This window comes from Clarias gariepinus, chromosome 17, assembly GCF_024256425.1.
Source record: "Clarias gariepinus isolate MV-2021 ecotype Netherlands chromosome 17, CGAR_prim_01v2, whole genome shotgun sequence".
Classification (NCBI taxonomy): domain Eukaryota; kingdom Metazoa; phylum Chordata; class Actinopteri; order Siluriformes; family Clariidae; genus Clarias; species Clarias gariepinus.
This window is the reverse complement of record NC_071116.1, coordinates 24,272,951-24,341,289: the sequence shown is the minus strand read 5'-3', so window position 1 is coordinate 24,341,289 and position 68,339 is coordinate 24,272,951. Positions and strand designations below refer to the sequence as shown.

Genomic DNA, 68,339 nt, shown 5'->3' with positions numbered 1-68,339 from the left:
GTCCTTATTCATCCCCTGATGTCTGTTAATGGCTAGCTATTATTTTAACATTGATAGTAGCAAGTTTGTTACATAGTATTGTGTGCAAAACGCCAGTCAATTTACGTACACGAGTAATGGTCCTTTGAAAAACCGGACATTTTTGTGAATTTATAAAACCCGCCAGGACGCCCCAGACAGGACGTAGAAAGTGGACATGTTGGGGCAAAAGAGGACGCTTGGTCACCCTATGAATGAAAGCTAAACTAACTTAGTTAGGTTGCTAGCGGCATTAGCAACCTCATTAACTAGTCTGACTTATATATACATATTTAGGAGCTTTATCCTAAAAGCCATGCTTATTTTGCTGTTTTATTTTTGGTAGTAGCTGTCTCCATGTTTTTGTTTCAGGTTACCTATACCCTAGCTTTGTCATTTTTTATTTAGTATCAATCCTATTACACACTAAATTGATAGTCTTATTCAGTTTAATCTTTGCTATTTAACAAATTTTTTACTTTCTTTCATTTCTTTCTTTCTAAGGTTGGAACCAACATGGTGGAATACCTACAGCAGGCTGAAGTGTTAAGGACGTACCCCTACATCCTCACAGTTGGAAATCTGCAGTTTTGAATGAAAAGCCAAAACTGCAGATAAAAATCTCAGTTTTTATAAATACCTATTTTGAAAATATGAGCCATGATGTTTTGGGGGGAATTTGTCTTGTTGTTGATGTTTGTTTGTTTCTGTTTAAACTGTGTGTTTTGGATTACATTTTAGTTACTTGTCAATCTTCATGATTTAATTTTTTTTTTTTTTTTTTTTCAGGCTGGATTTTGACCTCAACAAAATTTATTTTTTTGTATTAGTTCTCTGTTTTATTTAATCAACTTGTTTTTGGTTCAGACATAAAACTCTCTCTGCAAATGTTTTAATGTTTGTTACTTTTAATCAGAGGGGCTGCACAAAGAAAGCATTACAGTATGCTATATATAATCTACTGATATATATAATTGGCCAAAAGCTTTTGAAAAAAGTTATTCTATGGTCTTTCCTGATTTATATTTCTTTCTACACTGTAAACCAACGCTGAAGGGAGCCAAACTATGCAATAATGACCTTTGAACAGTTGATATTTAGATGTCTGCTATTTGAAATCTCATGTATTGTTCTAGAATAAATAAATAAAAATAAATCATAAAACGAAAAACATTGAATTGGGTGTTTATATGTGTATATACAAAAATAAACACATAAAAGTTCTTTAAATTTGTTTTCTACATTGATGAAGATTCACATAAACCCTCACTCACTTTTTCATCGTCTATACCACTTTATACAGGATCACGGGAGGCCTGGAGCTCAGACTTAGGGCACAAGGTGGGGTACACCCTTGACAGGGTGCCAATCCATTACTGGGCGCACACTATGGGCAATTTGGGTACTTCAATTAGTCCAATCTGCATGTCCTTAGACTGTGGCGATGTCCACACATAGCTGTGTATTTTTAATGCTGACTGAATCAACAGAAAGACATGAAATAAGAAACAATTACTCTTTATTCAAGTGACTGCTATTGAAATTTAGATACGATGCATAGCTTAGAACAAAATACACTCTTAAGAGTTGGCAGTGAGACTAAAATAGGTTTATTAACAAATTAATGCATTTGGGTCAAGAATCAAAAGAAGCAAAGACATAGACACTGTGTCACATGAGTTAAATATCATTAACACTTCTGTGTCCATTTTGTCCAAGGTGAAGTGTTATCTCAAGATTGGCTACCTTGTACTGTATGAGCTTGATGAGCAGGAATGTGATCCATTGACTGTTCTCTCGATGGGAGCCTTGTTATTCGCTACACTAAATAAAAATTCTCCTTTTTAATTTCCTACATCATAATTTCCTACATTTTCTACAGTATAAATCAGTGCTCAACCGCACCAAAACATTTTCCCGAGCGCGGAGGAATGTTGTTGTACTAAATAATATTCATGCAGTAAGGGCCTCTTATTCCTATTAATCCTGGGTTGTTGCACCCTCCCCAGGTGTGAATCAGCTGTTCCACCTATACATTCAGAGAAACTGAAATGCACCTCTCCTCACTTTAAAAACTTCTTGAATCTAAGGCTCTTCTGGAGACTTTCAGTGATTTAAATTTGTGTAATTTTAATCTTCTGGATTCTAGATTCTAAAGTTGACATTGTTACCGTTTTTAATCCTTGGAATGGAAGAAATTGAGATTTTCCGTACGATAGCATAAATTGCATTGTTTTTAATCACTCTATACACAATAATATTCTTTGGTATTTTTATATTTAAAAAATAAAAACGGGTTGTACATCTGTACCGTTTGTACATCTGTTATTTTAACTATATCATAACACTCAGAAAGACCTTTTATTTGGGGTTAAGTGACTGATGTGCCTGATATTTTTCAGCAGATTCTCTGTTTCAATAAATAATCCTTGACGTCATGAGTATGTAAGACCTTTTGACACCTCTCTCTCTCTCTCTCTCACACACACACACACACACACACACACACACACACACAGCAGACCAAATTGTCATTAGCACGTCCCTCTCCCAAACAGCGCAGCCATTTACTTTCTTTTCTTTTACTTAAATCTGTCGTTTACATAAGTCTCTGATCAATAGCTCATCATATCAATTTATTTATACAGATGTTCCTGTTTTACATGGAAATTTACAGGTTTGTTACAGAATGATTTACTCTGACAAAGCCATCAGCTGGAACACCTAAAACACATGCAGGATTATTTTTTTATAATCTAAATAAAAATGCTTTTCTAAACGTGGGCTATTGTTATTTACTTACAATATTTGTTAATTTAATTTAAACAGGGTTTGGGCTCCGGGATGTTGAGCATCGTGATCCTCAACTTTACTTTCCGTGACGGCGTGCGCCTGTGATGGGTGTGCGCCCAAATCTACTATCGCTACTCGCTCACTCCGTAGGTTCCCTGAATAGGCGGCAAAGGGACGGAGCCGCCTATTCGTGCCGGCTGTTCGATTGCGGGCTTATACAGTTACTGCATTATGTTTCAAGACATTCTTAATTGAGATTTTTCTCCTAATTACATGTCCACAAATACTTTGACATACACTTAACCAAATGTTGCCTCCGGCAGGTCACGGCACGCCACGCGCTAAATTGCGGCATCTCGCGGGAAAACACGCGCAGTCTTAATGGCGACATCTGAATCTCTTTTTTAATTTATATTTATTTCTTATAAATAAGTTTTTACTTTTAAGGTTATTGGCGGTCGTATAGGCATTTCACTGCATATCGTACTGTGTATGTGACAAATAAAAGTTTGAGTTTGCACACTTTAAAGATGATTTTAAGTAGTGTCCATGTCGTATGCCTCTTTGTTCATCGAAAGGCATGTGCTCTGGAGGTGTGATTTGGTTGTCCCCCCCCCAACTCGGAGAGAAGCTATAAAACTGTCCGCTTTGTTTACCGGATCGCCGATACACCCTTTTTTTTTAGGGTTTACTTCAAGGCATCTGGTCTTAGCGTGACCCCAGGCACAGCAAACTTTCTGCCCCATGCTTTGTAAAGTTTCCTGCAGCTTCGTTTTACAGACGCTCCTTTATGATTGCAGATCAGATAAGATTATCGGGATGGCGACATGCAGGCTGGGAGAGGGGCTCTGGAATGTGATTAATTGATTGCTGTCTTGGGGAGCCCTGTTCATCCCTACATCATGGTTTCTGAAACATTTATTAAAATACAATTCTTATACACACACACACACACACAAAAACTACACAGCAAAAATATGTTAGTATATTCTGACTGAAAAAAAGCATTTTACGCAGTGCCACAAAGGCAGTGCCTATTTCGCGAGGATAATACTGCGTTTGTTGTATTTCTGGGGGATTATGTGAAGAGAAACTGCATTTTAGAATAATAAATATTTTTAAAATCTCTATGCGTGCACGTTCATCTGCCTTATGATCACGACTGAAAGTGCGCACCACGTGAACATTTTACATTCACTAAAATGCTTATTCAAAAGCAGAACTTATTTTAGCCATTCACAGACACCATGCATTGTGCTTTGTTGTTGTTTGAGATCTGAGTAGTTTATGAATGAAATAAAGCTGCTGTTTTAGGTGCACACTTTCACTTTTTACTTTTCATCTACCCTTTGATTAAAATGCTCCCGATATGAGCAGCTTTGTTTTACTCATAATATACACAGATTACAAAGAGAGGAAGCTTTTGCAAAGCAGACAAAACGTAAAATCAGGACCCCAGGAAACAACAGAGCACAAATATTTACTTGCTGAATAAACAGTGCCTTTTTTAAAGTGAAAGCGTGCAATGTGAGCAGCTTTACTTTAGTCATTCCAGCCATTTATGGTCAAATAGAGATTCAACACTTGACACAAACAGCAAAAAAACATTATGATGATTATTATTCATTATTGTGTGTGAATGAGAGGGACTCAAGAGGAACAGTGAGGCTACAGGGAGCAGAGATAAAGAAGGTGCAGGACTTTAAGTACTTAGGGTCAACAGTCCAGAGCAACAGAGAGTGTTCAAAGGAGGTGAAGAGGCGGGTACAGGCAGGTTGGAATGGGTGGAGAAAAGTGTCAGGTGTGCTGTGCGATAAAAGAGTATCAGCGAGAATGAAAGGAAAGGTGTACAGGACAGTGGTGAGACCAGCGATGCTCTACGGCTTAGAGACAGTGGCACTGAAAAAAAAACAGTAGGCAGAGCTAGAGGAAGCAGAGCTGATGATGTTGAGGTTTTCCTTGGAAGTGACAAGGATGAATAGGATCAAGAATGAGTTTATCAGAAGGACACCCCACGTTAGATGTTTTGGAGATAAAGTCAGAGAGGCCAGATTGAGGTGGTTTGGGCATGTTCAGAGGAGAGATGGTGAATATATGCTGAGGTTGGAACTGCCAGGCAGGAGGTCTAGGGTTAGGAGAGAGAGAGGACATGAAGTTAGTTGGTGTGAGAGAAGAGGATGCAGAGGATAGGGTTAGATGGAGGCAGATGATTCGCTGTGCCGACCCCTGAAAGGGAACAGCCGAAAGACAAAGAAGATTCTGATTATCATTATCATGTTTTTTTGCTGTTTGTTAAATTATTTCAAACTGAATCACTTCCTGTGGATTTATGCCACGAGTCATTTTTTCAGGGAAAGATTCTTACGTGCGTATAAGAATATTTACATGAAAATATAGGATTTTTTTTGTTTGTTTTTTTAATTCAAGCCCTTCCTGTTCTGTTGAACACAGGCATGCATCATCACATCACTCCCCCAACAACACTTTAATTAGCATCTGAATAGAGTCGTTTACATAAATTTTGTATGTGAATGGAGCTCTAGATGCGGGGGCGGGGCTCCAACGCGTGTGGAGACAAGAATCCAACATACGTCTGTTTTTAATTTTTAACATTAATTTAATAGCAAACATTTATTTAGCAATAAACTTTTTGAAAAGTAGACCCGTGTTTGTGTATACATATATTTTTTTTGGTTGCTACAATATAATTTAATTCACAAAAACATTTGCAAAGAGAAAAAAGTGATCGACCCCTAAGGGTTAAGAAGACCATAGACCATACAGTAAGGTATTGGTTAAGTTCTGCCACCATGGCACAAGGTAGTTATTCTTGAGATAACACTTCACCTCGGACCATATGAACACAGAGGTGATAATGATATTTAACTCATGTGACACTGTTTGTATGTCTTTGCTTCTTTTGATTCTTGACCCTAATGCATGAATGTATTTTGTTCTCCGTTATGCATCTTATCTAAATTTCAACAGCAGTCACTTGAATAAAGAGTAATTGTTTCTCATTTCATGTTTTTCTGTTGATTCAGTCAGCATAAAAAATACACAGCTATGTGTGGACATTGCCACACTCTAAAGGCATGCAGATTGGGTTAATTGAAGTACCCAAATTGCCCATAGTGTGTGAATGTGTGTGCACGTGTGTGCCCTGTCAAGGGTGTAGCCCACCTTGTGCCCTAAGTCTAAGCTCCAGGCCTCCCGCGAACACTGAATAAAGTAGGTCTATGTGTTTATGTCTGTATATACACATATAAACATCCAATTCAACGTTTTTCGTTTTATGAGTTATTTTGATTTATTTATTTTAAATTAGATTTCAAATAGCAGACACATCAAAATCAACTGTTCAAAGGTCATTATTGCATAGTTTGGCTTCCTTCAGCATTGGTTTACAGTGTAGAAAGAATTATAAATCAGGAAAGATTATAGAATAACTTTTTAGATTATATATAACATAATGCTTCCTTTGTGCAGCCCCTCTGAATAAAATTAACAAACATTCAAACATTTGGAGAGAGAGAGTTTTATGTCTGAACCAAAAACAGGTTGATTAAATAAAACAGAGAACCTAATACAAAACAATGATTTGTTGAGATCAAAATCCAGCCTGAAATTAAAACTTAAGAGTTTTTTTTTATAAAGTTAAATCATAAAGAAAGACAAGTAAGTAAAATGCAATCCAAGACAAAAAGTTAAAACAGAAACAAACAAACATTAACCACAAGACGAACTCCCCCCCAAAGCATCATGGCTCATAATTTTCAAAATCGTCCACATGCAAACACAGTTTTGGTCGCGGAAAACAGAGCTTTTGAAAAACTTCGTCCAAAGTGAGTGTTGTGTATACAGGGAAAACAGATTTTATCTTGTCGTAACATCACCTTGTGTGCCAATGTTGTGAATGTCTGTGTGCTCGTCTCCTTGATTTGACGTCAGCTTTGTTTATGAGGATATTTGTGCAATGTTGGACTAAAGTACAGTAGGCTAATGACTGTGTTAACGTTGCTTACTGGACTTTTTACATGCGTGTACATACACAAGCAGTTAATCACACATTACGTTAATGAACAGAGGTGCCTGAATGTACTACGAAGCTCACTGCTGCTACATACAAAACTCAGAAAACACAGACCCCGCAGAGAGCGACGGCGGTTTTAGACCCAATGGACTTTTACCAAGCGCAACCAGTACTGTTTTGTGTAGGATTCTGATTCGTTTTTGCGCTTGCATGTGGACAAAAATGTTTTTAAAACGTAGGTCCTATGGACAGAATTATTTTAAATAAAGTAGAAAAATCTCAGTTTTTAAAAATACCCGGCTACGTGTGGACATGGCCTGTGTGTAATGTGACACATGAAGCTGGCAAGTTGCTCTAATTATAACCTCTCAGTAACAGTTCTTAATGATTCATTTAACCATACATCTATTTAGCTATTAACTTATTGCATGATACTGTACAGAACCAGTCTGGAAGGGGAATGTTATTCATAAAACAGGACCATGTTAAAAAAATAATTCTATTCTGTTTATCTGTTATCTTAAGAATAAGTGGTTACATTTTTTTGTCATTCATCATCATTATCGATACCGTTATCATTGTAACCAACGTATACAAAATATTTTAAAACAAGTCATACCATACAAACTAGTAATAAGAAGGACTAGAATTGCTTATGCTAAATTATCCCTGTTAGATTATACTTGATAATTTTATTTTTACTTTTTAATTATTAGGGTGCCCTGCGACTGATTGGCACTAGATGCAGAGGAAGAGGCCACTTAGTGTGGGCTTATTAATTTAGGTGTCAGTAGCTGAGTTGCTTGAAGACATCAAGCCGCCACTTGAAAAATTATATGCATCTGCAAAAAAAGACAAACTATTGGTGTAAATTTTATGCACAAATGAGGATAATGCTTATATAATTGATTCACACTAAAGCACCAGTGTTAAAAGTAATCATAAAGCTACAGTAATTTAGACACACCCATCAATAATTATGACCATAAGTAAAGTAATAATTAAGCAGAATCGAAACAAAAAAATATTATTATTTATAAATGCAATTTGTTGGAAACCTACAAATAAGAGTCAACCAGTTTATCATAACTCTGATTTCAATTAAGCCCTTTTTTATGTATATATATTTTAGATATGGTAGCCCACTGATTATAGCTAGTAAGTAACAAATATTTTTCTTTTTTATTTGTTTTATATTTTCGGATGTCATCAAGCAGATTTGAAATAATTGAACAATAAATTTTAAAATGTTTTCTCAGTTAAAATTTTAAGGGCTCTAAACTTAAAATTAATTTTTTTTGTAAAACTATATACTGTATTTATTTTTTATTTGTTTCATAAAACCCGAAAGAGAGTTTCCATTTAGCATGAGGACATTATAATCAAATATTTGAACTGTCCTGTTGATTTAAACATGTACATTTTCTATCAGTTAAGTTACATACTTCTCTGCCGTATCCTCTGAAAGAAAGGAAATCCACTCGAGGATAATGGACCTCCACTCGTACTCTGCAATTTAGACACACCCATCAATAATTATAACCATTAGTAAAGTAATTAAGTATTAGTAAAGTAAGAGTGACTTACTTTATATATAATATCTAAAATATATATATATATAAAATATATTTATAAAATGTATTTACTCTGGTACGATTAGAGCTGAAGTTCTTCAGTGAAAATGTTCCTGTCAATGCTTCTCGGACCTGCAACCACAAAATGAGCAATATTAAAGCATAGTTTTTATCTAATTGTGTGCTTTAGGTGAAAAGTGGTGTAACATCCTTAGAGTCATCATACCTTACTATCCAGTAATATCCCAAACAGCAAAATGAAGAAACCCTTTTAAGAGATAATTTATGAAACATTTACTTAAATATGACATCTAGAATGTGTAAGCTTAAAAAATAATTTTAGATGTATATTAATGTATATTAATATATGTGTGCATGATGAAGATTACAGAGAAACAAGAAGATTAGTTGAATTTTTTTACCTGCAGTGAATTAAAGAATGCAAACACTATGTGAATTCCACGGTTCGGTGATACCAAGGTTCCAATGCCGAATCCCCACGTTAGACCAAAGAGAGGTGTTAGAATCGCCACACATCTAGCAATGACTACTAGAGGATGTTTCTCATCTTGCTGAATGGAAGCACTAGCTCCTCTCCTCAACATCTTACACAGAACCACAATAAGCACCAGGAAGTTTATAGCTACAATAGTTAGAGCAGGAATCACAAATGCCAGGAGGGCCTTCGTTTGACTCCAGTTTAGCCAACAATTGTAATTTTTTTGAATGTATCCATGTTGCCCAGCTGTAGATGCCACAGTAACCACGGCTATGATTAATGGGGCTCCATAGCCAACAGTAAAGGCTATGGCCATCATAGTACCTTTGCTCATTCTGGAAAAGACCATAAGGGTGCGGTAGAGGAGCAAGAGTGCTGACAACAACATCCAGAAGAAAAGGGCCAGATAAAAGAAGTGCATGAAGAATGTGGCTGTACTGCAGGGACCTTCGCCTCGGTTAACTACCGCTGCTCCAATGATAAAGCATATGTCCGCAATCAGTAAGGAGAGAGCGATATTGACTATAGAGACATGACGCATGTAGGACGTGTCATTTCTTGTCACTGATTTCCATATAATGATTTCAATGAGGAGGCACAAAACCAAGCAGCCCAATGAAATAGCAACACCGATGTAAGTTATATAGTCTAAGATTATGGCTAAGTCTTTATCCGGAGTAAATGGTGACATCAGAATGGAAAAAGATGTTGTGTGGTTGCATTCACATCTAACTCTTTTAGTTTCATTTTCTAATGACTTTAGTAGACATCCAGTCGAGTCCCATCCCCCAATGCCATTCAAAAGGTTAAAGTTCCAAAAGACACACTGAGGGTTTCCCAACGTCATATTGTTGACCTCAAGAGAAAGGGAGATTTTGTTAATTGTTGTATTTGTCTCAATTACAGCTACATCTCCATTAATGATGGTGCCAGTTTGATTGCTGTCTTCGTAGGTCAGATTTCGAACAGGTAAGATATTATTAAAAGCTGAAGAAATGATGACTGTAAGGGATGTCTGTGCACTCGCTACTGGAATATTTATTTGGGTTGTTGAATTTATTCCAAATGTTCCAGAAAAGGGGGCAGTGATGGAAGTTCTATCAAGAGAACTAAGTTTTGTTTTTATTGAGAAGTTATTATCTGATAGTCTGGTTGCAATCTTCTCAGTCGATTTTAGAAGTTCAGAACTGGCATTTTTTGTTGTACTGTTGCTGTTTAGAAGCATCCATGTGCTTTGTGCACCATCAGATCCAATCACATCTGTTGTTTCTAGAAAATTCTTTAAAATTTGAAGAAAAAAATATATAACATACAGAATAGACAATCATTTACAGTAATTTATCAATAATAATACACTAATCAGTCATAACATTATAACACAAAACATTATGTCCAATGTTGTGTAGGTTCTCCTTGGGCCTCTGGCCCATCAGGGAATGACTTCAGAACGGCAAATCTTTTGGGGTTTTGTGGGTTGCGTGTGGGACCTCTGTGCATCAAACTTGATTGTCCAGTGCATCGTTCGGATAGGGATCCAAAGAGTTTAAAGGCTAGGATGGCTGTTTTTTGCCTGCCAGGCCCTGTGAGTGGTGGGCTATGTGTTTTTTTAATCGTGGCAAGCATTAACTTTTTTGATGAATTGCGCTGCATTGGCTTTTCTGTGGGATCAGACCTGTTGAGTTAACTTTTGCTCCCCACAGGCGTAAATGATCCTGTCAACAGTTTACTGGTATATAATTGATAATCAATGTTAATGGTTTGTTGTGTTAATGTTATGGCTCATCAGTGTATGTACTAAATATTTACAGAACAGGGGTTGCAGAATAGTTTATAAGCGTAAAATTGCTACATATTATGAAATGCTGCTTTTAGTACAAATTATAAGGAACTGAAAAGTCGATGTTTAAGCTACAGTGGTATCTTGGCATACAAATTGAAACCATTCTAAAAGGTAAGTTCTTGGAGCGAAAAAAAAAGAAATAATGTAAGTGCGGATAATTCATTCCAGCCAATACCAATATAACCATTAAAATCTAATTTTGTGCATATAAAACACTAAAAACATTTAAAAAGACACTAAAGGTAATGAAATAATTGGACATTAAATCTCACTTAACCTGAATTTGTTTCCTCTCAGCACTGGGTGCTTTAAAAACAAAAACTGAAAGTAATTCCCTTTACTTCTTGCTGCTGTGCTTGCTAACTTTCTTGAGACCCATGATGATGTGTCTTCACTAAATCTTGCACAAAATGCAAAACCCCACAAAAACTAGGTTTTGCTTGTCTTTTCACTGACGCAAAGAAGTGACTCCCGGATCAACTTAGCTGGGGTTTGGCTCAATTCAGTCGCTTGTATGCTAAAAACGTTTTTCCATGCTGAGACAAAATTTCTTTAGCAAGAATTCTTAAGGCTTTAACTTAATCTAATTATTTAAAAATTTACTTACCTTCATAACAGGTTGACTAATTAAAATTGTTTGTGAGAGATTGGAAATAGTGTTTAGTATGTCTACAATTGTTAATATTGTAGCTGAAGAGTCAGTGATATTTTCACTTGCAAATAAAGCATTAGTGCTGAGGTTGACCATAAATTGGGGGATTTTGTCTAGCTGTAAAGTCTGCCAAAAAAAAGTAATAAATAATTAAATGAAAAAACAAAGAGAAGTCACATAATTTGATTTGTTATGGAAGAAAGAAAAAAAAGTCAAATTGCCTTAGCTGTATCTTGTAAATTTTTAAATATGGGAAGAACACAGTAGTTTTCTATTGGTTTCCAGATGTTTGGGGATGTACACTGAGCTACTTGGTAGCCAACCATGCCTCCACTGCAGTTACCAGTGCTTTCCACTCCCACATTTCCAGCTCCAAATACATTATCAAAGCAGTCAAATGCTAAAAAAAATACAATAAAATAATGTAAAATAACATTTTGTTGTAGATTTAGGGGAAAATCTAAATAAAAAAAAATGGTTACTCACTTTCGTTAACTATATTTAAGGTGATGCTCTTTGAGTTGTAATTCTGACTTGTACTTTCAGGGAGGGGATTTTGGAGTTGGCATCTCACCTGTGCTACTACATTATTCATGCAGTCTGTTTGTTTAACTGAATAGTTGCATGATATGCAGCCGGTCACCGGGTCTGTGCAACACAAGTAAATGTCAAAAACACATAAAAAATCAGGGACATTTTCCACCAGCCATTTACTGTATTCAAAATGATGAAGGCTTAAAAAAATATTCGGTAATTAGAGTAGTGTTACTTATTCATTTCAAGAAAGAAAAAAATCCATGTGTCTTACTTGGCGGTTGTGAGTTGCAAGCATCCCATTTCACTTGGTAACCTGACTGAACACAGCACTGCAGTGGGACTGTGGTATTCTTACATTGTAAAAGTTTGTTACTGGTCACTTGGATATTGGGGTATTGCTCAATATTAATGCTTTGCCAGATCACATAAGGCATTGAGTTTACTGTTGTTGTGCAGGCATATTGGCCTGGGAAAGCAGAGAGGAAATAAATAATATTTATAAAGATTTATAATTGTATAATGTAATTAGAATTATATAATGTAATTAAAATGTAATGCAAAATTACTCAAGTTTCTAAATTGCTGTTAATTTTTTTTTAGGTGTTAAAAATACAATCTTCATTATTTTTCAACATCACAAATTCAGATTGACCAAATCCAGGTAATAGAATTATGGTTATTCAGGATATCACAGAAAGAGCAATGGATTGCTGATTTTGCGGTCTGATCCACAGTGTACCCTTCCTGCTCCCTGTGCAGTCTACTTTTCAGGAACTACTTGCCAGTCGGAATGCAGCACTCCTAACCAACATTACATTCAGTTACATTTAATAACAAGATAGGGTTAATTTCCTTAACAGCAATAACAAACATGCTGTTTATGTAACGTTTGTGGGTGTATCGGGCTGATGTTATCGCCGTGGGCTTAAAAAGGGCAGGCATACGCAGAGGGTTGTCAAATTAAAGAGTCTTTTATTCAACATAAACTAATCATACAGGAACAAAACACTGGTTCTTTCAGCATTACCTCCACACAGGCTCTAATGCCCATGGACATTAACACATACAGGACATTGTGACACAGGCTTAAACACACACACGGCCTCTAATACCCTCAGACATGGTTACATGCTCTATGTTGTGACTCAAAGACCAAGAACCTATAACTTAAAGGGGTCATACAGCACTACATGCACTATTTTAAGCTGTTTGGACTAAACTGTGTGTTAGGAGAGTGCGTACACAACCACTCTACGATGATAAAGAGCCGCCCAGTGGTTTTCTTTTCGTTTATTACAGTAACATCCCCCTTCTGAAATCAGGCCAATCGCAAAAGCCTTGCCTTGTGACGCCACACCACAAGAGGGCGTTCCTACACAAGTTGATTGACACTGGTGTTTTAGCAAAGACCCGCCCCGAGTGAGAAGACGCTGTCGGCCATTGTTTTTTCGCCGCTGGAGCAAAATGACGCCTAAGCGAGTGTTGTGTACAGTTGTTGGGTGTAATAGCGAACACAGCAGTCGTCATTCACTACCTAGGGTTAGTGACCTAGGGTACCTACCTAGGGTTAGGTATCTGAGCCACTGAGGACGCAGTGGCTGAATTTAGTTTTTAAAGCTAACGTCCCCGCTGATTTACCTAAATGCGTTCATGTTTGCACTACTCATTTTTCACCAGACTGCTTTATAAACGCGGGTCAATATAAAGCAGGTTTTACTAGGAAGCTGCTCCTAAAAATCGGATCTGTACTAACGCTTCGTGTTCCTGCTTCATCTTCACCAGGCTCGGTGAGTGTGATTTATTTTACTATGACTCTTTGCAGATCGCCTTTTCTAATAATCACGATGAATGCGGAGTGTAAGTTAACTTACACTCTCATAGAACATGGTTATGGCTTCTTCTCTGTGTACATCCGTCTCTATATAATCCCTAATCGCACGTTTATAATAAACAATGCATTAAGGTGATTGTCTAGTTGCAAACTGTGTACGTAGTCGGAAAACTATTATGCTTACCTTTGTTACGTTAGATGGTTTATAACGATGTCTGTCGAAGATTAAGAAGTCATGTAAACACATCAGTAAACACATCGCGTCCGTATTTCTCTCAGTAAGTTTCTCCGCTTTTGTTGTTGTTGCTCGCGGCAGCGCAACAGCCCATTAATTCATGCACATGCAGTGATAAGAAAGAAAAATCGAGTCGATGCATGTCCATTCTTTTAATTTCTGCGTTGTCAGGCGATATTACAAACTTCCGTGTAGGTTCCGTACTTAAATCAAACCAAAAACGACTGAAGAAAACAGGCTCGGGCTCTATAATCCATAGTTTTCCAGTTTGGACTGCATTACCCACAAAGCACTGCGTTGTGGCAATGCGTTGTGGCAATTGCCCGCACTGGACTACACTTCCGCCGCTATACCCCACGTGTCACGCCCCACAATCTCAGCAGAGGTCATGAGCATTTAAATTAGCATGTACTGAAACAGGTTGCTGAGAACAGAGCTAGTTTTTACATTTAATGAAAAATATAATGTGTAGGACCTTTAAGCTCTCAAAATGAAATCACCCCTGTGTTCCTATGAGCGATGCACACATACACTCAACACGCACGCTCCTATGAGCAATGCACACATACTCACACACACCCCTATTAGCACCACACACACACTCATAGAAAGCACACAGGCTTAGAACTACCGGCAGGGAGAGACAGGAGGGAGAAACAGACAGGAGTAACTGAACATAATAAGACACATCACACTTCCAAATACTCACAAACACAGGTAAACCCAAAAAACACACTTAAATACATTCACCTCAAAACAAGCCTACAGAACCAGTTCAACACAAATAAACAAAACAAAAGCCCACTAGACAATATTAATGCTCGACTCAGTTTCCCATAACTAACAGCTTTTTATACGATGTCTAATGAGCCACCTCGGTTCAGGTGAAGCTTAGTCATCACCTGACCGAGGTGCCTTCTGGCAAACTGGGTCTTCTAAAAAAAACTACAAACAAACCCTGCCACAGTGCCCCCTAGGGGCAGTCCCTTACAGTTTATTCTTTGTTAAATTTATATATATAAATATATATATATATATATATATACTAAAATATATTCATAAAATAAACTTAAAGTATCCGGCTAATTAATTAAATAAATAAAACAATCTTGCGGTGTCGCCTAACTTTGATACACTACAATTTATTACCAACAAATAAAGCATGCTTATGAAATTATTACATTTGGGGACACAATGAAATGACTGCAATCACAAAAATAAGTAAGCAGAAACATTAAATCATTATTGACAAATAACCAACTGTTGGCACAAATTACGAAGCGTTGAGAGCTCCGCTGCTCCAAATTAAGACTTGGCTTGGGAGCTCATGACAGAGCGACATGTACTCCTGACTCAGACAAAGAACTGACTGACTGACTTTAAACCAATATTCAAACTAACACACCTGACATGACAAACATTTGTAGAGACTTTATGTGACAAAGATTCATGTCGTCCATGTTGTATATGACTGTTCCCTGCCTGAACATAACTATATTGCTTTAATAGATAAAACAGCGGCAACAATATTTAATCTTAATTTCTTCAACGAAAAAAAGGACACTGGAAGGAAGCAGGCCGCATAACAAATCATGGCAATGTGTGATGCCATTAAACAACCTTTTCTATTATATCAGGCTTTCTCATAGCAGCAACAGACAAGGAGGAATTTTTGGAACCATTTATCAGATATATCCCTAAATCATCCATATGTAACTCTAATCTGAGATCTTACTGATTCATATGCTGATGCGTATCTTCTGTAGTGTAGGCTTGAATATAATAAATAATAAAGTAACCTCTCCAACTGACTCTATACTATACGTAAGTATCTGGGTCGAAGAAAAGAGCAGCTTGAAAGATGACCTGGATGTTTGGGACACTGATTTTCCTCACCTTTTCAAATTTCCAGACCTATTAGTATGAAAACACACATAGCAGAATTGTCCACATATTATGGATTGTTTTTACTTATGCTTGTCTTATTGACATGTTATGTCTAATGTACAGGTAGATTAGTCAGACTTGAACTAATCTACCTGTACATCAGATATTTTACTCTTTTCTAGACAATTGTGAAAAGTGATGTTTGGCTTCAAGGTCTTGGAAACTGGCTTTAAATTAAATCTATTAAAAAACCCATCCCCTGCTTTGATTTAAATATAGCGATTACAGCAAAGGGAAGCGTGTAATACCGTTTACTGTGCAACTGACAACCTAGCCTGTTAGTTAGGAGTGCTGCATTCCAATCGGCAAATCATTCCTTAGAACTGGACTGAACTGCACCGGGAGCAGGAAACCCACTTTAAAGTACACTGTGGATCGGAACAAAAAATCAGCCATCCATAGCTCTTTTTCCCGGATGATATCCCGGATGTGAAGACCTGTTTTTTTTTTCTATCTGAATTTTAATACCTGAATTTTATTACCTGCATTTTCTCGATCTGAATTTATGATGTTGAAAAATAATGAATATATTTTTAACAGTTGAAGACATTAAAAGATATGGAAAAAAAGGAGGTATTGGTGTCCACTACAAAAGATAATTTTGTGTTTGTAAGCTCATGTGTAAAGCGTGCATGTACTGTTTCTTATAACACACGTGTGTGTGTGTGCGTGTGTGCGTGTAAAGCAAAAGAAATTCTCATTAGAGAGGTTAAAAATCCATTTTCTCTTTCCCTCTCTGGTTTAGCCTCTGTCGTTATGTGTGCGCATGTGTAATTTGACACCGTGCCCCCCCCACTCTCTTTCTCTCTCTCTCTCTCACCTTTACACCCCCCACACTCTCTCTGCTTTACACAGAACCACTGTTCTTTCGCGATTCTTTTCAAAGGTAAAGTGCAGGTAAATTTTTTTTATTTTTTTTATTTTACAGCAGTGATACTATTAGTGTGTCACTCACGCGACTGTCATTAGCGATGTTCCTTGCTAATTTTTCCGACAAAATTTTCCGTTAATGTCTAATCCCTCTAAGAGGCTAAATTAACAATAATTTGTTACTTACCACTGTTAGTGGAAGAAGCATTATTGAGCTCAAGGATATTGGCTGACTGAGGTAGTGGGACCCCATTCAGAGACCAGTTTAGGCTATTATTAACTGGGGGATTGCAGGTCAATGTGAGATTCCTCCCAGGATATATATTGCCGCTGCTTGTATATAGTCCATCTTTCACTAAAATAAAAAGGACATCTTTATTTGTCTACTCTAAGTACTTTTAACATTAATATTGGAGACTTGGAAATTTTTAAACAACCCTTACCGCTTCGACTGAATGCATTGTTGCTCACATTAAATCCCTGAGACTGGAGATCATTAGCAACGTTTTCATTTGCTGATACCAAATCCAGGTTAACACTAGTAGTGCTGATATTAAAGTCTGCCAAGACACTACCAGACCTGTTAAAACAAAGAATAAGACCTTACCACTTGAACTGACCTTTAAAATATTATCTACAACCTCTCCAGGTTTTCAATTAAAACATGAAGATCTTAATTTGTATTTACTTATCTTATCTTTTGTATTTAAATAGTGATTTCAATAATTAAAATAACAGCAAGATTTGGATAGATTTGATAAAGACCAGGACTTATATACATTAAAAATGTATAAGTATTACACTAAGATTGCATTAAATAATATCACCTGAAGTTGGTGACTCTTGCAGAGCCTGCCATGTAACCAGTTACAGTTTGGTAGCTTAAATCAATCTGAGGGGAAAAATGCCAAGCATTTCATATTTACACTACCGTTCAAAAGTTTGGGGTCACTTTCTAACTCCATGATCGTTCCTAATTTTTATTTCTTTCTACATTGTAAAGGAATGCTGAAGGCATCCAACATATGCATTAATCTTCTTTAAACAATTAATATTGAGATGTGTCTGCTACTTATGCTCTGTAAAGTCTTCATAACGCCTCTAATCTGAGGTGCTGTTAATTGGTCATTTTTCAGGCTGATAACTCTAAATGAACTTCTCGTCTGCGGCAGAGGTAGGTTTTGGTCTTGCCCTCCTGGGACGGCCTTCATGAGAGCCAGTTTTATTATGGTGCTTGACGGATTTTGCAAATGTACTTGACAATACTGTTCTTGCAAGAACTATTACAGAAAGGCTGACCTCTGTGTCTTAAAATAACAACTAACTGTTGTTTTTGTTGTTGTTACATAATTACCTAATTTCATGTGTTTTTTTTTATAGTATTATAGTTGTATCATTGTAGAATGTAGAAAATAAATCACTAAACAAAAACAAAGAAATTTGCAAGTGACCCCAAACTTTTGAACAGTAGTGTAGTTGTACATTCGAGTGGAATTATATGTCACAACACTATTTATACTTTAAATAATAACAACAGCAGCCACAAAAATACTACTACTACTACCAAAAATAATATACTGTGTAACACTTACTGCACTCTCAATATCCCTTTTATATTTTTGGTATTTTGTACTGGTTTGGTCACTTAGTTGAGTGTCAAAAACTTCATTTATTGCCAATGTAAAGGTTAATACATGGGTGTCTGTAAAAACAACAAGAACACAAAGTGAGAAATTAATAGACAAAAGATAAGTGTTACTAATGGCTCAATCCAACTGAGGCAAATAATTAATGTCCTAAATAAATAAATATTAAATAAATTGACATTAAAAATAATAAAAATAATTATTGTCACAATACATACATTTAAAAAAAAAATCACTGTGCCCTCCAGGAACTGAAACCTATTTACCTCCTTGGAAAACTATGGCTATTGTTCTACTTAGATTTATATTTTCATCATTTGGCAGATACCCCTTGTGCAGAGCGACTGTAGTGTAAGTGCTTAGATGTTCCAATCACTAAATATATCCGTACACTTGTTCACCAATTAGAAGTACTATCAGTCAAAAAAGGTTTTGTTTGGAGTGGGGGTTAATCCAAATATACAAGAAACAGACAGGCCATTAGACAGTACTTACTGTAAGATGTTCCTATGTTTTATTGACTAGATCAGTATTAGAGCTCACTCTAATGTTTGATGGGTAACTAAAGTTTTTATTATTTTATGATATTTCATGGCATATTATTTCAACTAGTGAACATAGAGTGAAAGAATGAATGAATGAATAAATAAATAAATAAATAAATAAATGCTTTTTAAACAATTAATTGTCAATTTTAATTGTTAAAGAAAACTGGCCAAACTGCTTTTATATACAGTAGGTCTGCAACAACTACTAACAAACATTTCAGGGTTTTTATAAACAACCACATGCTCTATGCATAATTTAATGGTTATATAAAATGGTTTAAGGGTTATATATAAGCAGTCCAATTTATTCATTACAGTAAATTATGCATTAGGCATTGGAATTATGCAGTAAAGGAAAACCACATACTTATAATATTCTCTTGTCAGATTCATGATGTAATCACCCAGAATGATTTTTAATTGACATTTTCTTTAGCTGCAAGCCATTATCATCAATATTAAAAGAAATAAACACTTAAAATATATCAGTCTGTGTGTAGTGAATCTATATAATGTGAGTTTCCCCTTTGAATTAAATTACTTAAGAAAAAAAGGATTTTGTGTATATAAAAATCTGGTTTCAACTGTATGTATACAAAACGTACACACACACACACACACACACACACACACACATAAATTTATATTTCAAACCTGCAGTTGTGGTGGTTGTAGTGGTGCTTTGTGTTGTAGTGGATGTTGCTATGGATGTGGTAGTTGTGCTGTTCAGGGTTGCATTAGCTGTGGAAGTTTCTGTGGTTGTGCTGGTTTGGGTTGAAGCAGATATTGCTGCAGATTGTGCCATTGCCCGAAAAGGTGGAAGAAATTAAAGAAAAAAAACATGATTTAAAATCATGTTGATTCATTAATTGTCACTAGGTATTTAAAAAAGTACTCTGCAAAACAATTATGCAGGCAAGGTATTTTTTAAGTTGACATTCTGTTGTGTTTTCTTGCTGAAAGTACTACTCGGTGTCAAACCCCTGTTCTGATCTTTAAGATTTTATTTATTTTTTTTCTTCCCTTGTATCCCGTGTTGTTTACATGTCTATTCAAGCACATGGCATTTGTTTTTTTGTTTTTTTTTTCTGCCTGAATCAAGGCATCTCTTCAACAAATAAAACCCTGAAGGAGACCAGCATTTGTGTCCGTTCTGATTCCCTGACATTCGGATAGTTTTTTTGGTAGGCAGCTGCTCTCCCCTCTTTTTAGCACTGCGTATAGCCACTGAACTTTTTAGTGGTGCGCAGTACCGAAGCATACCGATGTACTTTCACCTCTTACTTACTAAGCATTAGCGTTATTTAAAGCAGCATTTTTCAGTTTCTAGATTTTCTTTGAAATACTTGCCAAACAATAAACTTTGAAAAATTTGTCCAAAGAGAATAGGAGTTTGCATTGAAATACTGCTAGGAAAAATATTCAATTTATCATTTGTCATTAAAACAAGAGTGTCAAAGATTTTTGCAAGCAATTGTATGTATGTGTATGTACCTGTGTATATTACAAAGGTGAGTAAAAAAAACACTCTCTACCTGTAGAACTCTTTTAATTAATTTTTAGAAAAAAAACATACTTTTTCAACATAATCCTCTTGCTTTTTAATACACTTTGTCCCTTTGTCAATAAGCTTCCATATTCCATTATTTAATTTTTTTTAGGCTGAGCTGGGAGTCACAAATGCACTGCTGTCTTTACTTCTTTATCAGAAGTGAATCTTTATCCTAGTAGGGCTGCTTTCATAGGACCAAACAAGTGAAAGTCAGATCGAGCGAGATAAAGACTATGGGTCAGATGCTTTAACATATGTGTGTTGACAGTATGAGCAGAAGTGTGCAGACATGCGCACTTTTTTCTGATAAGGTTTCAATACTGGCCCAGAAAACTGTAAACATCAAATTTCCAGCTGATGGGTACCTTTTTACCTTTTTCATGGTCGACGATTGAGGATGTTTCAATTAGAAAATCTGCCTTTTACTTTCAGGCTCGTAGATGAATCCATGTTTCGTCACAAGTAATGATTTCTTTAAGAAACTTTTACCTTCCTTGTATCCAAACCCTCATGATTCTTAAGTACGCTGCTTAAGTACTGGATTATTGTGTGTTTCTTTGCCTCAATTCTCTTGTGTTTTGTTTCATGGTTTTTCACATTGCTGATTTCACCTTGTCCTCTCGTTATCACATTTCTCGTCTCTGGGATTAAATTGTCGCTTTGCACATTGGTTTCCCAGCTTTGATCTCACGCTCCCTCGTTTTGACCACAGCTTTTGTTTCTCATTTTGACCACAGCTTTTGTTTCTCGTTTTTGGATTGACTTGGTCTTTGATTTTTCGTCTTAGATCTCACACTTGCTCATTTTTGACCACAGCTTTTGTTTCATGGTTTTGGACTGTCGCCAAGCGATCTAACGCTTTTGCTTTTGACTACGGCTCTCGATTTGTGATTTGGCTCTGATGCGTCGCTGATTGATTTTCCAGGGTTTGAACCTCGCTTCCACCCTCCAACCACACTTTTATCTAACTTTGTGATCGATCATCTGCACTTGGATTTAACTCGTTCTGATCCGCCTTGTGACACAAACACTTTTGTTTATGCTTTTCTTTGAGTTGTTTCAGTACCAGATACACCCAAAGATCACAAAAAAAAAGAATCACAACATACAAATTAACTTTACAAGTGGGATGTCTATTTTTACTCGCACCACAGTTTCAAATAAACTGATGTATCACTTTCACAGCACAAACAATCCGTGTAGCCAACAGAAGATACAGCGGAACCTCTGCATACAAATGTAATTTATTTTGAAAGCGACTTCTTAAGGCAAATATTCATATTCCAAAATGCATTTTCTCATAGAAATGAATGTAAATGCTGATAATCCATTTCACCCACTTAAAAATATTACCAATTTCCAACACTGTCATCATAGTTCTGCATATTACACCAATCAAAACATTTAGAAAGAACATGCAAATTAAGTAAATTATTAAATAATAATAAATAGAAATGAAATATCACTTATAATAACCATACTGTTACATATGATTCCTCTTAGCACCGGAACTTTTTAAAATTATAATAATAAATTACTGAAAGTGGCTTCTTTTTCTTTTTGCTACCGTCCAGCTATCTGTGTCTTTACTGAACCTTGTATAAAATGCATACGATTCAGTTCATTAATTTGTAGCCAAAATGCTTTGGATGCTGATTCAAAATTATTGCAAAATGTAAATTTATTAGGTAAAATCCATAAGGGAATGCATTCGTATGCCCAGATTTTGCTGTATATTAATATAAATATTTAATAGAACTGGAGTGTGGATGATTTTAGACACAACCCCTTATATCTGCGATATTTTGATTAAGGCTTTTAGACATCTAAATGTGATTTCACATTAATCACGATACAGTGACATTTTATTGATAAACTATGCCTCATTGCCATATTTCCAGTATAAACAAAACAGGTAACTGATATATAGATTAGATTGGATTGGATTAGATTAGATTCAACTTTAGTAGAGCAAGATGGTGGTGCATACACATTGCAAGGCACAGTATCTCTCCAGGTTAAAAACCTTAAACATTTACCAAACATTGCTTAACTAAAAACCAAAAAAAGGAATTTAAAGAAATGACATGAATATGCTCAAGTTTCACTGTATTTAAATAAAGATATTTAATATAACTGAGTGTGGATAATTTTAGACACACCCTCTGCGATATTTCAATTGAGACTTTCAGACACCTAAATGCAATTTCACATTAATTATAATAAAGTGACAATTTAATGATAAACTATGCCTCATTTTCAGTATAAACAAAACAGGCAACTAATACATATCTTGAACATTTACCAAATGCTGCTTAACTGAAAAACAAACAAAAAAGAAACCTGAAGGGAATTTTACTGATGGTGTGGTCTTTGTCAGGAAAAATAACAAAATAGAAAACAAAAACATCATAGAATAATAACTTACATCATTAGAATGTAAGTGGAATTTTACCTGTGGGTGTTATAGCTGGACATGTAGAATTATCTATGAGTCAAAACAACAGAACGATTAAGAATTCCTATTAAAAGAATTTATTTAACTGATATTTAACTCTTTAAATATGTCAAGGGTTGTACAGAAAGAAATATTTTGAGCATATCCAATGCTTGAGACAGCATCCATCAGACATAATTGTTTTTGTATTACGTATTATACATACCAGTCAGCTCACTGATTGGCTGGCAGAAGTGTCCATCATTTGGAACAGCATTAATGCAGCGACAGAAGGAATCAGTGATGTTATTACAAGAGCCATACTGTGTGCACTTTTCACATGGCCATAAATACTGATCATCACATCTGCACTGATATTCAGTACCATTTAAACTGCATACTGTGGGAGAGAGACAAGGTTTTGTTAGCTTTTATTTATTTATTTATTTATTTATTTATTTGTATGTTTGTTTAAAATGGTTTAAAGGAAACATATTGACTGCTTCTTAGATATTGTGTAAACACCCATAATTAAACAAAAAAGTGTAACCTGATTATCTTAAAATTTAAAGTAAGTAAATATTTTGGGTCAAAGTCTTCACATCAGGTATGAAATGTTAGGACACTCTATGACTAAGACTATTAGATGCTGGATCATAATCACATTATGATCACGTTGTGACTGTAAAATTCAGCAGACACTGAAAAGCCACTTACCTGCAGTGATGTTTATGTCAATCACACTGGTGTAATTATTTATTGAGGGTAAATTGTCCATGTTCAAATAATTTCTTAGTCGATCCAGGACTGTTATATCTGTGCTGTCAATCTCAAACTCAATCAGATAATCAGCTGAAAGGTGAAATAAAATTCCATGTAAGGTTACTGTATAATTTTGTGAAAATAAAGTAATAAGATGAAATATGATATGAATTAAGTTATAGGATTTGTTGGACTTTGTGAGGAATGCTAAAAAATTGTGGAAAAACTCGAAGAGTCTGAAAACTTTCTGTTGCCACATTGAGGATGTTTCAATTAGAAAATCTGCCTTTTACTTTCAGGCTCGTAGATGAATCCATGTTTCGTCACAAGTAATGATTTCTTTAAGAAACTTTTACCTTCCTTGTATCCAAACCCTCATGATTCTTAAGTACGCTGCTTAAGTACTGGATTATTGTGTGTTTCTTTGCCTCAATTCTCTTGTGTTTTGTTTCATGGTTTTTCACATTGCTGATTTCACCTTGTCCTCTCGTTATCACATTTCTCGTCTCTGGGATTAAATTGTCGCTTTGCACATTGGTTTCCCAGCTTTGATCTCACGCTCCCTCGTTTTGACCACAGCTTTTGTTTCTCGTTTTTGGATTGACTTGGTCTTTGATTTTTCGTCTTAGATCTCACACTTGCTCATTTTTGACCACAGCTTTTGTTTCATGGTTTTGGACTGTCGCCAAGCGATCTAACGCTTCTGCTTTTGACTACGGCTCTCGATTTGTGATTTGGCTCTGATGCGTCGCTGATTGATTTTCCAGGGTTTGAACCTCGCTTCCACCCTCCAACCACACTTTTATCTAACTTTGTGATCGATCATCTGCACTTGGATTTAACTCGTTCTGATCCGCCTTGTGACACAAACACTTTTGTTTATGCTTTTCTTTGAGTTGTTTCAGTACCAGATACACCCAAAGATCACAAAAAAAAAAGAATCACAACATACAAATTAACTTTACAAGTGGGATGTCTATTTTTACTCGCACCACAGTTTCAAATAAACTGATGTATCACTTTCACAGCACGAACAATCCGTGTAGCCAACAGAAGATACAGCGGAACCTCTGCATACAAATGTAATTTATTTTGAAAGCGACTTCTTAAGGCAAATATTCATATTCCAAAATGCATTTTCTCATAGAAATGAATGTAAATGCTGATAATCCATTTCACCCACTCAAAAATATTACCATATTACCAATTTCCAACACTGTCATCATAGTTCTGCATATTAAACCAATCAAAACATTTAGAAAGAAAATGCAAATTAAGTAAAGTATTAAATAATAATAAGTAGAAATGAAATATCACTTATAGTAACCATACTGTAACATATGATTCCTCTTAGCACCGGAACTTTTTAAAATTATAATAATAAATTACTGAAAGTGGCTTCTTTTTCTTTTTGCTACCGTCCAGCTATCTGTGTCTTTACTGAACCTTGTATAAAATGCATACAATTCAGTTCATTAATTTGTAGCCAAAATGCTTCGGATGCTGATTCAAAATTATTGCAAAATGTAAATTTATAAGGTAAAATCCACAAGGGAATGCATTCGTATGCCCAGATTTAGCTGTATATTAATATAAATATTTAATATAACTGGAGTGTGGATGATTTTAGACACACCCCCTTATATCTGCGATATTTTGATTAAGGCTTTTAGACATCTAAATGTGATTTCACATTAATCACGATACAGTGACATTTTATTGATAAACCATGCCTCATTGCCATATTTCCAGTATAAACAAAACAGGTAACTGATATATAGATTAGATTAGATAGGATTAGATTAGATTCAACTTTAGTAGAGCAAGATGGTGGTGCATACACATTGCAAGGCACAGTATCTCTCCAGGTTAAACACCTTAAACATTTACCAAACATTGCTTAACTAAAAACCAAAAAAAGAAATCTAAAGAAATGACATGAATATGCTCAAGTTTCACTGTATTTAAATAAAGATATTTAATATAACTGAGTGTGGATAATTTTAGACACACCCTCTGCGATATTTTAATTGAGACTTTCAGACACCTAAATGCAATTTCACAATAATTATGATAAAGTGACAATTTAATGATAAACTATGCCTCATTTCCAGTATAAACAAAACAGGCAACTGATACATATCTTGAACATTTACCAAATGCTGCTTAACTGAAAAACAAACAAAAAAGAAACCTGAAGGGAATTTTACTGATGGTGTGGTCTTTGTCAGGAAAAATAACAAAATAGAAAACAAAAACATCATAGAATAATAACTTACATCATTAGAATGTAAGTGGAATTTTACCTGTGGGTGTTATATCTGGACATGTAGAATTATCTATGAGTCAAAATAACAGAACGATTAAGAAATCCTATTAAAATAATTTATTTAACTGATATTTAACTCTTTAAATATGTCAAGGGTTGTACAGAAAGAAATATTTTGAGCATATCCAATGCTTGAGACAGCATCCATCAGACATAATTGTTTTTGTATTACGTATTATACATACCAGTCAGCTCACTGATTGGCTGGCAGAAGTGTCCATCATTTGGAACAGCATTAATGCAGCGACAGAAGGAATCAGTGATGTTATTACAAGAGCCATACTGTGTGCACTTTTCACATGGCCATAAATACTGATCATCACATCTGCACTGATATTCAGTACCATTTAAACTGCATACTGTGGGAGAGAGACAAGGTTTTGTTAGCTTTTATTTATTTATTTATTTATTTGTATGTTTGTTTAAAATGGTTTAAAGGAAACATATTGACTGCTTCTTAGATATTGTGTAAACACCCATAATTAAACAAAAAAGTGTAACCTGATTATCTTAACATTTAAAGTAAGTAAATATTTTGGGTCAAAGTCTTCACATCAGGTATGAAATGTTAGGACACTCTATGACCGTAAGACTAGTAGATGCTGGATCATAATCACATTATGATCACGTTGTGACTGTAAAATTCAGCAGACACTGAAAAGCCACTTACCTGCAGTGATGTTTATGTCAATCACACTGGTGTAATTATTTATTGAGGGTAAATTGTCCATGTTCAAATAATTTCTTAGTCGATCCAGGACTGTTATATCTGTGCTGTCAATTTCAAACTCAATCAGATAATCAGCTGAAAGGTGAAATAAAATTCCATGTAAGGTTACTGTATAATTTTGTGAAAATAAAGTTATAAGATGAAATATGATATGAATTAAGTTATAGGATTTGTTGGACTTTGTGAGGAATGCTAAAAAATTGTGGAAAAACTCGAAGAGTCTGAAAACTTTCTGTTGCCACATTGAGGATGTTTCAATTAGAAAATCTGCCTTTTACTTTCAGGCTCGTAGATGAATCCATGTTTCGTCACAAGTAATGATTTCTTTAAGAAACTTTTACCTTCCTTGTATCCAAACCCTCATGATTCTTAAGTACGCTGCTTAAGTACTGGATTATTGTGTGTTTCTTTGCCTCAATTCTCTTGTGTTTTGTTTCATGGTTTTTCACATTGCTGATTTCACCTTGTCCTCTCGTTATCACATTTCTCGTCTCTGGGATTAAATTGTCGCTTTGCACATTGGTTTCCCAGCTTTGATCTCACGCTCCCTCGTTTTGACCACAGCTTTTGTTTCTCGTTTTTGGATTGACTTGGTCTTTGATTTTTCGTCTTAGATCTCACACTTGCTCATTTTTAACCACAGCTTTTGTTTCATGGTTTTGGACTGTCGCCAAGCGATCTAACGCTTCTGCTTTTGACTACGGCTCTCGATTTGTGATTTGGCTCTGATGCGTCGCTGATTGATTTTCCAGGGTTTGAACCTCGCTTCCACCCTCCAACCACACTTTTATCTAACTTTGTGATCGATCATCTGCACTTGGATTTAACTCGTTCTGATCCGCCTTGTGACACAAACACTTTTGTTTATGCTTTTCTTTGAGTTGTTTCAGTACCAGATACACCCAAAGATCACAAAAAAAAAAGAATCACAACATACAAATTAACTTTACAAGTGGGATGTCTATTTTTACTCGCACCACAGTTTCAAATAAACTGATGTATCACTTTCACAGCACGAACAATCCGTGTAGCCAACAGAAGATACAGCGGAACCTCTGCATACAAATGTAATTTATTTTGAAAGCGACTTCTTAAGGCAAATATTCATATTCCAAAATGCATTTTCTCATAGAAATGAATGTAAATGCTGATAATCCATTTCACCCACTCAAAAATATTACCATATTACCAATTTCCAACACTGTCATCATAGTTCTGCATATTAAACCAATCAAAACATTTAGAAAGAAAATGCAAATTAAGTAAAGTATTAAATAATAATAAGTAGAAATGAAATATCACTTATAGTAACCATACTGTAACATATGATTCCTCTTAGCACCGGAACTTTTTAAAATTATAATAATAAATTACTGAAAGTGGCTTCTTTTTCTTTTTGCTACCGTCCAGCTATCTGTGTCTTTACTGAACCTTGTATAAAATGCATACAATTCAGTTCATTAATTTGTAGCCAAAATGCTTCGGATGCTGATTCAAAATTATTGCAAAATGTAAATTTATAAGGTAAAATCCACAAGGGAATGCATTCGTATGCCCAGATTTAGCTGTATATTAATATAAATATTTAATATAACTGGAGTGTGGATGATTTTAGACACACCCCCTTATATCTGCGATATTTTGATTAAGGCTTTTAGACATCTAAATGTGATTTCACATTAATCACGATACAGTGACATTTTATTGATAAACCATGCCTCATTGCCATATTTCCAGTATAAACAAAACAGGTAACTGATATATAGATTAGATTAGATAGGATTAGATTAGATTCAACTTTAGTAGAGCAAGATGGTGGTGCATACACATTGCAAGGCACAGTATCTCTCCAGGTTAAACACCTTAAACATTTACCAAACATTGCTTAACTAAAAACCAAAAAAAGAAATCTAAAGAAATGACATGAATATGCTCAAGTTTCACTGTATTTAAATAAAGATATTTAATATAACTGAGTGTGGATAATTTTAGACACACCCTCTGCGATATTTTAATTGAGACTTTCAGACACCTAAATGCAATTTCACAATAATTATGATAAAGTGACAATTTAATGATAAACTATGCCTCATTTCCAGTATAAACAAAACAGGCAACTGATACATATCTTGAACATTTACCAAATGCTGCTTAACTGAAAAACAAACAAAAAAGAAACCTGAAGGGAATTTTACTGATGGTGTGGTCTTTGTCAGGAAAAATAACAAAATAGAAAACAAAAACATCATAGAATAATAACTTACATCATTAGAATGTAAGTGGAATTTTACCTGTGGGTGTTATAGCTGGACATGTAGAATTATCTATGAGTCAAAATAACAGAACGATTAAGAAATCCTATTAAAATAATTTATTTAACTGATATTTAACTCTTTAAATATGTCAAGGGTTGTACAGAAAGAAATATTTTGAGCATATCCAATGCTTGAGACAGCATCCATCAGACATAATTGTTTTTGTATTACGTATTATACATACCAGTCAGCTCACTGATTGGCTGGCAGAAGTGTCCATCATTTGGAACAGCATTAATGCAGCGACAGAAGGAATCAGTGATGTTATTACAAGAGCCATACTGTGTGCACTTTTCACATGGCCATAAATACTGATCATCACATCTGCACTGATATTCAGTACCATTCAAACTGCATACTGTGGGAGAGAGACAAGGTTTTGTTAGCTTTTATTTATTTATTTATTTATTTATTTATTTATTTGTATGTTTGTTTAAAATGGTTTAAAGGAAACATATTGACTGCTTCTTAGATATTGTGTAAACACCCATAATTAAACAAAAAAGTGTAACCTGATTATCTTAAAATTTAAAGTAAGTAAATATTTTGGGTCAAAGTCTTCACATCAGGTATGAAATGTTAGGACACTCTATGACTAAGACTATTAGATGCTGGATCATAATCACATTATGATCACGTTGTGACTGTAAAATTCAGCAGACACTGAAAAGCCACTTACCTGCAGTGATGTTTATGTCAATCACACTGGTGTAATTATTTATTGAGGGTAAATTGTCCATGTTCAAATAATTTCTTAGTCGATCCAGGACTGTTATATCTGTGCTGTCAATCTCAAACTCAATCAGATAATCAGCTGAAAGGTGAAATAAAATTCCATGTAAGGTTACTGTATAATTTTGTGAAAATAAAGTTATAAGATGAAATATGATATGAATTAAGTTATAGGATTTGTTGGACTTTGTGAGGAATGCTAAAAAATTGTGGAAAAACTCGAAGAGTCTGAAAACTTTCTGTTGCCACATTGAGGATGTTTCAATTAGAAAATCTGCCTTTTACTTTCAGGCTCGTAGATGAATCCATGTTTCGTCACAAGTAATGATTTCTTTAAGAAACTTTTACCTTCCTTGTATCCAAACCCTCATGATTCTTAAGTACGCTGCTTAAGTACTGGATTATTGTGTGTTTCTTTGCCTCAATTCTCTTGTGTTTTGTTTCATGGTTTTTCACATTGCTGATTTCACCTTGTCCTCTCGTTATCACATTTCTCGTCTCTGGGATTAAATTGTCGCTTTGCACATTGGTTTCCCATCTTTGATCTCACGCTCCCTCGTTTTGACCACAGCTTTTGTTTCTCGTTTTTGGATTGACTTGGTCTTTGATTTTTCGTCTTAGATCTCACACTTGCTCATTTTTAACCACAGCTTTTGTTTCATGGTTTTGGACTGTCGCCAAGCGATCTAACGCTTCTGCTTTTGACTACGGCTCTCGATTTGTGATTTGGCTCTGATGCGTCGCTGATTGATTTTCCAGGGTTTGAACCTCGCTTCCACCCTCCAACCACACTTTTATCTAACTTTGTGATCGATCATCTGCACTTGGATTTAACTCGTTCTGATCCGCCTTGTGACACAAACACTTTTGTTTATGCTTTTCTTTGAGTTGTTTCAGTACCAGATACACCCAAAGATCACAAAAAAAAAGAATCACAACATACAAATTAACTTTACAAGTGGGATGTCTATTTTTACTCGCACCACAGTTTCAAATAAACTGATGTATCACTTTCACAGCACAAACAATCCGTGTAGCCAACAGAAGATACAGCGGAACCTCTGCATACAAATGTAATTTATTTTGAAAGCGACTTCTTAAGGCAAATATTCATATTCCAAAATGCATTTTCTCATAGAAATGAATGTAAATGCTGATAATCCATTTCACCCACTTAAAAATATTACCAATTTCCAACACTGTCATCATAGTTATGCATATTACACCAATCAAAACATTTAGAAAGAACATGCAAATTAAGTAAATTATTAAATAATAATAAATAGAAATGAAATATCACTTATAGTAACCATACTGTAACATATGATTCCTCTTAGCACCGGAACTTTTTAAAATTATAATAATAAATTACTGAAAGTGGCTTCTTTTTCTTTTTGCTACCGTCCAGCTATCTGTGTCTTTACTGAACCTTGTATAAAATGCATACGATTCAGTTCATTAATTTGTAGCCAAAATGCTTCGGATGCTGATTCAAAATTATTGCAAAATGTAAATTTATTAGGTAAAATCCATAAGGGAATGCATTCGTATGCCCAGATTTTGCTGTATATTAATATAAATATTTGATATAACTGGAGTGTGGATGATTTTAGACACACCCCCTTATATCTGTGATATTTTGATTAAGGCTTTTAGACATCTAAATGTGATTTCACATTAATCACGATACAGTGACATTTTATTGATAAACTATGCCTCATTGCCATATTTCCAGTATAAACAAAACAGGTAACTGATATATAGATTAGATTGGATTAGATTAGATAGGATTAGATTAGATTCAACTTTAGTAGAGCAAGATGGTGGTGCATACACATTGCAAGGCACAGTATCTCTCCAGGTTAAACACCTTAAACATTTACCAAACATTGCTTAACTAAAAACCAAAAAAAGAAATCTAAAGAAATGACATGAATATGCTCAAGTTTCACTGTATTTAAATAAAGATATTTAATATAACTGAGTGTGGATAATTTTAGACACACACTCTTATATCTGTGATATTTTAATTGGGACTTTCAGACACCTAAATGCAATTTCACATTAATTATGATAAAGTGACAATTTAATGATAAACTATGCCTCATTTCCAGTATAAACAAAACAGGCAACTGATAAATATCTTGAACATTTACCAAATGCTGCTTAACTGAAAAACACTGATGGTGTGGTCTTTGTCAGGAAAAATAACAAAATAGAAAACAAAAACATCATAGAATAATAACTTACATCATTAGAATGTAAGTGGAATTTTACCTGTGGGTGTTATATCTGGACATGTAGAATTATCTATGATTCAAAACAACAGAACGATTAAGAATTCCTATTAAAAGAATTTATTTAACTGATATTTAACTCTTTAAATATGTCAAGGGTTGTATAGAAAGAAATATTTTGAGCATATCCAATGCTTGAGACAGCATCCATCAGACATAATTGTTTTTGTATTACGTATTATACATACCAGTCAGCTCACTGATTGGCTGGCAGAAGTGTCCATCATTTGGAACAGCATTAATGCAGCGACAAAAGGAATCAGTGATGTTATTACAAGAGCCATACTGTGTGCACTTTTCACATGGCCATAAATACTGATCATCACATCTGCACTGATATTCAGTACCATTCAAACTGCATACTGTGGGAGAGAGACAAGGTTTTGTTAGCTTTTATTTATTTATTTATTTATTTATTTGTATGTTTGTTTAAAATGGTTTAAAGGAAACATATTGACTGCTTCTTAGATATTGTGTAAACACCCATAATTAAACAAAAAAGTGTAACCTGATTATCTTAAAATTTAAAGTAAGTAAATATTTTGGGTCAAAGTCTTCACATCAGGTATGAAATGTTAGGACACTCTATGACTAAGACTATTAGATGCTGGATCATAATCACATTATGATCACGTTGTGACTGTAAAATTCAGCAGACACTGAAAAGCCACTTACCTGCAGTGATGTTTATGTCAATCACACTGGTGTAATTATTTATTGAGGGTAAATTGTCCATGTTCAAATAATTTCTTAGTCGATCCAGGACTGTTATATCTGTGCTGTCAATCTCAAACTCAATCAGATAATCAGCTGAAAGGTGAAATAAAATTCCATGTAAGGTTACTGTATAATTTTGTGAAAATAAAGTTATAAGATGAAATATGATATGAATTAAGTTATAGGATTTGTTGGACTTTGTGAGGAATGCTAAAAAATTGTGGAAAAACTCGAAGAGTCTGAAAACTTTCTAATGCCACTGTAAATATAAAATGTTAATGTTAACAAAATTAACAAAGTAATTGTAAATTTTCCCATGGGGATCTATCTATCTAAACTACATTTTTACAATAAAACTAAAACAATTGCAGGTTGATTCATCAAATGCGACAAAACTTTGGGAGATACTGAATAGCAGTTTATAAATTGATATCCTCTTAAAGATAAATAAAGATCCTTTTGTGCAAATCACAAGGGGGGAGGGGGGGTGCATTTTTGCTCACACTGCATTTACAAATGAAGTGATGTAACACGTTCACCGCACAGACAGTGGTGACCCATCAACCCAGCCAACTGACAACACAGTGAAACCTTAGCAAACAAAATTAATCTGCTTTGGAGGCCAGTTCTTCAGGCGTATTGCAAAATGTTTGCAAAAACTTAGTTTTCATAGAAAATAATGTAAATGCCGATGATCTGTTCAACTCACCGAAAAATATTACAAAAAATCCCATTTCGACGCTCTAATTATATTATTGTATATTAAAACAATTAAAACCTTTACCAAACATTTCTTACCTCACTCTCTCTTATCGTGATTACTGCTTAATCCTGTATTCAGGGGGCCTGGAGCCTATCCCAGGAGACTTAGGGCACAAGGCAGGGGACACTCTGGACAGGGTGCCAATCCATCGCAGGGTACACAGACATACACTTACTCACACAGTATGGGCAATTTGAGAACACCAATTAACCTAACCTGCATATCTTTGGAATGTGGGAGGAAACCCACCAAGCCCGGGGAGAGCATGCAAACTCCATGCACAGAGCTGGGAATCAAGCCTGGCCGGGAATCAAACCCAGACCCTGGTGGTGCAAGGTGACAGTGCTAACCACTACACCACCGTGCACATTTCTTAAGTGAATAAAAAAAAAAAAAAAAAAAAAATCCAAAGAAAATTACATTTATAGGCAATAAAAATCGTGATGGTGCAGTCTTTGTCAGGAAAAACAACAAAATGGAAAATGCCTCTCTTGGCCTCTGATTAGGGTTGCGTCACTATACTTGTGTTACTCGACCTCAGTGCAGCTTTTGACACCATTAATCATAGTATCCTCCTTCACAGATTGAAAAATGTAGTAATACCTCAGGGAAAGGCCCTATTCTCAGATCCTATTTGTCTGATCGTTATCAGTTTGTAGATTTAAATAATGACTATTCTGCATGTTCTAAAGTGGAGTTTGGTGTTTCACAACGTTCAGTTCAGGAATTAGGTTATTGGATTTGTTGGACTTTGTGATGAATGCAGAAGCCAATAAAATGGACAGTATGTTACAGTATGCTGACTGCCTACTGCTTTTTTCCCTTTACATGCTTCCTCTGGGCAACATAATTTGTAAGCATGGTATTAGTTTTTATTGTTATGCTGATGACACTGTTATATGTCTCAGCAAAACCAAATGAAAAAAACAGCTTACTAAAGTTAAGAAACGTGTGCAGGACATAAGAGATTGGATGTTAATTAACTTCCTTCTGCTTATTCCTGATAAGACAAAAGTTCTAGTCATAAGACCACATGCAGTTAGAAGCAAGCTTTTAGATCACACTGTAACTTTAAATGGCCTTTCTGTTCCATCGAGTGCAACAGTAAAATACCTTGGTATATTGGTATAGATTCCAGTCATTTATTTGAAGCACATGTAGATAATATTACCAGGATAGCATTTTTTCACCTCTGAATTTTGCCAAGATAAGGGATATGTTGTCACTAAACGATGCAGAAAAACTAGTTCATGCTTTTATCACCTCCAGTTGTATAAACAAGCTTCAGTTAGTCCAGAATGCAGCAGCGAGAGTTCTTACTAGAACCAGAAGATACGAGCACATCACACCTATCTTATCCACACTGCACTGGCTCCCTGTGAAATTCCGCTTCGATTTTAACTTTTGACAAATAAAGCATTAAATGATCTTGTGCCACAGTATCTGAGTGAACTGCTTGTGTCTTACGATCCCCCACGCCTACTTCGATCAAAGGATACAGGCTGCTTGCCAGTATCGCGTATTATGAAAACTACAGCAGGTGGCTTAAAAAACAAAAAAGTTATGGAATTGCCTTCCAATTAATGTTTGGGATTCCGACACAGTCTCAGTGTTTAAGTCTGCATTAAAAACCTATTTATTTATCCGAATTATTTAGCCAAGCTTTTTTGTAAATAGATTTGTGTTAGGTAAAGGAGCAGATGTGGGGGACTCATAGACGGAGAGTATTATGGTAAACTGGTATGCTTGGATGCTGAGTTTTTACTTCCCACTGTTGTCGCCCTTGGCTGGCTAATCAGGGAATTTGATTCGTTAACATTTTTTCACATTCCATACAAACTTTCATTATTTCTTTTGATCGTGTAAAGCTGCTTAACGACAATGACAAATTTTTAAAAGCGCTATACAGCATAAAATTTTATTGAATTGAAAACAAATACATCACAGAATCAAACACAGAATTAGTGTCTTATCAAACCAAACCAAAGACAATAGACAGAATGTAAGTGGAATTTTACCTGTGGGTGTTAAAGCTGAACATGTAGAATTATCTGTAAGTCAAGATAACAGAACAATTAAGAATCACTAAAATACTAAAAGCGTTTATTTAACCCATTCTAACCTGGAGAACTTTTCCACAAGAAATCTTACTTTAAATATGTTAAGTGTTGTACAGAATAAAACATTTTGAGCATATCCATATGTTTTTCTCATTCCTCGCATTTGAGGCTTTTTGTAAATTTATCAAATGTTGCTTTGCTATTATGATAAACTAATCATTTTAATCCAACTAACTGAAAGTTGATAAATACTCTGCACTATTCAGTTAAACTGGTTATTGTTTACTAATGAAGTTCTGAGACCCCATCCATCAGACATGATTATTTTGTGTAGTACTTATCATACATACCAGTCCGCTCACTGATTGGCTGGCAGAATTGTCCATCATTTGGAACAGCATTAATGCAGCGACACAATGAATCAGTGATGATATTACAGGAGCCATACTGTGCGCACTTTTCACATGGCCAGAAATATTGACCATCACATCTGCACTGATATTCAATTCCATTCAAACTGCATACTGTGGGAGAGAGGTGGGAGGGATGTTTTGTTTGCTTTTATTTATTTATTTGTTTGTTTGTTAGTTTAAAATAGTTTAAATACAAAATATTGACTGCCTCTTAGATATTGTGTAAACAGCCATAAATAAACAAAAACGTGTAAAAATTAATTATTTGTCAGCAGACATTTAACAATTAAAAATGCTCCTTCATTTGCATAGAAACCTGAAATGTTGAGAGTTCAAATGAACAGCTACCCAATGTAAATGTAACACTCCAGGCATCTTATCTGCTTAATTAGTCTTGGAGTAAAGAGAGTGCAGACAACATCTGGCCAGGCATCTGCTTGTTAGCTATTTGTTTTATTATTCATGAGCTGTGTGTGTCTGTGTGTCTGTGTGTATGGCATTAATACCCAAAATGTTAATGCCACACTTTGGAATTAATTAATAAATTGTAAAGAATGGTCATCGCTGGTCATTTCTGACCACGATAGAAAGGTATCAGAACACCCATAGCAGCACAGACCACCAGGCCTTAAATTATTAATCTGCTAAATGTTTTATGGTTACCACAATAACAGCCATTTTGCAGTAAATTTTATGGGTAGCAGAACACATAATTTAATGCTAAAAATAATCAGATAATTTACTACTCAAAGTCTATCCAAGGTGGGCAAAGAGAATGATTCGTAATCATAATATAACTCAATCACTCATTGTCTATACCGCTTCATCTTGTATTTAGGGCCGCTGGGGGCCTAGAACCTATCCCAGGAAGCTTAGGGCATGAGGCGGTGTACACCCTGCACAGGGTGCCAATCCATTGCAGGGCACACACACACATACACTCACTCACACACTAGTAATCATGAAATGATTTTCATAATTTTGTTTAGAGTAAATGGTCAAAAATTAAGTCAGTTAGCTGTAGAGATGTTAATTTCAGTGAAATGAATCAAGGAAGATCTGGATGACTCCAGAAGATTTATCAAAAAACATGACTATGAAACCTGTTGTGCTAATCTCAACCCCAATCGGCTGTGAAAAAAAGTGTATCACTCCATTTGACCCTTGCACCAGACTAGACAAATTGTCATAATGACATTCACTTGCATTTAGTCTCGTTAATTTACTCAAAATTATTGACCTTATGCAGACACGTGAGGCAATTAGTAAATAATTCAGAGCAATTAGGAACATATAAGCAGTTACAAAGGAAAGAAAGTGTTGTTTAAGATAACATAACATTATCACATGTACTTCGCTGAAAGTGTCTCTGTAAATGGTCTTGGCATCTTATAACTGTTTTTCAGATTTTCTTTTGGCAGACGAATAACAGAAAAGCCACATAATTTAATAAACATATAATATCTTAACATTTAAAGCCTATCCCAAGACCATAGATATGATTTTTATGATTTTTTGGAAATGGCAAAAAGTCAATTACCTGTAGTGATGTTAACTTCATGGATATTCATAAAGCGGAAACTGGGTGGCTTCAGAAGGTATGTCGGATAATACACATATGATGAAAATGTTGAGTATGATGCTCTAATCCCAAACAGTTGTTCAGCTGTGAAAAATAGTGAACAGAAAATCCATAAAATAAAATATGAGTGTAAGGGATCACCCCTAGAGGGCACTGTGTGCCTGAAAACTAAGTATGTGTAGTTTTATGTTTTTGGATGCGGTTTTCCAGAATGCACCTCGGTCAGGTGATGAAAGTGCTCACCTAAACCGAGGTAGCTCATTAGTTTCTTTATAAATAGCTGTTTGTTGGGGGAAACTGGGTTGAGCATTGGTTATGTAAAGTGGGCATTTATTTTGTGTTGTTTTGTATTAGTTGGCATTTGTTTTGTTGAGCTGTGTTTTGTTAAGTTTGTATTGTTTTGTTTAAGTTGGCATTTGTGTGGTTTAGTTTGCATTGTTTTGTTAAAATGTGTTGTTAGTCTCCTAGTCTGTGTCTCTCCAGGTCAGTGAGTCTCCCGGCTGGTGTGTCTGCTAACCCGGGTATCTCCTAGTCTGTTTTGTCTACTAGTTTGTTTAGCTCTTAGTCTGTTTAGCAACTAACCTGTTTAAATACTAACCTGCTTCGATCTTAGTCTGTTTGGTCCCGTAGTCTGATGGGTCAGGGTTTAGAGCATTTTGCACCTGTTTGATTTACTGCATTTTTCTGTTTTGTTCACTGTTGTGTCTGCTATTGGTTTTTCATGGTAATGTATAAGCATTAGAATAAGCCTCAGCTATAGTTATACCCATACACACTCAGGAGCCATATAGAAGACAATTATCAGGTGACCAGAAATGCTGATTCTCACACACGGAATGGTATTCAAAGCCATGTAAGTAACACACAGAGGAAGAGAAATATTGGATAAAAATGATTAGAACTAAACCTGAATATGGATTACTACATATGTCGGAAATATATATTTGTCTGTCAGCAGAGATCTCCGATCTCTGCGTTGTGATCTAGTAATTCCTACCATCTCCTTAAAGTGCTTGGACTAAGTGTGAAGTGTTACCAGGCTTAACACCCATGTTAGTTTAGACCTCTGTGTTTTGAGCATTGCCTTAGCTTTAGATTACTCAGTAGGCTTAGCCTTTATTTGGATATTCATGATTTCCTGTTTTTGACAACAACTATTATAAGTTTTAAACTCTGTCTTTACTTTTTTTTGTCCAAATGGATGATCAACTATCTGACAAATTCTTTAATGAATTAATTTTCTAAACCTGCAGCTTTGACAATGGACCTGACTGGAACATAAATTTATAGATAATTTGTTCAGATATTTTGTGGTTACTACTGTACAATAAGAACTGTTTTACATAATTTTTTCTTTGGCAAACAAATAACAAAAAGGCCACATAATTTAACAATAAACATATTTAACATTCAAAGCCTATCCCAGGACTATTGATTTGATTTTCATGATTTTTTTTTTTGTAGAGGAAATGGGGGAAAAAGTCAATTACCTATAATGTTATATTCATAGATATTCATGAAGCGTAAATTGGGTGTCTTCAGAAGGTATGTTGGATCATTCACAAATGATGAATATGGTGAGAATGGTGCAATCTCAAACTCAATCAGATATTCAGCTGAAAAAATTGTGAACAGAAAATCCATATAGTTAAATATAATAGTGCATTTTAGGTAACATTAAAAGTACTATAACTCAATAAAATATCATATGGTATTTAGTATTGTAATTTTACCTGTGACTGGATTGGATGGACATGTAGAGTTATCTATAAAGAAAATAAGGCTATATTAAAAAAGGACTAATGAAACCTGCTCTAACTTAAACAATTTGAAATGAGAAAGTTAGCTTCAAATATAAGATAAATGAGCTGAAGCTCTAGAGCATATCTTTTATTTTTTTCCCACTTTGTATTGGACTATTTGTATTGCACTTTATATTCTCTTTTGTTTAATTATTTTTGTATTAGATAGTTTTGTTAATTTGTCTTGTTAATTTGTTGTCTTGGCTAGTTAGCTAATTATTGGCTAATTTCATCTTAGCTAGTTATATTAATTTATGTTGTTATTTCATGTTGCATATAGCACCTAGAGGAATGTAGTTTTGTTTCACTGTATACCGAACTGTAAATGACAATAAAAGGCTATTCGACTTGATTGGACTTGAGCTTCTATCTAAGTAATTTATAACGTGATTGTTTTATGTAAAAAAAAAGGGTAAAAAAAAAAGAAATTATTGTTGATGTTACTTTTCATACATACAGGTCAGCTCATTAGCTGGCTGGCAAAAGTGTCCATCATTTGGAAGAGCGTTGATGCAGCCACATGAAGTGTTGGTGACGTTATCACAAGGTCCATACAGTGTGCACTTTTCACACGGCCAGAAATACTGATCCTGACACCAGCATTGATATTCAGCACCATTCAAACTGCATCCTGTGGAATTGAAGTAGATTCATTTTCTCATTATCATGATCATTGCCTACTTGTGCAGCCAAAAAAAAAAGTTTGTTTTATGTTTGAGTTCTATAAGATTCTTATATTGAAACTTATTTCAGACTCCATTCCCAAGCTTGCACCTAACTACACACATGGTCATAATAACATTCACCCCTAGTCCTGTCTAATATGTTTAGATATTGACCTTCTGCAGACACATGACAACCATGACATCAGTTACAACAGCAAAGGGCAGAGGCACTGTTAACGGACGTTTCGGAACAATGTATTTTCCTTGACAATTACATTTGAGATGTACAGTTGCACTAAAAAATATTTAATCCCTACTGAATTTTTTTTCTTTGCCAAAATTACTAACTGGCTAGAGTTTGTAATAAATCAGTGAAACAAGATCAATTTAAAGAGCTTAAAACAACTAATACTGTATAACAAGTTATTTTTTAAATAACATTTTATTTTTTAAACACCAATGGACTCTTTGATGATTATTGCAGTTTCAGGGTTATTTAACTGCCTGAATAAAATCCCTCATTAGAGCACAAATTTGTAAACCAGGTGTTATCTCAAGAAAAGCTTACAGTAGATATCTCAGGTACAGTACTTAATGTTGAACACACAAAATCCCTGGACTTTCTAGCGATTTGTTTGAGGAGATGTTTGACTGCATGTCAGAAATGGCTAAGTCAAGAAAGTTATCCATAAAGTTAAGAGAAGGGATCATTGCATCACACAAACAAGGATAATGATATAAAAATATCCTAGAATTACAGGACGAAAACCTGTGGCATGTAGAAGGAAATATGGACTTAATTAAGTATCCTTGAAGAAAATGTCGGGGCATCTGTAAGGAAACTGAAACTTTGGTGGGATTGAACATTTTACCAGGACAATGATCCCAAGCATACATTAAATTCCACCAAGGCCTGGTTCTAGATAAAGTCCTGGAAGGTTATATAGTGGCCATCACAGTCGCATGACTTGAAAAAAACGTATATGCAGCACACAAACCCCAAACTAAACTTAAATATAGAGGTATACATACTGTATGTCAGATGTATGATTGTCTGTCAGCAGAGATCTCCCTCTCCTGAGTTGTGATCTAGTAATTCCTAATGTCTCCCTAAAGTGCTTGGATTTAGTGTGAAGTGTTATCAGGCTCAACACCCATGTTAGTTTAGACCTCTGTGTTTACTGTGTTTTGAGCATTGCCTTAGCTTTTGATTACTCAGTAGGCTTAGCCTTTATTTAAATATTCATGGCTTCCTGTTTTTGACCATAACTATTACAAAATTAAAAGTTTTTCCAAATGGATGATCAATTATCTGACAAAATCTTTAATGGATTAATTTTCCAAACCTGGAGCTCTGACAATGCACCTGACTGGAAGATAAATTTTCTATAAATATAAATATAACTTGTTCAGATATTTTGTGTTTACTACAATAAGAACTCCTTTACAGTAAAGTTTATGTCACACACATAATTTAATTCCAATAATAAACAGATAATTTAACATTTAAATCATTTATTTATCCCAGGACAAAGAAAATGTGCAGTAAAAATTGTTGTGATTTTCTTGATTTTGTGTAGAGGAAATAGGAAAGCGTATTAGTTACCTGTAGTGATGTTAACTTCAGAAATATTTATGAAGGGGAAAATGGGTGTCTTCAAATAATTTACCACAAAATCCAAGTATAGTGCATAAATTGCGCCAATCTTAACCTCAATCAGATATTCAGCTGTGAGAAAAAGTGAAAAGAAAATTCATATGATACAATCTTATATAGCAATATAGGCAACATTAAAAATACAGGAACACCAGTGAAATTATGGACATCCTATAGATGTTATTGTAATTTTACCTGGGACTGGATTGGGTGGACATGTAGAATTATCTAAAAAAAAAAAAAAAAGAAATGTAATAAAAAAAAGACTAACTAATACAGTTCATTTTATACAGTACATTTTATAATTTAGACAACTTGAAATCAGAAATGTAGCTTTCCAAATGCTGATAGACACTGTATGTTAAGATGAAGCTCTAGAGCAGGTCTTTTATTTTCTTTCTCTACATCGAATTGGACTATTTGCAAATCTTTTTGTTTGCACATTTGCAAAAGTGCACTTTATTTATTTATTTTTTTTGTATTCTTAGATATTTTTCTAAATTTCTTGTGTTAACTTGTTGTCTTAGCTAGTTAACTAATTAGGTTTTGTCTTAGATATTTTTTATTGATTTATGCTGTTTATTTATGTTGTATGTAGCACCTAAAAGACTACTTAACTTGACTTAACTTGACCTTGTATCTTTTTTTCTTAAACAAGTAAATTATCACATGGTCATTTTATGTTATAAAGAGCAAATTGCTTCTATCCAGCATAATTATTTTTTATGTTACTTTTCATACATACAGGTCAGCTCATTGGCTGGCTGGCAGAAGTGTCCATCATTTGGAAGAGCGTTGATGCAGCCACATGAAGTGTTTGTGACGTTAGCACAAGGTCCATATAGTGTGCACTTTTCACACGGCCAGAAATACTGATCCTGACACCAGCAGTGATATTCAGCACCATTCAGACTGCACACTGTGGAATAAAATTTCGTGTCATTCATGAAATGATCTGGAAGTGGCCAGGCAGTGACGTCACATGCAACATGTCTACAGTAGGTAGTCAATGGGAATGGCTAATATGACCGTGCGTATCACTGCGGCAAAGCGGCAGCGGGCAAAATAAATCTTTTTTATTTTATTTTCATCATAAATCAGTCGCATTTCGTGTAATTCATGAAATGACATTTTCATTCGACAAAGTTTTCTAAATATAATTAGAGCTTAAGTCAGTAACAATACGTTTTATCGAAGAAATACTACAGTGATGATAATTTCTACATCTGAGTACTTTATACAACAAACATGGAGAATCAGAACCAGAGCTATTGACATTTACATTTACTTTACAAGAATAAGATAAAAATAAAAATAAATAATAATATTGGTTAAATGTTGTCCAGAAAGACGATCAAGTTCATTAGCTGGCAATTTTATTTGTACAAAGAATAAACTCTTATAGCCTATCTCTGTTTGTATCTGTTCATGTTACGTGGTGCACATTGGAAAGCCGCATCACAAGATGTTTTATTGTGTAAGAACCCTGACGAAGGGCTTCTGAGGGGGTGAATAAAACTGTATGTGGGAGTGCTTGTAATACGCAAGGGAAGATCTTTCCGCTTTGAGATGGCATAGGATTATTAATTAGGTAACTTAAACAGAAACATAAAAAACTGAAAACACAAAATAAACAGCTCCTCCGTTACGCGAGAACGGACGGGGGTCTGAAAACTAAAAATAAAAAGGTGTTCACCCTTACTGAAGATTTATGAGAGAGACTGTTTTTCTGCTTTGCACTATTAAACTGAGCGTGCATGCTGGACTGCTGCGTGTCACTCTCCCTTTCTCCCTCTTTCACACGTCACCCTAAAACCATACCGGTGCTACTGTACCTAAATGATCGCACAGAGATTGCAAGTTTCAAGGTATTAGGACCCTTAAATAAACATTGATTGCCTTATGGCGGTGTTGCCTAGCAGCTGCGTGCATATGGCCGCGCCTTTGCCTGTTCAAAACTCTGCGTGGTAGCAGCCTGCGGATCTGCCCTTCTGAACAGTTTATGCCCGGCTCTGCCTCTTGCACCCCGCGTCGTACAGTTCATTGTTATTTAAAAAATAATGATAAATAAATAATAATATAAAGTATATACACTAAAAGACATTAAACTTTAAATATAGAAATAAATGGATTAAAATCCATGGATCAAATGAGATGTAGTGGGTCATTTACAAATAAACACCTGGTTGGGGTATTTTGATTAAACAACTGGTTTATTTTTTATTCTCTGGTTTCTCCAAACGGCAGCCTGAAAAATGTTCAAAATATTAATGTTTTAGTGTCACATATAAGTATAGTTTTAAGAGTTGTTTAAGGCGAGAATGCATGTGTGTATAGCTTAAAACCTCCATTGGTTATTAAAAATAGCGTCTATTGCCCCAACGATTTTGGACATTTATTATATAGTTATTTTTATAGTCTAAATAAAAATGCTTTATTAATTGTGGGCTATTGTTGGTTACTTACAATATTTGTAAATTTTATTTAAATGAGGTCTGGGCTCAGGGTGTTAAGCCGGCATTGTGACCCTTTTTAATTTCCTACATAGTCTAATTAGTGCTGCCCACAATCATGAACTGCATGCATAAAGTTTTCCAGAGCGCAGAGGAATTTTGTTGTACTAAATAATATTTATGCATTTTCATCAGGGCCTCTTATTCCTATTTATTTTAGGTTGTTGTTGTTTTAGTTGTACTGTGTGTGCTTTACAATGTCAGACCACATTCAAATGCACATAGTTCACCCTCCCCCAGGGGTTAATCAGCTGTTCTCATCTATAAATTCAGAGAAACTGAAATGCACCTCTCCCCACTTTAAGACCCTCTTGGATCTGAGGCCTTTCTGAAGACCTGCAGTGCTTCAGACCTCTTCTTAAATTTTTGTAAATTTTATCTTCTGGATTCTAGATTCTAAAATTTACATTGTTACCATTTAAAATCTCTGGAATTAGAAATTGAGATTTTCCTTATCATAACACTATGAAATAATTTTCTTTGCTATTTTTAAAAAAATGTTTTTATTTTAGATTTAATAAAATAAATAATAAATAAACCAAAAAAATTAATCCATTTGTATTTCCCATTTGTAAAATAGCAACAAAAAAAATGTGTTGTGTATAGTGTGATTAAAAACAATACAAAGCAAGATATAATAAGGAAACTTTCCATCTCTTTCATTTCAATAATTAAAAAACGGTAACAATGTACATTTTGGAATCCGCAGAAGCCCAGTGGGCCGAGCACAACCTCTCCAGCAGGCGCGCCTTTCTTTGAATACGTAATTTTAATGGGGGTGGGGCTAAGAAATATGCATCTCGGTTTATTAATCCACGTGTTTATTTTAGGTTTAGTATTCAGTGTGCACCGTTTGTTCGGTTTGTATTTCTGTTACAACTAAATTATACCACTCAGAAAGAACCGTTGTTTTAGATAAAATTTACACCTATTCTACACCTACATCTGAACAGTCGTTTAAACAAATCACTGATCAATAGCTCATGATACATACATTTGAACAATTTATTCTTACAGATGTACCTGTTTTACATGGAAATTTACAGGCTTGTCACCGAACAATTTACCCTGACAAAGAGTACAGAACAGTGGCATCTGGCACTAAAATGCATCTAAAATAGATGCATGAAATAATTTTTATTTAAAATCTAAAAAATAAAGCTTTTCTAAGCATGAAAAGCATGCTCTGGATAGTCTATGCTGTCTCTACATGGCTATTTAACTAGGTGACCCCAAAAGTAATTGACTTTATATGTAATTGAGTAAATTTTATAGACTGCCTAACTCTTACCTGTTGTCATGTCCACTTCTATAATTTCTGCAACCTGATCAAATGAAAATGGCAAATAATTTCCTCCAAGTAAGTGTCCTACTTCATTGATCACTTCATTGATTGATGTTTTTGCACTATTAATCTCAAATTCAACCAGATAGTCAAAGATTTGCAGTTCTGTAAAAAACATTAAAATAAATAAAGACAATAGATATGTAAATAAAACAAATCCTTTTTAGGGCTTTAAATAGAGACTTTATATTGTATATATATTTATATATAAATGTTCTCTTACCACTTTTTGGCACACACATCTGTCCATCACTGGGAAGGGCATTGATACACGCACATGCTCCATCATATTGGTTACCACAGAAGCCATATTTAATACACTTATCATTTGACCAGAGATACTGATACTGACATACACACTGGTATTTAAAGCCATATAGCTGACACACTGTGGAATACAAATATGGTCAAAAATGATTAGAACTAAACCTGAATATGGAGTTATACATACTGTATGTCAGATGTATAATTAACTGTCAGCAGAGACCTTTCTCCCCTGAGTTGTAACCTAGTAATTCATAGTCTCTCTCTAGCTGCATGAAAATGCTATGGGAACATCTTTTTGTGTTGCCGGTTGTGAAGCATGTGTGTATCAAACACGCCAAACTTTGGCATATATAACCACGGTCAGGTGACGTCATCTGATGAAGTGCACCTGCAGGTTATAAATAGGATTGAGCCGGAAACATTCCTCAGATCTTTTTGTCTTTAGGACGTATTGTGATCGCGTGCGTGTGTGTAAATAAAAAACAAGAAGAGTGTTTGACTTACCGATAAAATGGCTGAGTTTCAAACGAGATATGTTACTCCGTGTAATAGAATCCTATTATAGGGCGATCTCCATACTTTTGTTTTCAGTGTTTGGGTGAAGATCACGCTCTCCTTGGTCTTCAGGGAGAGTGTGAGCACTGTGACCACCTCCCGATAGAGGTGCTACACGCGCACCTCACTTTCTTTTAAGAGAAACCACGAGCTGCGGCGCATTCCTGGGGTTCACGTGCGGATCGGGAAGAGGCACACGAGACAGAGTCTCCCCTCCTTTCTCTCGCACTCTCTTCCGATCGGAAAGTTTCTCCGTCCGTCTCGCGAGCGCGCTTTGGCGCTTCTCATGATTGCGCAGGAGAGACCTTCTTCCTTGATTCTGCAGAAATGGAAGTAGTTCTGTCAGAACCCTCCTCTATTGATAACAGAGTTTGAGGAGCTGCTTGAAATAATAACATGCGCAGTCGAGCGGCTGCATATTGACTGGCCGCAGGAGCAAGCTTTACCCAAATGCTCTAAATTAGACGACAGATTTCTGTTGGGTGGACGGTGGGCGGAGCCTCAACGACACACTCTCCCCTTCTTTAGTAACCTCCACAGCAAGTTAACTCGGTCTTAGAGCAAGCATTTAACAACCGTGTTTTCGTGCCATCGACTTCAAACTATTCGATTATCATTAATGAGGAAGCGCGGGTTTACACAATGATGCCTCAGATAGAAGAGACGCTTCATCTTCCCTGAAAAAGCCAACACTTCCCTCTAAGCCATGTAGACTTTCATCTGCCTTGTTGGAAAAAGGCTTTCAGGCAGCAGGTCAGGCTGGTTCTACTCTGCACACCATGGCGGTCTTGCAGGCGTACCGAGCTGATCTGCTAAAAAATCTGAGCACTGGTGGCACTGTGGATGATGCGGCATTTTTAGAATTGCACCGAGCCGCAGACCTCTCTCTCCACGCAACCAAGCAGACGGCCTGTGTTATCGGCCATTCTATGGCTTTCCTGGTTTCCACAGAGAGACACCTGTGGCTAAACCTTACGGGCATCAAGGATAAGGATTGTACGTTCCTACTTGATGCCCCCATCTCGCCCTCTGGGCAGTTTGGCGACGCCGTTAATTCCGACGCCACCACGTTTAGGAAGGTGAGATTATACGAACAGGCCTTTTTAAAAATTCCTTCCCAGCCGTGCTCAAGAATCGGGACTGTTAGCCACCCAGTCTCGACCTGGTCCGACTCTCGCCAGGGGAGAGGCGCAAAAAGAGAGCATTAGCAGCCGCACACTCCCTCGTAAAGACTGGGGTACAGCTCGCCGCCCTTCACAAGCCGCCTCAATGAGGTCGGACCGGCGCACTGTCTTCTTCACTAAGAAGAAGTCCTGAGGCTCATGCGCCCAGGACCGTGGGGGTGGCTCCCCCCGGGGAGGGGCGCACTGAATTCCTTTTAAGAACAAAGTGCCCTCCCTGGCACCCTCAGAAGGTCGGTGTTCATTACATAGACGACTGGCTGATTCTGGCCCAATCTCACGAGCTAGCGCTTCAATATCAGAATGTCGTCCTAGCTCATCTCCGTTCTTTAGGATTAACACTCATCGCCATGAAAAGCGTGCTCTTTCCGGTTCAGAGGACAACATACTTGGGTGTCACATGGGATTTGATCACAATGCGGGCACAGCTGTGTCCTGCGCATGTCGAATCTATTCTCAATACCCTAATGGAAATCAAGCTAGACCAGAGAGTGACTGTTCGTAACTTTCAGATATCTTTAGGCCTCATGGCAGCTGCATCCACGGTGAGACCTTTGAGTCTTTTGCACATTAGAGCATTTCAGTTGTGGCTAAAAGCCAGGGGTTTTTACTCAAGGGCCAATCCCCGAAGGTAAATAAGGGTTACAAGGGTTATGTTCTTCAGACCCCAGTTTCTGACTTTGGGTCCGTCTTGTCATCGCAAGATGCTAACGACAGACGCTTTCCCCTTATAGGCTGGGGTGCGGTTTCAGATGGCCGTTCAGCCCAAGGGAGCTGGAGAGGCCATCTTCTCGCATGGCACATCAATTGCCTCAAAATTATGCCTTTATTTTTGGCCCTGAAGTACTTCCTGCTCCCGGGAGTCCTGGTGAGGGTCCGTCCTTTCAGACAAAATTGATCTGAGGAATGTTTCCGGCTCACTCCTATTTATAACCTGCAGGTGCACTTCATCAGATGACGTCACCTGACCAAGGTTATATATGCCAAAGTTTGGCGTGTTTGATAAACACATGCTTCACAACCGGCAACACGAAAAGATGTTCCTACAGCCTTGTCACGCAGCATCTCGTTCCCGTTTTTCAGGGAACGGGGTTACAGCTAAGTAACCTAAAACAAATTCTTGGTTATATTGTGAAGTGTTACTAGGCTTAGCACCCATGTTAGTTTAGACCTCTGTGTTTACTGTGTTTTTAGCTGTAGATATCTTAGTAGACTGTATTTGGATATTCATGCCTTTCTGTTTTTGACCATAACTACTACAACATTGAGTTTTAAACTGTGTTTGAATTTCTTTAAAATGTTTGTTTAAATGGATGATCAAGTATGTGACAAATTCTGTGATTAATGAATTAATTTTCTAAACCTGGAGCTCTGAAAATGGACCTGACTGGAACATAAGTAAATAAATAGATAACATATTTGGCTACTGTACTTTGTGATTACTGCAATAAGAACTCTTTTACAGGAAATTATATGGTAGACAAGTACTAGAAAGGCCACATCATTTAAAAATAAACAGATAATAATTTAAAACTGAAAGCCTATCCCAGGACCATTTATATGATTTTCATCATTTTGTATAAAGGAAATGGGAAAACCTGAAGTCAATTACCTGTAGTGATGTTCACTTCATGGATATTTAAGAAGCGGAAGCCAAGTGTCTTAAGAAGGTATGTCAGATAATATACGTTTGATGAATATGATGAATATGATGAATATGATAAATATGATGGGTATGGTGCTCTAATCTCAAACTCAATCAGATATTCAGCTGCGAGAAAAAGTAAACAGAAAATCCATATGATAAAATATAATAGAGCTTTTTAGACATCACTAAAAGTACTATAACCCAGTAAAATTCACATCCCATGGTTGTTATTTTTGTAATTTTACCTGCGACTGGATTGGATGGACATGTAGAGTTATCTATGAAGAAAAGAAGATAATTAGAGGACTAATAAAACCTGCTTCAACTTAAACAACTTGAAATTTAAAATGTAGCTACAGATATGGGATACATTTAGATGAACCTCCAGAGCACGTCTTTTATTTCCTTCTCTACTCTGTATTTGACTTTTTGCATTGAGTTATGTTTTTACGCTTGTTCGCACATTTGCAAAAGTGCACTTTGATGCCTTTTTTTGTCTTTTTGTATTGTTCGTAGAAAGTTTTGTTAATTTCTTATGTTCATTTGTTGTCTTGGCTAGTTAGCTAATTACTGTAGGTTTTATCTTAGCTAGTTTTATTAGTTTATCCTGTTAATTCAAGTTGTATGTAGCACCTTGATCCTAGAGGAACGTAGTTTCGTTTCACTGTGTAATGAACTGTATATGGTTGAAATTACAATAAAAGGCTACTTGATTTGACTTGATTTCATTTAAGCTTATATCTTTCTGTGTTGAAGAAGTAATTTATCACTTGATTTTTGTATGTAAATGAATGATTCTTTTTTATGTTACTTTTTATACATACAGGTCAGCTTACTGGTTGGCTGGCAGAAGTGTCCATCATTTGGAAGAGCGTTGATGCAGCCACATGAAGTGTTGGTGACGTTATCACAAGGTCCATACAGTGTGCACGTTTCACACGGCCATAAATACTGATCCTGACACCAGCATTGATATTCAGCACCATTCAAACTGCACACTGTGGAATTAAAGTAGATTCATTTTCTCATTATCATGATCATTGCCTACTTGTGCAGCCAAAAAAAAAAAAGCTTGTTTCATGTTTAAGTTCTAGACTGCCTTATCCAATGCCTTAACCACTGAGCTACCCCTGGCCCAGCTACCCCTGCTACCCCTGTTAACTCAGGTGAGAATGTTTACGAGCACAAGGCTGGAGATCATTATGTCAGGCTGATTGGGTTAGAATGGCAGACTTGACATGTTAAAAGGAGGGTGATGCATGAAATCATTGTTCTTTCATTGTTAACCATGGTGACCTGCAAAGAAACGTTTGCAGCCATCATTGTGTTACATAAAAATGGCTTCACAGGCAAGGATATTGTGTCTACCAAGATTGCACCTAAATCAACAATTTAGTGGATCATCAAGAACTTCAAGGCAAGAGGTTTAATTTTTGTTAAGAAGGCTTCAGGGCGTCCAAGAAAGTCCAGCAAGCGCCAGGATTGTCTCCTAAAGAGGATTCAGCTGCGAGATCGGAGTGCCACCAGTGCACAGCTTTCTCAGGAATGGCAGCAGGCAGGTATGAGCGCATCTGCACGCACAGTGAGGTGAAGACTTTTGGAAGATGGCCTGGTGTCAAGAAGGGCAGCAAAGAAGCCACTTCTCTCCAAAAAAAAACAAAAAACATCAGGGACAGATTGATCTTCTCCAGAAAGTGTGTTGAATGGACAGCTGAGGACTGGGGCAAAGTCATATTCGCAGATGAAGCCTCTTTCCTGTTTGGGGCATCTGGAAAAAGGCTTGTCCGAATTAGAAAAGGTGAGTGCTACCATCAGTCCTGTGTCATGCCAACAGTAAAGCATCCTGAGACCATTCATGTGTGGGGTTGCTTCTCATCCAAGGGAGTGGGCTTACTCACAATTTTGCCCAAAAACACAGTCATAAATAAAGAATGGTACCAAAACACCCTCCAACAGCAACTTCTTCCAACAATCCAACGACAATTTGATGAAGAACAATGCATTTTCCAGCATAAATGAGCACCGTGCCATAAAGCAAAAGTGGTAACTAAGTGGCTCGAAGACCAAGACGTTAAAATTTTGGGTTCATGGAAACTCCCCAGATCTTAATCCTATTGAGAACTTGTGGTCAATCCTCAAGAGGCAGGTGGACAAACAAAAACCCACTAATTCTGACAAACTCCAAGAAGTGATTATGAAAGAATGGGTTGCTATCAGTCAGGATTTGGCCCAGAAGTTGATTGAGAGCATGCCCAGTCCAATTGCAGAGGAACTGAAAAAGAAGGGGCAACGCTGCAAATACTGACTTTTTGCATAAATGTCATGTACTTGTCGATAAAAGCCTTTGAAATGTATGAAGTGCTTGTAATTATATTTCAGTACATCACAGAAACAACTGAAACAAAGATCTAAAAGCAGTTTAGCAGCAAACTTTGCAAAAACTAATATTTGTGTCATTCTTAAAACTTTTGGCCACGACTGTACAGTTGCACTCAAAATTATTTCATCCCTTTTTTTTTCTTTTTTTTTGCCAAAATTATTAACTTGCAGCAGCTTTTAATACATTTGGATTTCTCCAAATTTGACACAAATGGACTCTTTAAATGTTTATTATAGTTTCTGGATTATTTAACTCTCTGAATAAAAATCCCTCATTAGAGCACACATTCGTAAACCAGGTGTTGTCTCAAGAAGAGCTTAGATGCCTCAGGTATACAATACTTAATTTTAAACACATATAATCTCTGGGCTTTTTAGAGATTTGTTAATAAAGATGTTTGACTGCACATCAGTTCAATTCAAGAGAGTTATGAGGAGAGATCTACACAAACAAGGACAAGGACATAAAAAATATCCTTGAATGTGCCGTGAGATGGGCAAGATGGATTTAATCATGTTTACTTGAAGAAAATGTTGTGGCATCTGTAAGGAAGCTGAAACTTCAGTGTGATTGAACATTCCAACAGGGCAATGATCCCGAGTATACTTCAAAGTAAACCAAGACCTGGTTCTAGATAAAGTACTGGAAGGTTATAGAGTGGCCATCACTGTTAAAACCAATGGAAATTTTTGAAAAAAAAAAGGATTTGGAGCACACAACACAAAGAATCTTACTGAACTAAAAGTCATTGCCTGTAAGGAATGGGATAAGATCCCTAAGAAACACTGCCAGAAGCTAGTGTCTGGCTATACATCATATTTGCAACAAGTCATAATAGATAAAGGGGGCTCATGCTTGATGTTTCTGATTATGGGGTTGAATAATTCTGATACTGCAGTAATCATCATTTTGTGTTGGCTTTAAAGAAATCACATGTTATATTAGTTGTGTTGAGCTATTCAAATAGTTCTTGTTTCACTAATTTATTACAAACAGCTGCAAATTAGTAATTTTGGCCTAAAAACCTAACTGAATAAATACTAATACTTGAATAATTTAAATAATTTTAAGTGCAACTGAAAAAAAAAAAATAATAAATCCAGAAAGATCACCTGATTACTCAACTGATTACTTGTTATTTTGACACAGATTTAAGAGTAAAGTACCAATTAATGAGTTCTGTTTTGCTGATTGTGTTTATATGCAGTACTGTATGTTGTGGTGCAATTAAAAAACTTATTCAAAAGAGAAACAAGTGTGTGAAAATGGACAAAGAAGGTTATATGGATGTTAATCTGGAACAGTGTGAAATGTTATAATAAGATGTTAAAATGGTAAGTAGTGATTTGGTCAGGTTTTAGAGCATTTAGCACCTGTTTGATTTACTGCATTAATCTTCTGTTTTGTTCACTGTTGTGTCTGCTGTTGGTTTTACATGGTACTGTATAAGCATTAGAATAAGTCTCAGCCATAGTTATACCCAAAGCTATATACACACAGGAGCCATATATAAGACAATTATCAGATGACCAGAAATACTGATTCCCACACACAGAATGGTATTCAAAGCCATGTTAGTAACACACTGAGGAAGAGAGAAATATTGTATGAAAATGATTAGAACTAAACCTGAATATGGATTTCTACATACTGTATGTCAGATGTATAATTGTCTGTCAGCAGAGATCTCCCTCTCCTGAGTTGTGATCTAGTAATTCCTAATTTCTTTAAAGTGCTTGGACTAAGTATGAAGTGTTACCAGGCTCAACACCCATGTTAGTTTAGACCTCTGTGTTTACTGTGTTTTGAGCCTTGCCTTAGCTTTGGATTACTCAGTAGGCTTAGCCTTTATTTGGATATTCATGCCCTTTGGTTTTTGACCATAACTATTACAAAATTGCATTTTAAAAGTTTTAAATTGTGTTTCGAAAATTTTTGTCCAAATGGATAATCAACTATCTGACAAGTTCATTAATGGATTAATTTTCTAAACCTGGAGCTCTGACAGTGCACCTGACTGGAACATAAATTAATAAATAACTTATTCAGATATGTTGTGTTTACTACAATAAGTACTTCTTAACAAAAATATCCTAACAGTAAATTTTATGGCACATACATAGACAAAGACTATCCCAGAACAACAGAATTCAAAGAGAATATGCAGTAAAAATTATGATTTTCTTGTTTTTGTGTAGAGGAAATAGGAAAGCGTATTAGTTACCTGTAGTGATGTTAACGTCAGAAATATTTATGAAGGGGAAAATGGGTGTCTTCAAATAATTTACCACATAATCCAAGTATAGTGCATAAATTGCGCCAATCTCAACCTCAATCAGATATTCAGCTGTGAGAAAAAGTGAAAAGAAAATTAATATGATACAATCTTATATAGCAATAAAGGCAACATTAAAATACAGGAACACCAGTAAAATTGTGGACATCCTATAGATGTTATTGTAATTTTACCTGGGACTGGATTGGGTGGACATGTAGAGTTATCTAAAAAGAAAGAATGGTAACTTAAAAGACTAACAAATACAGTTCATTCTATCCCTTTATAATTTAGACAACTTGAAAAAAGAATTTAGCTTCACAGATGCTGATAGACACTGTATGTTAAGATGAAGCTCTAGAGCAGGTCTTTTATTTCTTTTTCTACTCTGAATTGGAATATTTGCATTGAGTATTTGCAAATCTTTTCATCTGCACGTTTGCAAAAGTGCACTTTATTTTGTCTTTGTACCATTCTTGAATAGTTTTATAAATTCCTTTTGTTAATTTTTTGTCTTGGCTAGTTACCTAATTAAGGTCTTAGATATTTTTATTAATTTATGCTGTTCATTTACGTTGTATGTAGTTCCTTGGTACTGGAGGAACGTAGTTTTGTTTCACTGTTTACTGACCTGTATATTATGAAACTCCAAAGTGTTCAAAATTAAATAAATAGAACATGATGAAATAAATAACTTTATGAATAAACAAGACACAGATATGTAATATGAGAATGATATTTCCCTTTCAGGGGTCGCCACAGTGAATCATCTGCCTCCATCTAACCCTATCCTCTGCATCCTCTTCTCTTACACCAACTAACTTCATGCCCTCTCTCACTGCATCCATAAATCTCCTCTTTGGTCTTCCTCTAGACCTCCTGCCTGGCAGTTTAAACCTCAGCATCCTTCTACCGATATAGTCACCATCTCTACTCTGAACATGTCCAAACCACCTTAATCTGGCCTCTCTGACTTTATCTCCAAAACATCTAACATGGGTTGTCCCTCTGATGAACTCATTCTTGATCCTATTCATCCTTGTCACTCCCAAGGAGAACCTCAACATCTTCAGCTCTGCTACCTTTAACTCTGCCTCCTGTCTTTTCTTTAGTGCCACTGTCTCTAAGCCGTAGAGCATCGCTGGTCTCACCACTGTCCTGTACACCTTTTCTTTCATTCTCGCTGATACTCTTTTATCGCACAACACACCTGAAACTTTTCTTCACCTATTTCAACCTGCCTGTACCCGCCTCTTCACCTCCTTTTCACACTCTCTGTTGACCCTAAGTACTTAGTCCTGCACCTTCTTTACCTCTGCTCCCTGTATCCTCACCGTTCCTCTTGGGTTCCTCTCATTTACACACATGTATTCCGTCTTGCTGCAGCCAACCTTCATTCCTCTGCTTTCCAGAGCATACCTCCACCTCTTCAAATTTTCTTCCACTTGTTCCCTGCTCTCGCTACAAAGCACAATGTCATCTGCAAACATCATAGTCCATAGAGACTCCTGTCTAACCTCATCTGTCATCCTGTCAATCACCAGAGCAAACAAAAAGGGGCTTAAAGCCGATCCTTGATGCAGACCCACCTCCACCTTGAACTCTTCTGTCACACCTACAGCACATCTCACCACTGTCTTACAGCTCTCATATATATATATATATATATATATATATATATATATATATATATATATATATATATTTCAAAATAATAAGCTTTTTATCAAAATGTGTTCCATTATTTCACAATATCATTCTCATATTACATATCTGTGTCAGATTTATTTATAGAGTTATTTATTTCATGTCCTATTTATTTATTTATTTATTTATTTAATTTTGAACACTTTGGAGATCCATAGTATATGGTTAAAATTACAATAAAAAATTATTTAACTTGACCTTGTATCTTTTTTTTAACAAGTCAATTATGACATGGTGTTTTTTTTTTATATGAAGAGCAAAAAGCTTCTATCCAGCATAATTTTTTTATGTTACGTTTCATACATACAGGTCAGCTCACTGGCTGGCTGGCAGAAGTGTCCATCATTTGGAAGAGCGTTGATGCAGCCACATGAAGTCTTGGTGACGTTGGCACAAGGTCCATACAGTGTGCACTTTTCACACGGCCAGAAATACTGACCCCGACACCAGCAGTGATATTCAGCACCATTCAGACTGCACACTGTGGAATTAAAGTCAATTAATCCTCTCATTACCATGATAATCGCACACTTTTTTTTTTACTTTTGTGTTCTATAAGATTCATATATTGAAACTTGTGCAAGACTCCATTACCCAGCTTGCACCTTTGATCAGGGGTTAGAGCAGGCTTCAGGATTCAGTTAGGTTCTAGTTAGCTTTATAGCTCATGTCAACTGTAAAATACAACACAGCTGATTCAGAAGGAAAGGAAAGAAAGATTTGTTTTAGATGGCGTAACATCATCAGATGTGTTTCTTGCTGAAAGACTTGACTGGTTTTGAATGTGTGTTTTGCTACTGGCATCCTGTTAGTAATGTCCCTTTGTTGATCCAGAAGTGGCCAGGCAGTGACGTCACATGCAACATGTCTACAGTACGTAGTCAATGGGAATGGCTATTATGACCGTGCTTATCACCGCGGCAAAGTGGCAGCGGGCAAAATAAATCAGTCGCATTTCATGTAATTCATGAAATGACCGCCAGGTGGCGCAAAGTGCCATTTTCATTCGACACAGTTTTCTAAATATAATTAGAGCTTAAGTCATAAAAAAGTCATAACAATATGTTCTATCAAAGAAATACTACAGTGATGGTAATTTCCGAGGTGTGGGGGGTAATAAAACAGGAGCATGTGGGAGTGCTTGTGATACACAAGGGAAGGGCTTCCTGCTTGGAGATGGCATAGGATTAGTAATTAGGGAACTTAAAAGGAAAACAAAAGAAAACTGAAAACACAAAATAAACAGTGCTCCAATGCTCCGCCGTTTTTGCGAGAACGGGCAAGGGTCTGGAAACTAAAAATAAAAAGGTGTTCGCCCTTACTAAAGATTTATGAGAGAGACTGTTTTTCTGCTTTGCACTATTAAAATGAGTGCGCATGCTGGACTGCTGCGTGTCACTCTCCCTTTCTCCCTCTCTCTCACACACCAGCGTTTTGGGAAAACAGAGGCTGGGTCTTTGCCTCTATCTTGTACTCTGTGCATTTGTCTGTTTTATTCTTTTCTTTTTTCTCTTTGACTTTGTCTTTGGCTCTAATACCTTACCGGTGCTACCTAAATGATCGCACAAAGTGCCAAGGTGTCAGGACCCTTTAATAAACACTGACTGCCTTATGACAGCATTGCCTGGCAGCCGTGTGTATAAATGACCACGACTTTGCCTGTTTAGAACTCTGCATGGGTACAGCCTTCGGATCTGCCTGTTCTGAACAGTTTATCCACGATCTAAATAAGATTTATGCAGTTTCATCAGGGCCCCTCATTCCTATTTATTCTAGGTTGTTGTTGTTTTAGTGATACTGTGTGTCCTTTACAATGTCAGACCCCATTCAAATGCAAATAATTCACCCCTCCCGCAGATGTGAATTAGCTTTTCTCACGTAAACATTCAGAGAAACTAAAATGCACCCTCCCCACTTTAAGACCATCTTGAATCTGAGGCCTTTCTGACGACCTGCAGTGCTTCAGGCCTCTTCTTAAATTTGTGTGAATTTCATCTTCTGGATTCTAGATTCTAAAATTGACATTGTTACACTGCTGGATGACCATACTTCCGGTTCTGGGACGAGAACGCTGTACGCGTCTGTGCTGCCGCTTCATACTGGATTGTTTGTTTATTTGTTTGTTCCTGCTGCATGTCTTTCCGCCATTCTGCTTGGCTGGTTGGATTATTCCATTTCATACTGCTGATGCTTGAATTAAACTGGACTGTAACTATTAAATTTTTGCTGTCTGTGAGTTTGCCCCCGGGCCGCTGTGAGCCCTTTGCCCTGTTAGCGTCTCCACCAAGCTCGGCTCTTCTGATGGGTGGAGTCATCGCTCTCTCAGTCAGATGTGCTGTTTGTTTACTGCTTGCTATTTGGGGGTGCTGTCTCCTATGTAGTCTGCTGTTTTGGTGAAGTGACGTTTCAGGGTCTGGCTAGCGAAGTTTTTGCCTGTGTCAAGCAGTTTTTTCTTGTGTCAGGCAGTTTTGTCTGTGTCTGGCTCTCACTTACTCAGTACTTGTATGTCTTGGGCAAAATGTCTTTTTTTCTTCTTTTCTCTTCCCTTTTTTGCCTCATCTTGCATCTCACTTCCGTAATGGATATTGGATATTTACTATCGCAGCTAACGGCCTTGAACTGCCATTCGCGTCTTGATTCTATGAAGTATGAACACTGAGTTTATGGATTCTCCGGCACCCACGGTACATCCACCGCTCACGGCGTGTGTTCAGGAGTACCTTTTGCTCTAAGCCCAAAGCCCTTTTGTGCATCTGGACTAACCATAGACTGTCCACTTCCAAACAACTGCCTGGGACAATCTTCATCTGAAACTTGTTTTTTACAATAAAAATTTAATTGAATACATGGTATTGAAGGCTGACTGTCTCACAATTATCTTGCTCTAACGTACTCCTAATGCCCTGTCCAGCTTTTTTTCTGAGCTCAGTGAACTGTTAACCTTTGCCTGCTCATTGTCACTTCTACTTGGTGACTTCAGTATTTATGTTGATAAAGGTTGTTGTAATACTACCCAATTACTGTCTGTTTTTAAATGTTTTAATTTTACACAGCATGTTCACGTTCCTACCCATACTCGCGGTCATACCCTTTATCTAATATGTACATCAAGAGGGCATATGACTTCTATTTCTGCTTCTGACACTGGTATTTCTGACCATAAACTTGGTTTTAGCCTCAAACTGCCTATGCATTCTAAATGCCTTAAAACTGGTATTTTATATCATAATTTGAAAGCTACTGATTCTGTATCATTTTGTACTTCAATTGTCTTTTCGAATCTCTCTGTCATTGATATTTCTTCTCCATCTGTGATACTATCTAATTACCACTCTATAATTTCTGAAATCTTACTGCAGCATGCTCCTATTAAGACCAGAAATGTCCCTGCCACTAACTCTTCTTTTTGGTATACCCCTGTGCTCAGTATTCTTAAGGCTACCGGTAGACGGCTTGAACGTCTTTACAGGAAAACCGGTCTTACTGTTCATTATTTGGCTTTTCTTGATCATTCCAAATTTTTAAATCTGCTCTTTTTTCAGCTCGCTCTAACTTTGTCTCTGCCACAATTTATAAATCAAGCAACAAGCCAAAAGCATTATTTAATACAATAAATAAATAAACTAACTGCCCACCTCAGGATGCTCTAATATTTAATGAGTTTTGATGCTCTTTTTTTTTTATATATTTTCCTTGAGAAGACTTTTGCTGTCCACCAATGTTTTCCTACTGTTACACAGCTCAGCCATCCAACCAGTAATACTTATACTGACATACACACTGCACCTATTTCTCATTTTATCAATGCATCTCTTACCTCTGCTTCATTTCATCTGCCACTAAAAACTGCTGCAGTTACTCCTGTGCTCAAGAAACCCAACCTTGACCCCGCAATTCTATCTAAGTATTGTCCTATTTCTAATTTAACTTTCATATCTAAATTACTGGAAACTACTGTTGCTGCCCAACTCCAGTCTTTTCTAGTTGATAATAATCTCTTTAACCCTTTTCAGTCTGGTTTTCGCCCCTCCATAGTACTGAAACTGCACTTGTAAAGCTAGTGAACGATCTACTGCTTTCTGGTGATTCTGGCTCCTTGTCTATACTACTGTTACTTGATCTCAGCTCTGCCTTTGATACTGTTTCCCATGAATTACTTATCTCTTGTCTTTCTGATCTGGGTACCCCTGGTACTGCTCTCTCTTGGTCTCAGTTGTGGCTAAGAGCCAGGGGATTTCCCTCAAGGGCCAATCCCCAAAGGCAAATAAGGGTTACGCAAAAAGGACTTCATACCCTTACTCTGTGGTTCGCTCTCGTCGCTTGAACAAGCTAGGTTTTGCTTTAGGCACAGGTCAAGTTCCCGTCTCTCTGGGCGATTTACATTCCGGGGCAGCAGGGGAGCAGACTTACTGTCCAGACAAGCTGTGACACACGGGGAAAAGCGCCTCCACCCCGAAGTAGTCAGTCAGTTCTGGGAAAGATTCTTTATAGCAGAGAAGGACCTCTTTGCCTCCCAAGAGACAGCACAATGTCCCTTCTACTACTCTCTGACTCTTCCAGCTCCCCTGGGTCTGGACGCGTGGCCCAAATTATGCCTTTCCTCCGATAGCTCTGCTCCCGGGAGTCCTGGCGAGGGTCCATCAAGAGCATTTGCGCCTCTTATTCATAGCACCTTGTTGGCTGACCAGAGTGCGTTTTCACGCAGCATTGAGTGTAGCTTTTGAAAGGGAACGTCTCGGGTAACTTTGCTGTAACCCGGTTCCCTAAAAAAGCGGTAATGAGATGCTGCGCTCCAATACCGCACTGCCTGCCTGAAAAAAGCGTCGCTTCAGACAAAATCGATCTAAGGAATGTTTCCGGTTCACTCCTATTTATAACCTGCAGGTGCGTCTCATCAGACGAATCACCTGACTGCGGTTATATAAGCCAAAATTTGGCATGTTTGATACACACATGCTTTACCTCTGTTACAACCAGCAACACGAAAAGATGTTCCCATAGCATTGTCACGCAGCATTTTGTTACCGCTTTTTTAGGAAATAGGGTTACAGCAAAGTAACCCGAGACAATATAAATATTAATAATACTAATACTAATAATAATTGCTTTTTGTTTCATAATATCCTGCTACCTCATTTAAATGCTCCCTATTTAGGTGCATTTTGTGCTTGGAAAAATGCACTGAATAATCTTCTTTGTCTTTAAATGACTGTTTAATTAGGTGACCCCTAAAGTAATACACTGTATATTTAAGTATGCATATCTTATACACAGCCTAACTCTTACCTGTTGTCATGTCCACTTGTATAATTTCTGCAACCTGACCAAATGAAAATGGCAAATAGTGCCCTCCTACTTCATTGATCACTTCATTGATTGATGTTTTTGCACTATTAATCTCAAATTCAACCATATAGTCAAAGATTTGCAGTTCTGTAAAAAAAAAAATTGAATAAATAAAGATAATAGACATTTAAATAAAACAAACCCTTTTTAGGGCTTTATATAGAGACTTTATACTATCTCTTTGTATTATATACAAATGTTCTTTTACCACTTTTTGGCACACACATCTGTCCATCACTGGGAAGGGCATTGAGACACATACATGCTCCATCATATTGGTAAACACAGGAGCCATATGTAATACACTTATCAGGTGACCAGAAATACTGATACTGACATACACACTGGTATTCAAGGCCATGTAGATCACACACTGAGGAAGAGACAAATATTGTCAAAAATGATTAGAACTAAACCTGAATATGGAGTTATACTTACTGTATGTTACATGTAAAATTATCTGTTAGCAGAGACCTTTCTCACCTAAGTTGTAATCTAGTAATTCCTAGTGTCTCTCTAGAATTCTAGAATTGTTACTATGCTTATCACCCATGTTAGTTTAGACCTTTGTGTTTTGACCCTTGCTTTAACTTTAGATTTCTCAGTAGACTTAGCATGTATTTGGATATTCATGCCTTTTTTTTTACCATAACTACTACATTAAATTTTGAACTGTGTTTGAATTTCTTTAAAATGTTTATTTAAATGGATGATCAAGTATGTGACAAATTCTGTGTTTATTGGATTAATTTTCTAAACCTGGAGCTCTGACAATGGGCAATGAACAATGAACTATACTTTGTGATTACTACAATAAGTAATCACAAAGTATAGTTCATTGTCCATTGCCCATTGTCAGAGCTCCAGGTTTAGAAAATTAATCCAATAATTACAGTAGTTGATCAATTGGAATGGTTATTACCGTTGCGCTCACCGCCGTGTAAAAACGCCAGCGGCCAAAATAAATCAGTTGCATTTCAAAGTCATTCGTAAAATGGCCGCCAGGTGGCGCAAAGTGACATTTTCGCTCGTTGCAGTAAATATAATAGTGGCTGTTATATAACGTATCTCTGTATCGGTTTATTGTTATTTAAGTTCTGGATTATTTTAGGTACTTTAAACACATTGTTGAGTTGTTCATGTTGGCTCATATGAGATGTAGTTTACAAATGAACACCTGGTTGGGTTATTTTGACCCAACAACTGGTTTATTCATTATTCTTTCGTTTCTCCAAATATCAGCCTGCAGAATGTTCGAATGTTCGAATTACTGTTATTGTGTTACAGGTGTAGTTTAAAGAGTTGTATAGGCAGGAATGCGTGTGTATACAGCTCAAAACCTCCATCAATTATTAAAGATAGCATCTATTTAGAAAAAATGCCCCGCAATTTCGAAACTTCAGGAAATCTCCCGGCACTCTGCGCATAACACCGGGCCAACTCATGTCGGAAAGAATTTATGAACGGTTTCTAAACGTGGGCTATTGTTTTTTACTTATAATATTTGTTAATTTTATTTAATTTAAATGAGGTTTGGGCTCAGGACTTCGATTCGGCATCGTGATTCTCCTCTTTAATTTACTCCATAGTCTAAATCAGCACTCATGAAGTTTTCCATAAAGTTTGATTATGGATGCGTCGGAAAAACAGCAAGCAGACTGACTCTGACCATTTAAAAAAACGTTTGCGTTTATTTTCTGACGCTTTCAAAAAAAGTTCACCAAAAACGATACAGAACCTTATTTGCTTTCAAACATTTACAAAATCACAAAGTTTTTTCGTTATTGTGAGTGCGCTTAAATAAAAGTTGAGTCTTATAAAGGCCATGTAGTCTTATATAGTTTTATTATATAGTTTTTGCACATTAATCTGACAGTTTTTTCAGCCTGTCACGGCGTGCGCCCAAATCAATATCGCTCCTCGCTCACTAGTTAGGCGTCCTTCCCTTCAGACATGCGAAGCAGCGGGACCCCAGAATTACACATGACTGGTGAGCTATCGTTGCTATCGTTGCCCGGGCTTGCACCCCGCGCTATAAAATACTCGGGGTTTGTTGGGTTGAAGTGGATTTTACTACGCTCTGTGTATGCAACACGCGTGCATTTTTTATAGTCTAAACAAAACCCCCCCGCTTTAATTTCCTAAAGTCTAATCGGCGCTCAACCGCACGCATAGTTTTCCCGAGCGCGAGGAATTTTTTTGTGCTAAATAATAATTATGCAGTATAATAATTCCTATTAATCCTGGGTTGTTTTTTTTAGTGTCACTATAGTGCTTTACAATGCCAGGCAACATTCAAATACAAATGATTCACCCTCCCCAGGTGTGAATCGGCTGTTCTCACCTATACATTCAGGGGAACTGAAATGCACTTCTGTTATATTACAACTAAATACCTTTTATTGGGGGTTAAGTGACTGATGTGCCCAACATTTTTCAGCTGAGCCTTTGTTTCACTGAATAATCAACCACCGCGACACCCCTCTCTCTCTCTCACACCCACACACACACAGAGTCTACCAAATCATTAGCGCCTCCCTCCCCCAGCACAGCCATTTACTTTCTATCCATTTACTTACATCTGAACTGAGTCGTTTGGTTAACATGGGTCGAACCCCTTACAAATCATAACAGTCTACTGCATTTCATTCTTATAATAACACAAAAACACAAGCGGGGCTGAAAGACCGACATCTGCTGACGCAGTAGAACGTCCTAACACTGTTTTAATTTTATGGTCATTTATTTCAGTTAATAAATCTACTATAAATTTAAAGAACACAAGAAATAAGATGACACAAATCCATACACGCTTTTTTTCTAATTACAAGTGATAAAATCAAAAGGCTCACTGTGTTAACATTTATTGTGCTAAAATTTGATCCTAATAAGATTTGATTTAATTTGAATTCTAGAACAGTGGCAGCTGGAACAGCAAAAATAGATGCAGGATAATTTTTTATAATCTAAATAAAAATGCTTTTTTAAACATGGGCTACTGTTATTTACTTGCAATATTTGTTAATTTAATTTAAATGGGGTTTGGTCTCCGGAATGTTGAGCATCTGGATCCTTTTCTTTACTTTCCTACGTAGAATCAGCGCTTAATCGCACGCATAAAGTTTTGTAAATTCGTTTAATGTTTAATTGTAAAAATTCTGACCCCCGTTGCGCTGTACCACCGCTCGGAAAACCTTATGAAATACCAGTTTAGGACAATTATGATGATCTGGCACGGCTTGCGTCTGTGATAGGCGTGGGCCCAAATCTACTATCGCTACTCGCTCACTCCGTAGGCTCCCTGAATAGGCAGCAAAGGGACGGAGCTGCCTATTCGTGCCGGCTGGCGATAATTAACGTTAATATGATCTCGGGCTTGCTCCGCATTATAAAAGCAAGGCGCGGAGTTTTGTCCAAGGTCTGGGAAGTACGTGATGTGATGGAGAATATGAAAGAAGCATGTCAGTGGGGCGATGTGACGCGCCCCAGGGACTTTAAACAAGGACACTAGAATTCCGCCCTTTGATCTCTGCGCTGAGGACAGCGCGAGAAAGAGCTCGCGGCATCTTCACTTCCACACCGTGCCCGCCCTCGCAGCCCCGCTGCCGAAGAGGAAAAGGCTGCGAGGACATTTGGGTTAAGTTTTTACGTCAGCGAGGACTCGCGCCGGCCATCGACAGCGGGAGAAGCGCTGCCTCCGCGTGCTCAGTTCTGCCACTCCGCGCACCAACACTTATCGTCAGCTGTGTGCCCGCATGCCAGTGTGGCACAGCCCCCGGAACTGCACATGCACAACCTTTATCCCATTCTTTCCATTCTTCCTCCTTCAACACTTTTCTTCCCCATTTTACCTAAATAAATTACTATTTTCCCGTAAAACCTCGTGTTCGTGCTTTATGGTGCCGCCCGTGCAACATGGGTCGAATCCGTTACAGATCATAACAGTCTACTGCATTTCATTCTTATAATAACGCAAAAACACAAGCGGGGCTGAATGACCAACATCAGCTGACGCAGTAGAACTTAGTGACAATGTTATAATTTATGGTCATTTATTTCAGTTAATAAATCTACTACAAATTTAAAGAACACAAGATATAAGACGACACAAAACCCTACACGCGTCTTTTCTAATTACACGTGATAAAATCTCAAGGCTTACTGTATTAACATTTATTTTGTTTAAATTTGATCCTAATAAGATTTAATTTAATTTTAATTCTACATTTGTACTGTAATTTTAGTTCTGTGATTATAAATTTGTTTAACTACAATGTTTTACCTGATTTTATCCGCTACTACATGCAGTTCTAAAACTCCGTGTCTCATTAATCCAGCAGAGAATGAACTAAGGCATGAGGCGTCAGTCTGTAGTTATATAGCGCCACTCAGCGGTAAAAGCCAGCAAACGCACAAAGCCAAACGGTACTGCCGAGCGCCGCGACGGTAGAACCTACATTCCAATTGAGTAACCACTGTACAATAAGTAATCAATTACTCTTTTACAGAATTTTTTATGGTAGACAAATAACAAAAAAGCCACATCATTAAAAAATAAACAGATAATAATTTAACATTTATCATGCTTTTCATCATTTTGTGTAGAGGAAATGAGAGAAGTAAGTCAATTACCTGTAGTAATGTTCATTTCATAGATATTCATCAAGTGGAAGCTAAGTGTCTTTAGAAGGTATGTCAGATAATACACGTTTGATGAAAATGATGAGTATGGTGCTCTAATCTGAAACTCAATCAGATATTCAGCTGCGAGAAAAAGTGAACAGAAAATCCATATAATAAAATATAATAGAGCATTTTAGACAACACTTACTAGAACCCAGTAAAATTCACATCTTATGGTAGTTATTTTTGTAAATTTACCTGGGACTGGATTGGGTAAACATGTAGAGTTATCTGTAAAGAAAAAAAGATCATTTTTAAAGAGTACTGATAAAATCTGCTCCAACTTAAACAACTTGAAATTAGAAATGTGGCTACAAATGTGATATACATTTAGATGAAGCTCTAGGGCATGTCTTTTATTTCTTTCTCTTTTGTCTTTTTTGTATTGTTCGTAGATAGTTTTGTTAATTTCTTATGTTAATTTGTTGTCTTGGCTAGTTTTATTAATTTATGCTGTTAATTCATGTTGTGTATGACTGTGTATGTGACAAATAAAATTTAAATTTGAATTTCTATGTAGCACCTTGGTCCAAGAGAAACGTAGTTCCTTTTTACTGTGTACTGAACTGTATATGGTTGAAATGACAATAAAAGGCTAATTGATTTGATTTGATCAGAGGTGTCAAGTAACGAAGTGCAAATACTTTGTTACCTTACTTAAGTAGAACTTTTGGGTATTCATACTTTAATGGCGTAATTATTTTTCAGCCGACATTTTACTTCTACTCCTTACATTTCACGCAATTATCTGTACTTTCTACTCCTTACATTTTAGAAATAGCCTAGTTACTCCTATTTTGTTTCCAGCAAGGACGTTTGAATAAAATAGCATTTGCGGTTGATAAGGTTGTAATAGGTAGATGAAGATGTCTGTGATAGAGACTCAAGATTCAAGCGAAATGTCACAACCAAGCACCAGCGAGGAAGGTAACAGCACCAGAAAGGTAACAGGAATGAGATATATATATAGTGGTGTGAAAAACTATTTGCCCCCTTCCTGATTTCTTATTCTTTTGCATGTTTGTCAAACAAAATGTTTCTGATCATCAAACACATTTAACTATTAGTCAAAGATAGAGACAAAAGTTGAACTTTTTGGAAGGTGCGTGTCCTGTTACATCTGGCGTAAAAGTAACACAGCATTGCAGAAAAAGAACATCATACCAACAGTAAAATATGGTGGTGGTAGTGTGATGGTCTGGGGTTGTTTTGCTGCTTCAGGACCTGGAACGCTTGCTGTGATAGATGGAACCATGAATTCTACTGTCTACCAAAAAATTCTGAAGGAGAATGTCCGGCCATCTGTTCGTCAACTCAAGCTGAAGCGATCTTGGGTGCTGCAGCGGGACAATGACCCAAAACACACCAGCAAATCCACCTCTGAATGGCTGAAGAAAAACAAAATGAAGACTTTGGAGTGGCCTAGTCCTGACCTGAATCCTATTGAGATGTGGTGGCATGACCTTAAAAAGGCGGTTCATGCTAGAAAACCCTCAAAAAAAGCTGAATTACAACAATTCTGCAACGATGAGTGGGCCAAAATTCCTTCAGAGTGCTGTAAAAGACTCGTTGCAAGTTATCGCAAACGCTTGATTGCAGTTATTGCTGCTAAGGGTGGCCCAACCAGTTATTAGGTTCAGGGGGCAATTACTTTATCACACAGGGCCATGTAGGTTTGGATTTTTTTCTCCCTATTTAATAAAAACCATCATTTAAAAACTGCACTTTGTGTTTGTGTTATCTTTGACTAATAGTTAAATGTGTTTGATGATCAGAAACATTTTGTGTGACAAACATGCAAAAGAATAAAAAATCAGGAAGGGGGCAAATAGTTTTTCACACCACTGTGTATATATATATATATAAAATAAAAAAAATAAAAAAAAAAATATATATATATATATATATATATATATATATATATATATAATTTTATTTTTTTTAATTATTATTATTATTTTTTTTTTTTTTTGATTAATCACTTGGATTAATCATTCATTCTGACAGCACTAATGTTTATTGTAGACAACCATACAAGGGTAATTGTTACTAAGCCTGCCCTGACTGCCGATGACATGCCTCTGAAGTTTGACTTTTTGCACCATTAAAATACTTATAGGCAACTAGTTATCATATCTTCATCTCTATAAAACATGTTAATGCTCAGTAGTACACATATATGGTTCTTTAATGTATTTGCATCGTACTAAAATGCATTTTTTTTTTGAATTGCCATATAATGTATCCCAAATCACTATGGCCATTAAAAAATACAACAAAAAAACAACACTTTTTTCTTTTTTTTTTGATAAGGTGTTAGTGCAGTATATAGGCGCGTGGCACAGCCTAAGCTTTTATCCCTAATGCTTTTTCCCCCTTACGTTACTTTAACTTTTATAAGTAGTTTTGAAACCAGTACTTTTATACTTTTACTTGAGTAAAAAGCTTTTGAAGTTGATACTTTAACTTCTAAAGAAGTCTTTTTAAACCCTAGTATCTATACTTCTACTCAAGTAATGAATGTGAATACTTTTGACACCACTGGATTTGATTTAAGCTTATGTTTTTCTGGGTTGAAAACGTAATTTATCACTTGATTATTG

At 36.2% G+C, this 68,339-nt stretch overlaps 1 protein-coding gene across 1 annotated transcript; it reads right to left on the bottom strand.

Annotated features, from left to right (window-relative positions):
- Positions 1 to 7,598: 7,598 nt before the first annotated feature.
- LOC128545502 (adhesion G protein-coupled receptor F5-like) lies at positions 7,599 to 33,628 on the bottom strand. The gene is made up of 21 exons (XM_053515814.1): positions 33,604 to 33,628; positions 32,853 to 32,987; positions 32,366 to 32,539; positions 32,158 to 32,190; positions 29,828 to 29,962; positions 29,333 to 29,506; positions 29,125 to 29,157; positions 19,678 to 19,812; positions 18,422 to 18,531; positions 17,657 to 17,721; positions 17,273 to 17,409; positions 17,017 to 17,184; positions 12,218 to 12,412; positions 11,896 to 12,057; positions 11,631 to 11,809; positions 11,365 to 11,535; positions 8,841 to 10,196; positions 8,645 to 8,686; positions 8,491 to 8,550; positions 8,290 to 8,353; positions 7,599 to 7,686 (listed from the first exon to the last, which is right to left on the bottom strand). Exons 1-21 carry the CDS (start codon positions 33,626 to 33,628, stop codon positions 7,625 to 7,627), a joined length of 3,615 nt encoding a protein of 1,204 aa, XP_053371789.1. The 3' UTR covers positions 7,599 to 7,624.
- Between the last annotated feature and the right edge of the window lie 34,711 nt (positions 33,629 to 68,339).

Coding starts and splice junctions, on each gene's coding strand:
- LOC128545502 (XM_053515814.1), bottom strand. CDS start 33,628: ATGGGATTTTTTGTAATATTTTTCG. Junction 29,158..29,332: donor GCCAATCAGTGAGCTGACTG/GTATGTATAATA, acceptor TTTGACTCATAG/ATAATTCTACATGTCCAGCT. Junction 12,413..17,016: donor TGCTTCTTCCACTAACAGTG/GTAAGTAACAAA, acceptor CTGCTTTCCCAG/GCCAATATGCCTGCACAACA.